Source organism: Amborella trichopoda, chromosome 2, assembly GCF_054954075.1.
Source record: "Amborella trichopoda isolate Santa Cruz 75 chromosome 2, AtrichopodaSantaCruz75HAP2 v2.0, whole genome shotgun sequence".
In the NCBI taxonomy this organism is placed as follows: domain Eukaryota; kingdom Viridiplantae; phylum Streptophyta; class Magnoliopsida; order Amborellales; family Amborellaceae; genus Amborella; species Amborella trichopoda.
In genome coordinates, this window is record NC_142337.1 from 3560197 (window position 1) to 3620551 (window position 60355).

The window sequence follows — 60355 nt, forward strand, 5'->3', positions numbered from 1 at the left end:
TTTTCATATGTTTATCGATCTACTTGATTTTAACCATTTTTTAAATTTAAAATTTTATAATTAGATATAAAAATAGATTTTGAGATAATCCTAAGAACATTTTACCTCAAAATTATCTATCATGATAAAATTTGAAGGTGGACCTTTACTCTACACCTACGGATGGACCTGTATGCCAACTGCACCCAAAAATGAAACACAATCTCAGAAGTAAAAGTATCATTAAAGTTGGCATTAGAGAACATTATGGCATTTCTTGATTTTGTTTGGCAATAATTCTTCCTTCCAAGATTACGGCCAGGATAATTCTTTATGAAGACATATGCAATCCAATTAAAGGAACCGGATCATATGCTCAAATCAGAACAAGCATAAAATCAATTGTCGATTCAATATTTCCTATGCCATGTGTTAAATCTATACATGTGTCTAAGTGAGGGTCCAAGAGGAGAGTTGGGTTTACTTTCTCTCTCCAAACTTTGATAGCTTCGCACTCTAGAAAGACAAAGAGGTGCAAATGTGCTTATTATACAGGAAAGGTTTTTATACTTCTCTCCATAGCACAGAAGATCTATGCTTCTCATACCATCCAACTGTCCAATTTTGATTGAGAGAGCCATTCACAGGTTGATCTTAGATCCGATGTCTCAAAATATTTTATTTTTAATTTTTTTTACACAAATTGTATGAATATGAAATTTGGTATGTGTCATCTTCTAATTGGGACACACTTATAAAAAATATTAAAAATAATTTTTTGATAAAATATAATGACCAAAATACCTCTTAAAATTTTTAGAGGTATTTTGGTTATTTTATTTTATTGAAAATATTTTTTTTTATAGTTTTTGCTAGTGCGAGTTTAATAGAGGATTGGACTTCCAAAATTTGGTGTCAAAATAGTATATAGAAAAAAAAGTCAAAAATAAAATTGTGTAGAGATGTGCATTGTGATTGGGGCAACCTTAGCCCTCCATTCAGAATAGACGGTTGGATAAGGGGAAATATATAAGTTTTATATTGTAGGATAAGCATAGAAAACTTGTCTTTATCTATTATCTATTACATATTTAGTGAGAGAATCAAACACCTTGCTCTTTCGTAGCTTTACTTTTTTGCATTAATTGCATATATAAGTAGGTGTCTTTACTTTTTTGTATTAATTACGTATATAAGTAGGAAAAATACCGTATGCTCTTCTTATATGCGAATATTACAATCAAGGTCGATAAATCCAACTTTTTTTTTGGATAAAATTACCCATCAATCTGATGCTATCCTTAAAACACGTTTTCATTTATTTTTATTGGTAAGGCAGTACCCGAAGGTTTGGGCCACTTCCCAAACGGTCCAAGGTTCAAATCCTCGGACCCCCTTGACAATTCATTTTTTTTAAGTCTAGGGAGCAGTTCGTGGTCCTCATCCTTAGACCATAAATTTTTTAAAAAATAGCGGTCCGAGGATGGGGACCTCGGACTTGCCCTGGCAGTTCATTTTTTTTAGACTAGAGAGCGGTTCTAGGGCCCCATCCTCGGACCAAAATATTAAAAGAAATAACCGTTCGAGGTTGGGGACATTGGACAGCCCTTGCAGCTCATACTTTTTAAAGTCTAAAGAGCGGTTCGAGGTCCCATCCTCGTACCAAAATGCTAAAAGAAATAGCGGTCCGAGGATAAGGACCTCGTATTGCCTTGCCAGTTCATTTTTTTAAAGAAAGAAAAAGAACCTTGGACTGCCTTACCAATGAAAAAAAAAAATTAGAATGTGATCAGTGGATTTGTCAAAAAAAAATCAAAAAGTCAGGTTTACTGACCTGGGTTATATATTCGCATATAAAAAGAGCAAACCGTATTTTTCCTATTTATATAAAGTCCGTATGTGAATAAATTTCTTTTTAGAAAAAAAATACCCTCTTTTAGATCCCATAAACATTTATCTCCCCCCTAACACTTAATCTTCTCTCTCTCCAAATTATAATCATTTAAATCTTTTGTACCAAAACATTTCGAAACAAATCTATTATCTCATATACCAAGCATATACCTTATCCCACTTAATTTTTCTCTTCTATATCTTCCAAATCTCTCTCTCTCTCAATCATATAAAATTTTTTCTCAAAACCTAAAAAAAAATCTCTTATATTATATGCCTAGCACATGCCTTATCCCACCAATTTTTTCTCTTCTAGATACCATAACTTAGGAAACATTTCTCTCTCTCCACGTATCTCCTCCCCCCAATACATTAATCTTCTATCTCTCTAATCGTGTAAATCTTTTTTCTCAAAACCTTCAAAAAAAAAAAAAAAAAAAATCTTATCTCATTTACCTAGTACATGACCATCTCTCTCTTAGCCCACCTATTTTTTTCTTCTAGATTCCATAACTTAGAAAACATCAGTCCGGTCTATTTATCCAGGGTGGAAAGCAATTGTAGAGTAGTCTCTGTCCAAATAATAGCTAAAAGATGTTACCATGGGGCGTCAACTTTAAACAATCAAAGTAAGGCGCATCGTTAACCCCTCTCGAACCTGCAGTTCAAGGGTCAGAAATCTCGACAATTGTTTGAAAATCTATTTTCACCTTTAATTATAAAATTTAAAGATAAAAAAATAATAATAATCAAACAAATCCATAAACACTTGAAAATGGACAATTCAAGTAATATGTTTTGAAATATTATTTTCAGAACTTGAAATCATTTTTTTCATATATATGAACCTCAAGGTCGAGATGATCACTGAAGGGTTCTAAATCTCATAACAACCTTTTGTTCGTATTAATGTTGAATTTCATATAATTTTTCATAACTATGAATACTATATATAGTACATACTGCTTTAACAATAACTAAAAAAATAGCATTAGAGAGTGTGCACTATGCTCCGTCAGGAGCACACCATACTTTTACCCTCTTGAGCAAAACACTAACTTGGAGGCTTTTTTAAAAATTTTAAAAAATAAATAAATAGGGTCCATTTAATTATAGCTAAACGATTATTTAAAAAAAAAAAATTTGTGTTTTGAGTTTATAATCATCTAGATCATTCCTTGAAAAATTGGATGGTTACTCGCGATCTTTGAATGATATATATTTTTAGGCATACAAAGGGTGAGAGTTAATTTCTTTTCCTTTGAGGTTGTTTCCTAGCTTCTAGAGATCACATTTCCAAAATTTGAGGTCAAAATCCTCAGAGTAAATTTTGCCCGAGAGAGTAAATGAAAAATATACCCCTGCAGGAGTAGAAAATCTTTTTGGCATAACTAATTTTATGTGATAAGCTAGGTGGTATCCCACTGTAAGATGGATACCAAATTTTATGTCTACTTCATGTGCATGTGGAAAGAACAAAGAAAGTCTAAGGGATTGGAGTGATGAGAACAACATTTTTCATCCCTTCACTCTACTTTGTGTTACAATTGTTTTTCTCTCTCTTTATAAAAAGCAATTTTTTCTCTCTCTACAAAAAGCATATTAAGTGGGACAGACCATCTCTTTTTGTTTTCTTTTAGGCCAAGTAACCTTGGATCCTACTTCTACTTTGTCCCTTTCCTCCCTTGGAGTTGGTGGAAAACCTCCATCAACTAGTGTTATTACTTAGATGTGTGATTAAAAAGATGGAAAATAGTTTGATACGGCTGCAGCTCTATCAAAACAAGTAAAGCCTTACCTTATAACTCATCGAAAATTACAATTTAAGTATTAGAAAACTTTTACCACAGTCATCTTGGCTTGAACATTGAGGTCGTGAAAAAAAAAAAAGAGAATTTCAAGCTCTAAAAATAGTGTATATTGTAACAAATTATCTAGATCATCTATTTCACCTTAAAAATAAATGCTCATAGATCTGTAAGATCTGTACCATTTTTTGAGTTTTGAATTTTATTATCGGTGTTGGAACTTAAGCCATCACGATGATTTTTGTTGCTGAAAGTGCATTCCGGATGAAGATTTGTTTTGTTTTCGTAAAACCTAGGCCTTATAGAAACCTCATCCTAAAAAAAGAAAAGATAGATTTGTGAAAGATTCTCCCGCCAAACGCGTTTTGTGGGAATCATTAATTAAATGTGTGATTAATTGCTACCACTTAAATCTCTGATTTAAAAAGAAAAGATAGATTTATTCAAAATTTTACTAAGAAAAATGGATGTGTGGTCAACATGTGTATATTATGCATTTACTCCCTCAGATAAAACCATGTCTAGCATTGTTTTCGGGACCCAAAATTTTAGGATTTAACCTTATAAAAGTAGTGGCCAATTTTAAAACAGAAAAAAAAAAACAAAAACCATAACTCTGTATATGCCTATAAAAAGAACTTTTAATTGTGGACATTTTGTTCTTATCTTTGTACAAGTAGGTGACAATCATTAATGGCTCCTAGAAATCTAACAACTTAGTATATGGCATAAAATTCAATGCGTTTCCCTTTGAATTCGAGTATGAGTGTGTCACAAAATTAAAAATAAAGGAAATTCTTTTAGAATTTGAGCCCTATCAATGAGACACTTCAGCTTGTAATTTCACATTCAAGAACTAAGGTTGATTGCAACCTCCTTATACCAATACTAAATTGCATACTGTGTACTTCTCCTTAACAAAAAGGTCCAATTTTAGATAGCAAAACTAAATGTTCAGAAATCAAAATCTTTTTCTTTTTTCTCTTAAACACCATTATTATAGCAAAATTTTCCCAACTAAAAAAAAAAGGACCTTTGTCTTTTCCCAAGGGAGTATGACATATAGAATATTATTTTAAAGTCGATATGAAGCGTCTCTCTTTTATTTTTGGGAAGTTATATAATGAGACTATTTACCTTTGGTACAAAGTGATCACAATTAATGTTGATAATTGGATGTGAAATTAAGTGACTGCATTTATTTCATTGACCAAGCTCAAAAGTTCAATTTTTTTTTTTTTGAACTGTATGATACAACCAAACTATCTGATTTCACATTAGATATAATAGAAATCGAACTGAACATGTAGCGCAGCAGACATCAACTGCTAACCCACTCAAGTCCAAAAACCCAATTCTTGAGAAATTAAGCTTTCTTGTTGAGGCTGTTTAATCTGTCATGTAGTTTGCTCAAAAAGGAATCTGGTTGATATGCTTGATGGCCCCATATGTAACCTCTCCTTTATGATTTCCATGTGATGCCTATCTTTTAGGTTGAAGTGGAGCAAGAATCCCTTTTTCTTATAAGTGCATGCTGAAATCCTAATTTCAAATTCTACTAGGTATTTAATATTTAGGATTTTAAATTCTACTAGGTATTTAATATTTCCTTCTTTGCGCTTTATATTTGGATTTTTTAAATGCCTATTTGTTTTAGGAGTTCCCATGGAAATAGGAACCATAGATTTTCTCTTTCTATTCTTTTTCTTTTGGGGTCACCTATATACTCTTGTTTTTGTATATGGAGTTTTTTTTAATAAGAGTATTTTTGGTCATTAGGAGAGTTGTGACGTCATCAACATGAAAGATAATCTGCAATTCACAACCCTTAAAATTGCAAAGGTTCGTGTTAGAATTGTATATATGTATGTAAATGAAAAAATTATATCATACTCATGTAGTAAAGTCACATCTTAAAGAGCCTCAAACAAAGATTGTTTAGGTGCTAAAAAGTTTAATGGCCTACCATTTTGACCTTGAGATGCATGAATTAAAAATGGATATGGTTTGTGTAAGGAGTCAACCTTAAATGATCAAAGTAGGACGCACCTCTAAACCTTGTTAAAATATGTGGTTCTTATGTCGAAAACCTTTAGGATGACCTACAATTCTATTTATAAATTTAAAAACTTAAAAAATGGTGTAGATAGAATAAATCTATAAATAACTTAGAGTTTATAAAATTGAATGGTTTAGATAATATATCTATTTAAAGATTTAGAACCTTTTTTTTTTATATCTATACATCTTTAGGTCGAGATGATCAATTGTAGATTTTTCAAACTTCCGCAATATAAAATTGACAATATAAGGTTGATACCTCATATAGCTTTTTTTTCATTATAAATATGTAGAGAGAGAGAATTGTGATAGATAGACTTGTCTGAATCAGGTCCACCAAAGAAATGAATGGAGAGATGCTTTATCTTAAATCATTGCAGATGGGCACCGCAATTAACGCTTTGGAATGTAATCATGATTTCACTCTTCATTTAAAACAGTTCAGCAAAGCATAATCCCTTCCAATTGCTTGTATACATACGATGATGTAATGGTCTATATGATGTAATTAGCATAACTACTGCATGAGAGAGAGAGAATGCCATGGTCTAGCATAATTAGGGTGATGAGAGAGAGATAAAAAGTGGCAATTAGCAAATGGGTCGATCCGGATCACCTAATTGCCTAACAAACTTGCAAAAGTTCCTTGGCGGAACCAAGTGAATCCTTTGAGTCAGACAGATTCCAGTTCCGACAAAGAACCAGGTTGGTAGGGATCCAAAAATTATACATCATGTGGTCTAACTAACTGTAACAAAGAGATTAGTATAACTAGGGTGATTAGTGAGAGAGTGTATGGAGAGAGTGAGAGAGAGAGGTGATATAATGAAGTAGTTAGCATAAGTATGTCGATTAGCAGTTAGCATAAGTATGTCGATTAGTGCACTAGAGAGAGAGAAGAAGATCCACTCGAATGCTCCAACCCCTTTTTCATGGAAAATGATACTAGTGTGAACCCAACCACATGATTCCGTGGGGTATAGTGTATTTTCACAAAGAGTTCTTTTAATTAGACGGTTAAAGATCTTCGTTTTTCGAATGGACGGTTCACATTTGACGAATGCATATTTGGTACCATAATATCATGACCCTCTATTCTCTTCTGGTGGTGGGACTCTTGAGCTTCATCTTTTGTTATGTCCAAAAGATGGATAGCGTGCTCCTGCCGGGGCACTCTGTAGGTACACACTGCTTTGGAGTAACGTGCAAGGGCAATGTTGTATGAAGTTATTAGTGAGTTTAAATGCTCCTAAGGGAGCATATCGTGCATTAACTACCGCACAAAAAAGAGGTATCTCATAGGATTTTCCTTTTTTTTGTTATGAAACTGTGGGATCCATCTAAGAATCACCGATGAATATTTTTAAACCAATAAAAATGTCAATTTTAACTCAACCATGGGAGTATCGGTCATGCCAATCCCAAGCTTAGATGAGAAAGGAAGGATGTGTTAGGTTAGTGGGCAACATAAAATTTTTACTACAACTTATTACGTGCCATGAATCTGATCGAGGGTATGACCCTTGATAGTACAAAACAATAAAACATATTTGTGTTGCTAGTGCCAAATAGTTGGAACAAGACTTAGATGATGATAATAATAATGAATAAGAATGTAAATTTTGAGTTTGGAAACATTATGGAAGTTATATGCGATTGCAGCAAATTGTCCAACATCTTTCTAATTGTAGGTAGTTTATCTCTCACATTTGTTTGTGAGGTTAATATGGTGGCTGATATTCTTGCAAAGACAGTTACATCTCGTTTAAAAGCTAGTATTTGGTATCCTCTTCCATCGGATTTTATTTGTCTTATTTTAACTCATAATTTGACACAAGTGCCATGCTCTAGGGATGTAAAGTGATTAGCAGTAAACTCTCTATTTTTACCTCTTAATGAAAAATAGGTAGGGGCCTTCTCCCCTTTTGACTTATCCCAAAAAAGAAATTCTGAGGGACATCTATACGAGAGTTCCATTTGAGGTGTTTTTTCTTTCCCTAAGATTGGTCTATATGTTACACCCTCACAAAGAAGGGTCTTGAAAATACTCCCAACTTGATTTGTACCTAAGGGTGCAAATGGACAGTATGCTCCTTCATATGAAGGTGATCCCTTGTGCTGGAGTTTAATTGAGCAATTGAGGTCACAGATTCCTTATTGAAAGTGACAGATTTGTTGCCAAAAAGGTAAAGGTTTCTTAAAAGAACTTGCCGGGTTATTTAAGACCGCCGTAGATTTGTTGCTTACTACCAAACCAATAAAAATGACTAAAATAATCTTGAATTATGTCCAAACCATTCATTCACATATATATATATATATATATATATATATATATATATGGGTTTTGTCATACGCTACATCACTTGATGGTGTGTGCTTTTAAAATCCTCAACACTTTTTAACATGTAGATACTTCTGAATTGTAATACAAAACTTTTCAAGTAAGGCTATTTTTTGAATTTAAATAGGTAGAATAGATATTTTTATAAAAAGTAGTGACATTTTATTAATAATTAAAATAATTATTATATCCTGTGGGTGATGTCATATACCATCATGGCATTGTCCACTATTGTTAATACATATTTTTGTTTCTATTTAAAAAATTCTACTTTATTCTTGATTAATTATTTAAAATATCTCTAAACAAAAAGTTACAACACTATACGGTAATGGTATCTAAGTGTCAAAAAATGTTGAGAACTTTAAAGGTATACACCAACAAATGGTGTAGCCTAGTAAAACCCTATATGTATATGAGTTATGTTAGGGTGCTCACGCTATGAAGTAATTTATCATTGTATTCAATAAATTTTGGATATTTATATTTTTATTTTGTACATGAATTATTATTTTTAATAAAAGAAGTTTTGGTCATTATGAAATGTATGACATCATTTAGATGAGATATCACACATATGGAGCACACTAGTGACATTTAATACTCCATGTGTATGATGTCACACCCATATGGATATATTACACCCCTCCTAATGACAAAAAATATTATCACTTAAAAAAACAATATGTACAAAATAAAACTATATAAATGTTCTCATGCAAGAGAAAGCTAGAGGGGAAAGTGGAAATATCCAAAATAATGTCAAAACAAAAATAGAAGTGTTAATATGATTTATTTGACCTCAAATTTGTAAAAAAAAACCTTTAAAAAAGAAAAGCCAAAATAAGTGCTTTTGGTGGGGACCACCTGTTCGATGAAAATTATATTTAGACTTCAAAGAACTCAAATTTGATTAATTTTTCATACCGTTTAACTATCAAAATAAAGAGAAATTTCAATAGTAAAAAGATTCACTCTAATTACGTATTATAACCAGCAAATTTATATAAAGCACAAGCCCATTTAATACATAGATTTTTTTTTTTTGAAAAAGCATTCAATGAGATCATTTATCTTTAGTACAAGGTGGTTACAATTAATCTTGATTATTGGATGTGAGTTTTGATAGCTGCAGTTACTCCATTGACCAAACTCAAACTTCAAAAAAAAATTCAAAGTACTTGTTGACGCATCCAAACTATCAAAATTTACATGAGATGGTTGTAAATAATTGTGATCTTCTTGTATCAAAACTAAGTGGTCTCATTATATACAATCCCTTCTTGTTTGGTAAATAAGATATAGATTTCTTTATTTTGAAAAAAGCCTCTTCCTTTTAAAAAACTACACCACGTAATTATCACTTGGACAATGAATTCCTAAAAACTTACTCATAGTGTTTTTACCGAACTCTTGCTCATGTATGTGTGATTTAAAAAACGGAAAATTTGAATCGGAAATTGCCGATATGAATCGAGATTTTTCAATTATTATGTGATGATACTTGATTAGAATTGGCTTTGGGTATCCTTCTCTTTCTTTGTGTTTTTATTTTTACTTTTTGGTTCGTCGAATCACCGATTTTCACCGTTCATATAACAATCCAAATTAGAACTAGGTGGCCGATGTATCCTACCGATCCGCACCTACATGCATGCAAATATAATGGGCATAAGAAAACAAAGTCTTCTAAGTGAAATTTTTTCAAATATTATTTATTGGAAAATCATCGTATGCATTTGGAAGACGCATTTCTACGCTTGTGTCCCCCACGGCATAAAACTCCTATCTTAAGTTTGGATCCCGGTCCTTAAAAAAAATAAAAAATAAAAAATAAAATAAATGGTCTAGATATTTTTTTTAATTTTTTTTTTGTTTTAGTTTTTAAAATTTATATTTTTACAAATTAATGATCTCCTTGGAGATTAAATATTACTAAAAAAAATTAGGTCTAACATCCATCGGAAAAATGGAATTATAAGAAGGGAGTAATTTGTTTAGGAAATAGTGAAAAAGTCAAAATTTTCTTAATATTTAATAAAATATAAGGGTAATTAGGTACTTTATTGTTCCAATTTGTCTTATTTCTGAGACTCCCGCTCTCGCGAGTTTTTATCTTGTGTTGACCCCTCAATAGGAGAGGGAGAGCTAGGGGTGAGAGGAAATTGTAGAGCGAGAGAGAGAGAGAGAGAGAGAGAGAGAGAGAGAGTGATTCCAGCCCTAGAAAATGGAAAGCCTTAAACTGCAGGGTGCGAAAATGGCGGGAAGGAATTAGGGTTAGGGTTTTAATGGCCATGGCGAATGTCTCGCGGACCCTAACGGCTAAATTTATCTTCCTCTGCGTCAGTGTTAGCACCGAGCCAGACAGCTTCTCTCTCTATTGCGTAGGTAAGTCTTTTTCCTCACTGTTTCTCTCTTTAGCTCACTTGTAATGGCTTCTCCATTTAGAAGTTGCAGAGAGCTTTTGGAGCTGCTTTGCTCTGTACCAGTGTGTCCACTTTTCTCCCATTTGTCTAATCCTTTTAGTTTTTTTTTGGTCCTAAATTGTTATCATTATCACATGTATTGAATTGTAAAACTTCAATTATGCGTTTTGTATTAGTTTGGAATGATATTTTGAGGTTTCTTTTGACTTCATTCATCTTCTTGGAATGGGGACTGATTTTCTTCCTTGTTTTATAAAGTTTTTGGTTTCTTATTTGGGTTTGGAGCATGTTTTTGTTGGTGGATTTTTCTGAACTCTATAATTGTGCATGTTCTATGTTGGAAGAAAAGAAGTGTTAAAAATAGCGAGCGCATCTTTTCCTTTTTCTTTTTTTTTTGGCTTTTATTCTAGACTTCGTGCCTTGATTTTGGGATTTATATAGGGGAGAAGTTAATCCTTTCCTTATTGTTTTTACATTTTTTATCGTTAGTTGCTATTCCTTCAATCCGTTTAATTGACTGGTCACAAGGATACATACTAAGTAGATTTTCAAGATCAGTTTTATGAGAAACCGAGGGATTTTGGAATTCTTGCGTTGGGAAAGGTGGGGTGTTATGGTTATTATCTGGTTAATTTCTCAAGCCTTTTGTCTCTGGGAGCTATTCTCATTCTGGTTTTTTATGTTGGGATTTCTCCCAGTTTAAGATATTGGATGTCTTTTCTATTAGATTTTTGTGTGTTTGACTAGTAATTTGAGAGTTCAGTGTCGGGCTGTACTTACGAGGTTTTGGGGCTTTTTACACATTAGCGGAACTTTTTAACGAATTGCTTTGTAATTATGTTTCGTTCATTTACACTAATTTGGTTTTGAAAATTTTTTGGTTGGTCAATGCAGTGACGTCTATTTTGGGTTTTTCAGATTGCTTAAGTTTTCTTGGAAATACTAAGTGAGTATGGATATTATGGACATGGGAAAGTTGGAGGAAATGGACTCTGGATTTATCCAAGCATCCGAAGGGTTTTTGCCATTGATTAGTAGCTTCAAGGAGAATGACTGTTTCCAAGACGATTCAGCTTCTTATGAAAGATTCCTCGCTCCATATGATACAGATTCATTCTTTGACGACCTTGCAAATAGATTAATTATCTCAAGAATGGTTAATGACTCTGTGGTAAAAGGAATAGTAAATGCAGTGAAAGAAGAGGCTGATGAGCGAATATCAGAAAAGGAAGCCGAGATTGAAAGCTTGAGAGAAAATTTAAGTTTATCCAAGTCAGAGGTAGCCAAGTTAGAAAGGTTTTTGGAGCATAAGGATAAAGAAATGGCTTCTTTGAATGCTTCACTCAATCATTCAAACAGTAAAACATCTCAGATAGAGGAAGTTCAAGCAGTCTTTACTTCAAGGCATCATGAGCATTTCAATGAAGAGCCAAAATCAAGTTTTAAGATGGCAATTGAAGATCATCTGAGGAGAATGAAGCAAGAAATTGAGGATGGGAGGGTGCTTGCAGTTAATGGCTTGATGGGTATTTCTGAATTTTCTTCATTAAATGGCCATATGGATAACATGACTAAAATGTTTTCGAAATCTCATGTTGAGAAAGGAATAGCTAGATCCTCAGTTAAGGATATGGGACTGAATCCATGTGAGATTTACCATAAATTCCAACATATGATTAAAGTTTATGACTCCTTAAAAAATGGGTTGGACATGGTTTGGGAACAGGTCAGTGATTCTGACTTAATTGAATGGAAGTGGAAATTTGATGCACACGAAGAAGTCAATGCTCCAGTTTTGAAGGGGGAGCTCCAAGGGAAATCAGTTATAGGTTCATGGGAACAGAATGGTCAAGTGGCTGATAGCCATAGAAAGCAGCTTTCAATGCAGATTGATGTGATTTCAAGCTTGAGACAAGAGTTAGATGCAACATTGAGGAGTTTAACTGCTCCCGAACCAGGCCAACAACTCTCGCATGGATCGCAAGAAGTCACTGAGGAGCAAATTAGTAATGCTGAAAAGAAAAACCAGGTCCACCATAATGTCATGGGGAATCGCCTTTCCCCTGGTATTGTCCTTCGTGAGGAAAATGATGTGGCCATTGCTTTAGAGAAATTCAAAGAGCCCAAAAATAACCCTGATCGAATACCTGAGTCTGGGGAATTGAGGCACATGTCAAAGGAAGAGCTAATGACCTATTTTACAAGTGAAATGACCAAGATGAAGAGGAACTATGAGTCTACTGTGCATGAGCTAACAGAAGCTTTCTTTAGTCTCAAGAGGAAACACCTTAAAGAAAAAGGGTCTTCACCATTGAGGAGAGATAAGGAATCTGATGGTATCCGGAAAAGGATCACAGAGGCCGTTATAAAGTTGGATGACATGATCAAGGAGACTGCCAAGCTAGCTTTAATTGAAGAAGATTACCAAAAGTTGTGCTCCTTGAAGGATAAACTTCTTTCTGAAAACCAGCACTTACGAGAGATGCTTGCCGATAAAAATAAGGAAGTCAAGTACCTCTCATCCCAGGTTTCAGATGCTGCCAATAAAATGTCCCTTCATTCATTGACAGAAACAAACTTCCTCAAGCTGATAAAGAAGCTTAGATGTGATATAGAAGATCTAAATGTAGAAATTTTCATTAGAGAGGAGGTATACAAGGATGTTGTTCGTGAGTTGGGTATTGAATTCAGAGGTGTTACGAACGATTTTCTGATCGAGGCTTCAGTCATAGAAGAGATATATGCCATCATATATGAAGGAGCAATCAGGGATATAGAGGCTTATGTAAATTCTACATTGTTGAAGTATGGTGAAGAAATGGACAGGCTGAACCACCTTGAGACAAAACTCTTAGAGAAGGAGGAGGCAATATGCTCAGACATTAAAGAAAAGGAGGTGTTCAAGCAAGAAATTTCTTCATTGTTGAGTTTGATGGGAGAGAAAGAGAATGTGGCAGTGGAAGCTAGTGCAGCATTGAAGGAACAGAAGGAGCGTCTTGATCTAGTGACTCAAGAGCTTAACATGTTCAAGGAACAATCAGATCAGCAAGAGAAAGTAATTGATGAGAAGAATAGAGAGTTGAATTCTGTGAGTGGGAGATTGAAGGAAGCTTTGAAGCAAGTAGGCTTTTATAAATTAGAAATGAAAGAGTTAGATCAGGAACTTACGGAATCGTTGAATGACTTAGGGAAAGCAAGGGAACAAATATCCTTTCTTGAAGGTGTAGTTCAAAACAATCAGCAAACAGTATGTTCACTTGTGATGGCTGAGGAAGAGCAAAGGAAACGGTTGGAAGCTACTGTAAAATCTGCTGAGGACTTGTTCAGAGCACTAATTGTACTACAAAACAGAATATATGAAGGAATTGGGAAGAATAGTCTAAGGTATGTGCTATAAGATCAAGCAGACCCACCTTTCCAATGTTTTAAAAAACGGTCCGCCCGGCACCTAGGCTGCCTGGACCAAAATACCGCACGCCTAGACCTAGACGGCCCTACATGGGCGGATGTACTTGGGTGGGCGTTCAGGTGGGGCAGGCGGGCGACTCTTGCGTTTTTTGAAACCTTGCACCTTTCTATATATGCATTGGAATGAACTTCTGTGAGTGTGTTCCTGCTTCAAATATTTTTTTTTGGCTTCTTGGGCTATGATCATATGTATCTAAGGAATGCTGTTTTCGATGCATTGCTGGATTTTCTATTTTTGTGTGTTTTATTTCTATTGAAATTTTCATGTATCTTGTGGAGTTTGAAATATTTTTATCTTTTTATGATTTCTTTTTCTGGTCACCTTGTAGTGGGAATGGCACCTATCTATGTGTTGGGCTTTGCCATCATGTTAGATTATATTACTAGGCCTAATAAATTATCATAACTCACTTTTCTTTTAATTAATAAAGCGATCTAACAAACAGTTGAACTGATGGTATCACATGTGTGAAAGATGCACGTACCTAAGTGGTTGGTAGTTACACCAAGGTGGATACTGGTCCATTTTGCGGAAATCTATTCATTCCTAATCACTATATGATGCTGTGTATATTCATGAATATGGGAAGACAAATGAATAATTGTATATCTCCAATGGTTAGATTCTTTTGTTGCATGTCGGCGTGTAAGGATACAGCCACATATCACACTTTCTGCCTCTCCTGTGTGTTATGTTCCTTGAGAACTGGAAGTGGCACATTCAAATCAAGATGAGTTGCACGTGCCTCAGAACATCATAAGACATTAGGCGTATTTGTTTTTGTGTCAATGTGACATTGATTGGTATCTTTCTAGTTTTATTGAAGAGTGGTATTAACTGTAAACCATTTTGAATGTATGGCATGTTGACTTAGGGTTCTCCAAAGGAAGAAACCATTGTGTGTCTGTCGGTAATTTCTGACTTGCAAAACTTAGACGCAAATGTTTAGACTACAGAATTCATTCTGTCATGCACATTGTATAGAGAATATCAAAATCTTAGCTTCTTAAACTTAAGATCTTTGACCTGGAACCTTTCTAAAAACTATTAATGGTCTAGATTGTGGTCAAAACTTGCTTTATGCTATAGTTTCATTAAGTCACTTGGTGAATAATGGGGATTACTTATACCTGAAGATTCATAAAAATGCGTCTAAGGGCGTTTCCTTAAAATATCTTAGTGCACAACATTTTAAGTTCACCATCAAGAAGCTGGCAAGACAGAGGCTTAAGGCAAAGACAACTACTTGATCACTATCTTCCAAGGCTTTTGGCGGATAGCGAGGTGATAACCTATGGAGGTATGAAAGTGTCTTGTAGGAGGGAAGATCATCTTGCTCCTAATGCTAATTTGGTTTGGTTCTTACAAGAGTAGATCATCATCACTATTAGAGCCTTTTCCCAACTAATTGGGATTGGTTACATGAATCCTGGTTCCCGCCCGAGCTAATTCTTGCTAATTTCTCACTGTACCTAGGTTCCAGTACTACGCGTTGCTATGGGAAACCCTAGCATAAGCAGATAACGTATATTCTGGATTCATGGAAAGTTTTGGCAAAGTTTTACGTTGGTTACCTACCTAACACAACCCACCTCTTTTACTCGGGCTTGGGAAGGGTTAAGGGAAAGTTTAAGATCCTCACCCTTCTTAAGACCGTACTTTTTACAAGAGATGAGAAACAAAAATACAGAAATGCCATTTTTGCTATGTTGATCAAGGTTCAATTGGAACATATTAAGGACCTAAAGCGTATTAGCCTGGTGTTTAGTTCGAGTAATACCAAATTCCTCTATTCAATCAATGGTAGGTTACATACTTCTATAGCAAGTTACCATTTTAAATGGTATCCCTGAACTCCATATAAAGCTGCACACAAGAAGACCTATGCCCATACAAGAGGGGCTTTGTGAAGTACGGACTTCATTTGGATGTTTGTTGGGTATGTTCCTGACCTGATAGAGTCCAAGGGTCGACCTGGACTTAACCCTGACCTGGTTATGTCTAGTTCAATTGGACCCGGCTGGTTGACTCTGATCACGGTCAAAATATAAAAACGTAGAATTTATATATAAGATGTTTTATATATTTCATAAAATATATTAGATTTATTCATTTATTCTAAATGTTAAAAAAATATACTGGATCTGGTTAGGTAACCCCCAACCCGGTTCGGTCCGGCCTGGACCCACACCGGACTTGACTCTATCGTCAGGTTCATATTTCTAGGCCCAGAGCTGACTTGATGGGTTGAGAAGTTGGACCTAGATTGTGAACCACGTTGGATTAACCCGCCAAGACCCAATAATCAGGCCTATTAGAGTTTTAGTTTGGTTGAGGAGGCAACTTTGAGGTGCTTGGAATGAGAATCAATTTAAGTGAGAGTATCATTCTTGACATTGGGTTGAGGTTTTTAGGGTTGAGGAATCCACTAGTTGGTATGGTTGTAAAATAAAATGGTTACCTGGTAAACACAGAGGGCTTCCTCTATCTGTTGACATGCCTTGGAAAATCCATGGTATCCATTGATAAAGAAATTAGAGCGGAGGCCTGATGGTGGAAGCGCCAATTCTTATCATCTACCCTCATCAAATCTATGTTGGGTAATCTTCTAATCCAATACCTGCTTGGTCTAAATGTCTAGTGGCAGAAAAGCAGAATATCATGTAGTCAGATGGGGGGCGGGTTCGCAAGTCTAAGGTTTAGGGATGCCTGGGATATGATGGCTGATGTTGATAAGGCATTTATTGGACAATTTTTTTGGTTTTCTTTGATTTGACTGGAGCAATGTCAGCTAGAGTGGTGGGGAGAAGTAATGGTTGTGAGTAAAATAACTGGGGGATCAGCGAGATGGGTACATGTAGTAGGTTTTCTTGGGCTCGGAGAGGAAGAGATCTACTCCACGAGAACAAAGTTTAGGAACAGGATCTGGGGATCGATTTAGCTTCAGTTTGATTTTTGTTGTGATGCCGTCTGAATATCTTTTTTTCATATTTGTCTAAAAATTGAGTTCAACACCTTAGGTGCTAGTAAGGTTTGTGGGGAGAGGAGGGGATTTGGTGGTATTGTGAAATGCTTTAGAAGGCTTATTAATTGCCAGATGAGATGGGGTGCTTAGTAGGGTGCCTTAAGAAACAACTCATCCATGACTCAAGCTTTTACTAGAGATTGTGGAAATGGAGTAATTTCTGTCTTCTGCATGCTAGCTCCTTAGTGCCTTTTAAGGGAAATTTGGCAGGTCACATCTAGGCTCCTTTGATGGGTGCATTCAAGTTACTCTTAACGACTTCCAGAGGCATGACAACATACTTCCAGTACTTGTTTTGGATGCTAAAGAGTTTTGGATGCTAAAGAGTCTGACTGTGTCTCCTACATTTGCACCTACACAAATAAGATGGGAATTATCTCTCAGGTTTAGTCAAGGTATCTTTGATGATACCAAGTTTGATAGTGTGCCTGGTCTCTAATGATTCAATGGTTGAATTGCTTGTGGCCAAAGAGCAGACCTATTCAATGAAAAGATGTGCCCTATGGTAATAATTTGAGAAATTGTGGGATTTTCAATGGTTTATATAGCAGATATCCGAGGTGCAAGAGAGTTATTGGGGATCCTAAATCTCCTCAGTCTCTGACTATATATGATTTTTTTGGTTTCAGAGATGCTTGGATTTAGAGTGGAAGAAGGTGGCTTAGACCATGGCTCCCTATGGAATCTGGGACTGTAAGGCGTTAAGTTTTTGTTGTGCTAAGTGAGAGATGTTCTAATGGGCTTGATGATTTCCCTCCACTTCTACCCAGGCTTCTTGATTATGGAAGGTGATTCTTTACAACATGATTAGTCATTCTCAAATTGGAACATTTTATCCTAGGAGATTAACTATGTTTTTAAACTGTTTCCTAGGGTCGTGTCACTATCTCTTCTTCCCTGATCTCAAAGAAGTTACCACTGCAGTGTACTTACCCAGTAGTGAATCAGGATTTCTTTTTCATTTGAGATTCTTAGTCCTCCATGAACAATGTATTCTCTTGCAGTTTTTTATTGCACCCGAGATGCAATTTATTTTTCACAGCAATGCCCTTATTTTTCTTTCCTGAAGAAATGGTTACAATATATTAAGATATAAAATATGTTAAAAAAAACCCATGAGATGTGGGTGTAGGCAGCCATATGCTGGTGCTCAGATCTGTACATTAAAAAAATCATTCAAAAAAATCGTATAACACACCTCGAGTCTTGGAAGATAGAGGGATAGAAAATGCGAGTTTGCGAATTGGTATAAGGGGTTATGACTTTGAGAGAGAGCATTTCCCTTAGTTATCCATAAAAATAGGTATAGGGAGTAAGGACTTTTAAGTACCCTTGAAGAATAAAAAGATGGTTGAAGAACATGAAGCTGGTAATTTACTTTTTTAACTTACAAAGAAAAAAAAAGATTGAAGACGCTAGAAGTAAAACTGATTGAAGAACACATTACAAACCTGACATTGTCGGTAGAAGTAATTACTTTACACAAGTTATGTGATTATGAATTATTTGTGAAATAGCTATTAGTATTTTGTAATTAAAAAAGTTTCAATTTTCTCTTTCTTAATAAATCACTTTCTTTTTCATTTTATTCTTGTTCATGGATTTCACAATGATTTAAATATTTGGAAGCATGGATGGATTTTTTTAGCAGCATCTTCATCATCTTAATTTTCAAATGCTAAATAACAATAGGTTTTGAAAGTTGAATCATAGACAGTTTATGCTTTGTTAGGAAGTTACTCATTCTTTGTCTGGATCACAAATAAAGGGTTGCAAATGGATATAACCTCATGGATTGGTGGCTTTTCCTAGCATGCTATGCTTTTCAACATGTTCATCTCAGTAGATGCAAAATGCTATAGTTTGTACTTGTTTAATGTTAAAGGTAAATGCCCCTTACATTGTTCTTTTTTCTTTCAGGTTAGAAAACCTAAACAAACAATTTTATCCACTTGTTCGGCATGCTAATTCACTTAGGAAGAAGAATTTGTTGTACAAACAAGGTTTGGAAAGAAGATATTCTGACCTTCAAAAGGCAGAAGTAGAGGTATCTTGGATGAGCATCAACATGCTTTTATCTTTTGAGATCTGTGGCATTGTCTTTAATCTTGGAAGATTTTTTTTTCATTTTTCCCTCTCCTGAAAGAACCATTGTTCATTTCGACCTTTCGTTGCCATTTGTTGTTTGGGTTTTGTAGCGGCATATAATTAAAGATTAATTCTGTAGTTATCAATTTCTCTAAGTAAATCAATGTTCATTTAATCAATGTTCATTTAATCAATGTTCATTTAATCAATGTTCATTTAGAACCATAAAAATTGGAAGTTGGAACAGTTTGAAAACATATGGTTCTTCTGGAGTTTAAAACATTAATCTTTGAGGTGCTATTTTTGAATTGCTGGCTCAGTACAAGGGTCCATTCCAGTACATGCATGTTTTTATGTACCATAAAGGCCTTGATTGCATGCCATAATCTGAGTCTATCATATTCTTTAGCTATGAATTCCAGTTGCATGTGCTGGCAAGGGTCGTAGGTATCCTTGACTCTGAAATTTTACCAAATCTTCCAAAGATTTCCTGTTTGACTCATTATGTCTATATTACTTTGATTCATATGGCATGAAGGGGCAACATGTTATTCCTATTTAAATTTTTCTTTATAATCAGCAGTGCACTGGAAGGTATCTGCACTTTTGTCATCTGAACATGATCCCTACAATGTGAAGGTGGTGCCTTTCTCAAACCTATATCACATGGCCTGGCCTTAATGGACCACCATAGTGTTTTAATTTAGAATTTTCTGCTCCCAAATCTTCTGACTATAAATGATCCTCACATGCCTAATACTTAAAACTTCCTCAAAATCAATCCTAAATACTATCATATACCCTCTCTAAAATATGTAATCATGCATTACCCGCAAATATTAGCTCATATTAATTACTTAATGGCACTGGTATTATCCATATAACATGAGTATTTTACTTACATGTAATATAAGTCATAATACAAACACAATGCAAGTATTCGAGTCTATTGATTTGTGCATTGTTTGTCTGTATTCTGTAAACAAATATATTGCATAATAAATAAGTAAATTCACCTATTGAAAACATGTATGGTATATTTACATATCTTGCTGATAAGAAATGTGTTCATATTCTTTGCTCAGATGTAAGCTAATACTCCAGAACAAAACTTGTAAGTCTTGTTTTTGGATCGCTTGCTTGTGCAGTTGTGCTTGAATGAAGATCATCATTCTTAATATAGTCATATGTAATTTAATGTGCATTAATTCTCTCAACAAAATTTATGTGTTAACTATAAATTTTTATAAAAAGTGTTTTAGATTTCACACACAAAAGCGCACACACGCACGTGCATACATACTAATCTTTTCATTAATTTTATGAATATTTATGAATCGTATTCTGTTGGAGTAAGATATATTAGTTATGTACGATCTATTATATCAATGCTACTTGTAGTTTTATAGATTATGTACAATTTTATACATTTATCATTATTTCACGTTCATATACAAAGATGTTATATATAAAAATATTTTACATGGATAAATTATCTATCCATGTGTGACTTTTACAATATATCATTATATTTGGTTTTTGATCAGTTATTGCAGTTGTAATCATTCGATCATTAAATACCATAGGATGTATAATTCATAATTATATAAAGATTATTATTAATTATTTAAGTAATTATTTAAGTATAGTTGGAAGAAGGGCTGTCGGCCTTTCTCTTGTGTAGGAGAGGTGCTATTGACTCCTCTTGATATCCAACTTCAGGGAAAAAAGAGTAACCACATGTCACTTTTGTTCCCTCGTTGGCAGGGAAAGAGGCCATCTTCCCTCATGGAGATTGCAAGCTTGGGGACTGCAATAATCGCTTTATATTTGTTAGTTAAAGTATTTTGTGATAGTAATCATTGAGAGTATTAGGTGTTGCAGGGAGCACCACTCGCTGCTACTCTGATGGGCCCATTTCACAGGAAACTTAATATTAACTATGTTTAGAATGGTAATAAGAATTAGTTACAAGCGTAAATAGCTGTATTAATATTATTTTATTGAGATTTCTCTTGGTATCCCATGTGCCTATATAATTCGTTTATTTGATATACATTTAGGAGTCTGCATCCTTTGGTGATTTAAAGGTTTATGTATTGATGTAGCTGTCTCTTTTACACAGATTTCTTTTGATTCAGGTTGATTTGCTAGGTGATGAAGTTGATACACTTCTCAGTCTCCTTGAGAAGATATACATCGCACTTGATCATTATTCACCTATTTTGCAACATTATCCGGGGGTGAGATGATTCAGATATATAGACATGTTTTGCTTTTGTCTTTGCTCTCTCTTTTTGCTTTTTCTGATATTCCTCGTTGGCTTATACTTCTGAAGTTATGTTGGAGCATATTCATTTACAAGTGTAGAATGTGTGATTTTGCAACAGCTTAAATTCTTGCAGTATGCATTTTTCTTCTTTTGGCAGTGTAGCAATGATTTGTTTTGGATGTTGTTGTATGGACGCACTTATTTGTATCATTGTAATTTTATTGAACCCTTTTATTGTTCCTTCTGGCAGATTATGGAAATTCTGAAATTGATTCAGAGGGAACTGAAAGGAGAAGTTGCCCAACCAATCTGATCATGGCGTTGCTTTAAGGTGTGCCTTTGTATATTTTTCAGTTATATTTATATTGAGCAATGTAGAGTTCTTTCTCAATATACTGAAACTGAGATTCATGTTTACTGTCCTTTCTTATGGCCCTCTGGCAATCATCAACAAAATTTTACTGATACTCTTTGTGGATATGTTACCTAATCAAAACAAGGGAAAAAATAAATAAAAAGAGAGCCATGTGCCGATGTTTATATCAATCTTCATGTGCCATGCTCGATGTGTGGATTATATTCTGTTTCTTTTGTTATGAAAATAGATATTCATCAGCTTTCATCTGGGATGGCTCTGATTCTTCAGTTAATTTGGTCCCTTTATCAAGGTAAGTTTTCCATATTTTAAAAACAAGATGGAAAACATCAAATACCAAAAAAGTAGAATATAAGTGCTACCGAATACCTTGAGGATCTAAATTCTCAATGACTCAGTTTTTGGTTTTTTTCCCCAATTCTTATGTGTGTCCACTCATAAATCTGTGCGTGTACACAGTATAGATCCATGTATATGCATGTGATTATGTCTCTGTGTGCAAATGTGGATCTCTTTGCCAATAAAAAATCAAAATATTATTCCTCATATCTCCATTGATGCTATTGTAGAATGAGAATATGCTTACTACACCGTATTTAAGCATGCTCCGGAATAACTCTGCATAATCACTGCCACCCAATAATTGACAAGTTCTCCCTCACTTTGTTGGTAATTTCCATTATGCATTTGCCTACTGCATGAAATGTCGAGGCACTTCGTGTAAATTTCTAACATGCCAACAAAGCTCACAAAATGAATGAACATCTTAGCAAACCCCATGATTACTTTTTTTATTGGCATTTGTACTTTGCTGATTAAATTCCTTGTGGTTTATGATGTGTTTGATATCAATTAAATATATTTTTTTTTTCCTTTTCTTCTTTCAGCAATCCTCAGAAATCAGCCTGTACTTGGAACTCACTTGGGCTGATTGTCCCCAGCAGAGACTAAATGCTCTAACTGCGCATTCGCAAGTGGCTTTTCATCAGCCAACAGATGCTCATCAATGACATTCTCGGGTGGTTGAAGTGGTCGCAATCAACACTGTCACTCACATCATTCAGATGGTTGTGATGTCATTGCTTGCCACAGGAAGCAATGTACACCATTTCATGTAATATACTTCCTCGATTTAGTTTGGCTCAGCTCAGCTTGCTTGGTTCAACTCTTTAACACCTTTTCAGCTCAGGCAAAGGCGAATGTATTCCTTTCTTCCTCAAGGAGATTAGTGGGGAGAATCTGAAGGCCATAAACACGTAGCTTTCGCACTGCCATTTGGGTGCCACAAGAGCTGCCTTGCTGTTAACTTTGGTTCAAATTTTTGTAGCTTTTTTATTTATGTTTTTTACCCTTTTTGGGCCAAGGGAAATGTATGTTCATTGTAATAATATTATGGCGATCATTTGTGAATAATCAGTGGCTTTAAAGAATAAATTATTAAATGCTTTTGTCAGCAGAGACTGGGATTGGTGGTGTGTTTCTCTGATCTTACACTGCTCGTGCACCTTTGTATGTCAAAAGGTGTGTACATACATAAATATTTATATCCAAATGCATATACACAATCATGAGTCTTATTTGTTTGTGTATTTGTGTTTAGTTGTATTTTAGTATAAAGTCATTTCTACACCAAAAAACTATGAAGATATTTATACATGTGCATTTGTGTATGTACATATATGGATGTGTATGGTCTCCTATGCATTTTTTTATGTTATATCTCCCTATCTATATTTATTCCTAGTATGTCAAGTCACAATAAAAAGATGGGGACATATAGCATTCAACAAAAAAGGTACCCATCGCAGTCGGATATTACAATGTTGGAGCTTACGATAATTTACTTAAGGGATTGTATACAATGAAACCATTTACCTGTGATATAAAGTGGTCACAATTACTTGCAACCATGTGATGTGAAGTTTGATAGTTTGGATGTGCCACAAAGTTTGAAAAAATTTCTTTTGAAAGTTGAGCTTGTTTAATAGAATCATTGCAGCTATTCAATTTCACATCCAATGATCAAAGTTAATGTCTCACCGTATTAAAGGTAAATGGTCTTATTCTGTACTTTTCCTTTACCTAATTCAATTCAATCTATATCTCTTCTTGATTCGAAACTTATTAAAAATATATGATAGAAAATTTGATTGGAAAAATAAACTCTTTTCAATTAGCTCGTCTTATATTTGAACTTGTGTATTTTAAAGTTGATTATCTTCTTTGGAAGTTTCTCCGGTCCTTAAATTTTAATAATATTGTTTTTTTGCAAGATATAGATGAGGGTAGGGACACGCAAGCATTCTACTAGACCACGACTAGATGGAGAGAATAGGGTGCCCATTCAAGGGGACCTTACAATGTGGAAATTTAAATTAACTAACCACCTAATCCAATTTATTCTTCATCTCTAACTGTAATATAAATATCTTGATTCTTTTAATGGAAAACATTTATTACGAAATTAATTGAACAATAAACTACAGTACCTTATCTTTATCTAAACTTACTTCGCAGATTATACCCACTCTAATCCCAATCTTAGGTTTCTATATTTTGTAAAATAATTTTTTGTGGTTTTACTAAATATTTTAGAGGCAATAAAATAAACATGCAAAGGGCCAAGTCCACATATGTAGAAATGTGGGCTTCTTAATAAATCTGTTTTTGAGATGGATTTTAAAACTTAATTTTTAAGGACATGTAATCTCTAACATGAAGATCATGAATATAAATAAATAAATAAATTTTAATTACTAGAAATAATAATTCTAATAAGAAAACATTTGGACCGTTAGTTTCCATTGTTTTTAGATGAAACACCTACGTGCATCTACCTTTAAGATGGATACTTTTTTTTTTTTGGGTAAGTAAAATGTACTCAATTTTAGAGAAGTCAATGAGAGGAAAAAAAGAGGTAAGTCACTGGAGGATTTGAGTCCCTACCCTTTGGTGAGAATGGATTCAGAGATTTTATCATAGGGCTCGTTGGTACTACCGTCAAGGACCCAGCCCTTTCTAAAAAGCTTATGCCCAATGACTGTGATAGGAATTGATCCCCTTTAAGATGAATACTTTACACTTTTTGGGTCGCATATGTAGAAATGTGATCCAGCCCGCATGAAACAATTTTTCTTTTGCAGATAAATATACAATGTGCTTTGAAGTGTGTGTTTATATACGCAAACTTTATTGGCTATAATGTTTAATGCATCAAAGCAAATTACAAACAAACATAACTACGAAACAATTTGTGGCTCAGAGTATAGTAGAATGGCACAAAAATCTATTCACTCTTAATGCTAAAAATTTAAATTTCAACGAATAATATAGATTGAGTAGATCTATAAACAATCTAAAATTTTGAAAATAGACCAGATAATGTTACAAGATCCACCATTTTAAAACTTTGAAGTCTTTTTTTTTTTTTCTTCCATTTTCATACATCTCAAGGTTGAGAGCTCAACTCGAAGGGTTCCCAATGCCGGGATGATCATTTTCCAGTGTGTTTTTAAGGTGGACTTTACTTATATGTATATTTTTAAAGTGGACCTTACTTCTATGTAGAAAGTTGACGCCTTGAATAAACTTTTCCTTGAGAAAAATGACTTAAACAAAAAAAGAATTCAATTCGAAAAAAATGAGATATAGCTATATTTTAGGGAAAATTATCAAAAACCCGAAGACTATACTTTCTATACAACTTACACCCAACCTAACTTTTTGTCTCACTTTTTTCCCAAAATATACTATGCAAATACCCCAACCAAATAAAAAATAAAAAATACCTAAACTACCCTCCCTTACTTTTACCTTACCCACCTCTCTCTCCTGTATCCCACCAAAATAGGGGCTCCGACACTGTCTAAGAGCGGTTTGGCAGTAGGCTCCGATACGGTGTAAAGTGCTATCCGACAGTAGGGCTCCGGCACTGTGTAAAGTACGGTTCGGCAGTAGAGCTCGAGCACTGTATAAAAGGCGGTTTGGCAATTGCAATGGGCGGTTCGACAATAGATGTTAATGGAGGTTCGACAATAGATGTTACGCGATTCCAGAACTTTGGCACTATGCGGTCCGACAATAGATATTACTGGAGGTCTGACAATAGATGTTACTCGATTCCAGGACTCCGACACTATGTAAAGGGCAATCCGAAAGTACTTAGTTTCAATCCGATAGTCTACGTTCCAGCAAGTAGTACTGGGGTCCAAAAATCAATGTAAATCTGGCAAAAAAAAAAAAATGAACTTTTTCCCTTTGGGGGTTATTTGCATAGAAAGATTGTTTCGAGAAAAAAAGTTTGAACAAAGATAAGTTGTGGTAAGTTATATAGAAAGTGTAGTCTTAAGGGTTTTTTTGTAATTTTTCGTATATTTTACCCTATGTTTGTAAAACTTCCAAAAATCACATTAAAGTTCTTTACATGCACTTATTTTTATAGTAATATGATGCTACAACCTTAAAAAACCATCTTATGACCATTTGTTTGATCCAAATTTTAAAATATACACTATTTTCATTCTAATGAACAATCTCAAAAAATGAAAAAATTGAAAACACAATCTATGAAGTATTTTTTTAGCCCCGTTCATTTTGGTGAGATGCTTAGATCTGGACCTCAAAATGATTTTTTCATTTGCAATTTTTTTGGATGGCTTTATTATCATTAGATGAATAATGTTTAAAAAGAAAAAAATGATTTGAATTTATAAAGACTAAGATCTTGAAATTCACAAAATGAATGGTCTAAATTTATTTTTGAAGAGGACTCATTTTGACCATATCTAAGATTCAAATTGAACTTTTATTTTGGACGATTGATTATTAAGCTGAAGAGAGTGTGTTCAAAATTTGAGGTCATACAAATACCACAAACATGATTTTCTAGAAATGTCGTTGCATTATACTATGATACAACCGTTACATTGAATCATAGCTATATATATATATATATATATATATATATATATATATATATATATAAAGAGAGAGAGAGAGAGAGAGAGAGAGAAAAAAAAAAAAGAGAGACAAATGTTCATATAGGACCTCCCCCACCCATGTGTGTAGGACCCCAATGATCACCATTAAATTTGATACAGATCTATAAAAAAATCAAGTCTTATACCCATGTGATAACTTTTCTAATGATTCATGCCAACTTTAATGGTGATCTTTTAAAATCCTACACACATGGGTGAAAAAGAATACTATAGGATCACCTATGTATATAAGACCCCAAATGATCACCACTAAATTTGACACAGATCTATAAAAAAATCAAGTCTCATACCCATGTAATAACTTTTTTAAAAATCTGTGCCAACTTTAATGGTAATCCTTTGAGATTCTACACACATAGGTAGAAAAAAATCCTATAGAATTATTACTCATATATATATATATATATATATATATATATATATATATATATATATATATATATATATATATATATATAACCCTGAACTTGTTATTTATAATTTACTACTTGAGCGTTTAATCTGTTTTAGTTTGTAGAATGAATTTTATTGGTTAAAATGACAAGGCCTTGATGATAATCTTCCACTTGATAAAATCGGTTTCTGTTTTACTTGGAACTTGTTATTTTTACTAATCCACACAAAAACACACATGTACCTGTCTTTTACCAGTCTAATAAAAAAGTTTCTTTCACGCAAATCTGAAATAACCAGTGTCTTCCTATCTCAAAGTTTCTTTCACGCAACACAAAAATTGGGGTCATTTTTTCCACAAAAATGAATAAATACCGGTTTTTTCAGGTCATTATTTCCGCAAAAACAAATCGATACCGGTTTCTTGCCCACAGATTTATTGCTGTTAGGTGATCTGCTAAATATGGATGGGAGATACCAGGATAGAGCTAACCAAGAAGCAGTTTCACACTGAACTTACATCTCCAACATTCATTTGCCTAGTAGTACAGGACTATTATCACATTTTTAAGGAGAGAGAAACTCCCAAGCAAGCTCAACTTACATGAGACATCAATGCAATTAATTGGATAAGAAATCAGCCTTGCCAACCTATAGAAGCACCAGATAGGAATGTCCTTCTGCCAATTGTTGATTAAAAATAAAATAAAATATTAAAGGCAATAGACCAACACACCAAAAAAAAAAAAAAAAGGGAAGCCAAAGAAATGAAGAAAAAATGAAAACCCAACTTGGATTAGGAAATACCGACTTTACAAAGTGCAAAGAATCATTGCACCTTTTTCTTTTTTTGTCCCCTTCCCCATTGCTTTTGGTGGATTCCTTTCTCCCACATCATTAAAACTCAACCAAACTGTACAATCAAATGGACTTTCCAAAGTGCAGAGCTGAGTTGCTTGCGGCCCTCAGCTTTTGACATTACCTTTTGTTTCTTTCAAAAGGAAATTCCATGCCAGCATTGCAGCTCCAACTGCAGGCTCCACCTGTGTGACAGTCAGGCAAGAATAAGAACTCTCTCTCTCTCTCTCTCTCTCTCTAACACTAGTTTGGAACTTTGAATGGATCAAATCGATCACACAAAACAGAAAAACTGAAGTAACAAATGTTCCAAGGTACTACTAACCTTGGGGCGAATTGGACGAGCACCTGGAAAGTCCTTGGAGATGCAGTTTATGACTTCTTTCCCAATATCCCATCCCTTATTAGCCTCAAGAACACCCCCGACCATAACAAGTGGAAAAGAATCCCTCCCATCTGCCAAACAAATACCACACCAGAACTTCAAATACACCTGCAAAAGCCAGATCTAATATTTCTACTTCAGGCACTCGATAAAGAAAAGCATTTATTTGGTTATGGTCCAGATTCGCATCAAGTGATTGATCGCGCCATACAGCCAACAGTGATTTAAATGCATACTCACCACACATACAGCAAAACAGAAGTCACAATCTAGATCAATGGCTAACAATGGTTATCTGCGCAAGTAATATGGCAGTTCATTGTTGAACGATTTTGATTAGCAGGGCATTTTTTAGAGTAGGGAAACTATAATCCAATGAAGGAATATAACAGTCTCTTGGAATAATCACTGTCCAATGAAATCATGGATGAAAATAGTGTGTGGAACCCCGATTTGTCTTGTTCTGTTCACATGGGTCTCACCCTCCCTCCATCACTGGCTACTTAACCCCAAAGGAATGTGATTTCCACGGTCCATTGAATTCTAGTATACTATGTGAATTCTAGTATACTATGTCCATTGTTTACCAGTCAATGAATGGTTTTAGTTCGTGATGCTTTACCTTCACTGCTCAAACCAAGTCTTTGGACAACAGCCTTAACACTAGCAGCCAACTCCTGCACAGAATCCTGTAAAATTCTATTTGCAACCTCATCACCGGCTTCTGCACAGGACACAACCACCGGAACAAGGGCAGCAATACGAGCCCAAGAAGGATCTGCATATGTCCACCTATCTCCAAATAATAGAACACAAAGGAAATCAGGAAGCAGCAATTAATCTTAGGAGCAAGTATGAATGTACGGAAGAGGTGAAGTATAGGCAACTAAACAAGCAATTAATCTGGCTGATATACCATCACCATGGTATTAAAACCAACAATGAGAGGCACATAGACCTACCAAAATGCCAATGATTATCAAGAAATCACCAAGACTCTGATGAAAATCCAGAATACAGATATGCTATATTTAGTAATAAAAAAGCTCATTCATCCATCTTATGGAATCCATAATTTGCAGGAATCAAGTAACTTCAGCAAATACAATTAGAGCTGGGTGGACGAAGTGGAGATGTGTAATCCGAATTTTATGTTATCACCGCGTACCAATGAAGCTGAAGGGCAAGTTCTATAGGACAGATGTGATATCAGCTTTATTCTATACGGCAGAATGTTGGACAGTCAAAAAATAATATAATCATAGAATGAGTGTAGCATAGATGAGGACGTTGAGATGGATGAGTGACAAGACAAGAAGGGATAGAGTTCAAAATGAATATATTTAAAAAATTTTAGGTGTGGCACCAATAGCGATAAAAAGAGAGAGAGTAGGTTTAGGTGGGCAGGCCATGTATGGCGCACATCTAGTACAACACCCGCTAGGAGGTGCGAGTTATTTCAAGTGGGAGCCTCAGAAAAGGCAAGGGGTAGGCCCAAAAAGACATGGTTGAAAGTAATAAAAAAATATGGGACTTATGGCCTCACTGAGGGTATGACCCTTACTAGAGCTGAATGACGAACTAGGATTTGTGTAGCCAATTAGTTGGGAAAAAGCTTTGACAATGATAAAATAACTTCAACAAATCTAACAAATTCCAAAAATCCCATGACCTTTCCAATCCTCTTAGTTTTCTAAAGATTGCATGGCCAAGAGTTTCTTAATGCCATTGTAGACCAAAAGCCTCCATAATGACAAAACGGGGTGGAAAAACTTAAGCTAGCATAGACCAAAAGTTTTTCTAATGCGTCTCTTTGCCTTTACTTAAGGGCACATTTGTTTTTTTTGAAAGATATCTTCTGGAAAGTTGAATGTTTTGCTTTAGAAGGTTTAAATAAGTTATGGGTACTATATTTGATAACATATATATATTGACAATATAATATAATGTATTTTATTAATGTATATTTGTATTATATATAACATATAATATAATATTTATTATAATATAATATATGATATTTATATACTATATATAGGGAAAGGATCCTATCAGCTTATGGGCTGATAGTTACAATGTCAGCCAACAGCCCAGATTGAATTTAGGCTCAATCCAATGGTCACGACCTCATTTCATATTTTAATTTTCATTTTTTTATACAAATCCAAATCATTTGAAATTTAGAGTGTCTATTCTTCAAAAATAGGATAATCTAATAAAAATATAAAAAAATAATAATTTGTAAAATATCAATTAACCAAAATACCCCCAAAACTTTTCGGGGGGATTTTGGTCAATTTCTATTTTGTGATTTTTTTTTTATATTTTTATTGGGTGCACCTAGATGAGAAGAATGAACCCCTACAATTTCAAATGATTTTGATTTGTAGAAAAAAACTGAAAATTCAAATACAAAATGAGGTCGTAACCGTCACATCAGCCCAAATTCAGCTGACACTGTAGCTATTAGCCTATGGGCTGACAAAATCCATTCCCTTATATATAATATAATAAATATATATCATATAGAGTATAGTAAAAGACATTGATATTATATATATTATACATAATATATATTTAATATAATAAATACATTATTTATAATATATAGTATAATATAAGATATTTATATATTAGATAATATTATAATATAAATATTCTATATAAGATATATTTAATATAATAAACAGTGTGGTTTGTATATAGCCGAGGCTCTAAACAATCAAATTAGAACCCACCTTCAAATAAAGTCGAGAAATGTGGTTTCAATATTGGACATCTTTGCGATAGCTTTAAAATATATTTTCATCTTTAATTATAAAATTTAAAGCTTCAAAAATAGGGTTAGATCTATGAAAACTTGAAAATTGATGGTCCAAAAATGTACTACAATATGCACTATTTCTTGAACTTGAAATCTATTTTTTTCTCATGTCTATGCATCTTGATGATCAATTTGAGGATATTTGGCCATCAAAACAACCTCTTCTATTGCAATTTTTGTGGTAGGCTCTAATTTGATTGTTTAGAGCTAGGCTCTATATAAAATTTTTCCTATAATAAATATATATTATATATAATATAGAGTAAAGATCCTATAGGACCCTCCCCCACCCATGTGTGTAGGACCCCAAAAGAATCACCATTAAAGTTGGCACAGATCTCTAGAAAAATTATCACATGAGTGTGGGACTTGACTTTTCTATAGATCCGTGCCAAATTTAATGGTGAACCTTTGGGGTCTTACACACATGGGTGGGGAGGGTCCTATAGGATCATTTCTCTATAATATAATATAAGATATTTATACATTAATATATAATATAGTAATATAATATTATATATAATATAATAAACACCAATATATATATGACATAATAAATATGGAAAATGCTGAGATTAGCCCACTAGCTCATAAGAACATATGTGCCCAACGGCCCAGATTGAATCTGGGCTGATTTGATGGTCACAACCTCATTTTGTGTTTGAATTTTAATTTTTTTTTTTACAAATTCAAATAACTTGAAATTTTAGGCGTCCATTCTTCTCATCAAGGCGCACCTTATAAAAATATTGAAAAAATAATTCGTAATAAATTGATCAAAGTACCCCTAAAACTTTTCAGGGGTATTTTGGTCAATTTATTTCTTGTAAATTATTTTTTTGATATTTTTATTAGATTATCCTATTTTTGAAGAACACATGCCTAAAATATCTAGTTATTTGAATTTTTGGAAAAAAAATTAAAATTAATATTAAAATACGAAGTGTGGTCATGACCATCAGATCGGCCCAGATTCATTTGGGCCATTGGGCTCATATGAACTCATATGTTCATATGAGCTAGTGGGCTAATCTCAGCATTTTTCAATAAATATATATTATATAAGGAAGAGGTTTCTATAAGGCCTAGGCTTTATGAAAACAAAATAAAGCCTCACCTTAAATCCTCGTCCGGAAAGCACTTTCGACGAAAGAAATCTCCATGATGGCTCTAAAATTAATTTCCAACACCCACAATAAAATTTGAAACTAAAAAAATGGTACAGATCTTACGGATCTGTGAACACTTATTTTTAAGGCGAAACAGACGGTCTAGATAATTTGTTACAATATAAACTATTTTAGAGCTCGAAATCCTAATTTTTTTCACAACCACAGTGTTCAAGTCGAGATGATCAAGGCAAAGGTTTTCCAATTCTTGAATTGTAATTTTGGATGAGTTATGGGGTGAGGCTTCACTTACTTTGATAGGGCTGCAGCCCTATCAAACCATTTTCCATTACATAATATCATAAATATATAATATAATATTAATATATATTAATATTATATAGTACATAAAATATATAATCAATATATATACTATATAATATAAATTACATTAATAAATAAATATAAATATATAATATATAACATAAAATTATATTATATTTTATAAATATTATATAATATCATGTTATAGTAATATTATATTATATTATATCATATTAATAATACTAATTTTATGTATTTATATTATGCATAGTGTATGGTGATAAACAAAAACATTATGAAAGATTAAGTTCCTAACCCCCTTCCCCCCTAAGAACTTAATCTTTCACGTTTTAACAAAGGAATGGGAACTTTTGTTGGAAGATTACTTTTTGAACTTTTAGACGAAACTGTGTGTCAAACGCGGAACTTTTAGAAAATTAGAAAGATTTCTTTTAGAAAAACAAACGTGCCCTAAAAGAGTGAAAAACCAAAATTACCAGGGAGAAGAAGTTAAGGGGGATGGGATTCTAACCCATTAAAAGAAAACAATGCTAACATAATCATATTCCTTTGATATGACAAAGAAAAATGTAAAACAGATTTATATTTGAAATTTTTTCGTTTTTTGAGAAAGATCTATATTTGAATTTCTAACCCTCACTCAGATAAAGGATATAATCAGCCGCCTAAGTTGGGTCGAAGTCATTGAGTAGATTACAGCTGCTGAATGACTTTTAGTTTGCAAATTACTAAGGTAACTTTCTTGATTATCAAGAATAAAACAGAACCATAGTAAGTTGATATTCATATGCATCAACAAAAACCAAATAATGATCTGGACTTGTTTATGAGCTAGACAGGTACAAGGCGTTCTGGATTCCTCATGCCATGGATAATAGCATTCAGTGACATGGCTATATTATAAAGTGACAACGAAATCCAGCATTGTTTAGTAATATTCCGTTTCATGATGAGTAGCGAAAAGAAACATTTATGCCTTAGTTGGCTGAATCCATAAGATTTTCAAAGTTAAATTGAGTCACTCAAAACGAAGAAGATGATCAAGTCTATATCAAAGGTGCAATTAAAAGTCTTCAAACAAGAAGAATCTGTTTTGGTTTGAGTGCCAATATGTGTTCGACACAGGTTGAGTATCGAAACAGAAACATCCATGTATCATAGTCCAAGATATATGAGGGCCCAAAGGAAGTGCTGATATAATTGTCACAATATACACATTTCCATAAGAAAGAATCCCAGTCAATATAATCACAAAAATAATCACAAAATTGAAAGCTCACAGCTAATTAAGGAGGGCAGATATAAATGTAAGAATGCCAACTATCCAAAAGTCTTACAAAATAGCTTATCAATATAAAGTACAATACCCGATGACTTCATCTGGTGAGGAAAGCCCAAGCTTTTGTATGATGCTAGAAGTAAGCATTGTTTGAGGCCCTCGACCATCATGAGCCTTTACTACTGCTGTTAATGCTTGAGCAGCAATCCCATAACCACTGCACAATAGATGTATCACGATGAATCTGATCTCTTAAATAACAATCTGAGAATATATATTTATCTAAAGAAAGAAAGAAATAAGACCTTGAACCATAGACAACGGGTAAATATCATATCACATATAAAAATATCAACAGATCTCCCAGTCCCCCAAGAGCCAATCAGAGGTACAAAATTTACTCCACCTATTTGTTGACATCAACTAAGTTTACCTTGGTAATGCATCAGTTGCATAAATTGTGGAAGTGAGAACAACTGCCTTTAAGGCCTTAACACAAACATTTGTTCACACATACACACACACACATTTCTTGAGAAGTGCAACTTGTTGCTCCTTTAAAAACAACTGTTCTTGGAATGAAGCTCAAATGTGTTCTACAATAGTACGATCTCTTTCGGAACTTATTATCATTCCTTTGATTAATTATCTGAATGTCATTCTCAAAAAAAAAAAGAAAAAATATATAATTATCTGAACCAGTTGGGTTATCTAGATTGCCAGTTGGGATTATCTAGATTGCCAGTTGGGATTCTAGCTGAGCTTAGGACCTCTTGTCTTCAGTGTCATTTCTGTTTAAGCACCTTGTGCACAAATAAGCTAATTTAACCTAGATGATTTATTTTTGCTTTCTAGTTGATGAATGCACATATTTGGGTGTAACTATGGATGGGATGGGGTATAGGACCAGGTGCATGTAATTTAAAGAGTCATAAAGCATTTATTCCAATTAAACTACAGCAAATGCAATCAAGATTGGACAGGACAGTCAGTTCAGACTGGGAACCGATGAACTGGTACTCCAACAGGTTGGTTCAGGGGTCCCGATCCGGGCCGGTTCAGACCATTTTGACTAAATTTTTTAGTTTTTTTATATATTTCCAAACCTGTCTAACCCAGTGAACCAGACAGTCTGATAGGTTTGGATCAGACTGGTAGCGTCACTAGTTCAGTGACTGGTCAGGTCTTCATAACACTGCCTAGAGAAGTACAGATCCGAAGAACTACACCTACTGGAAAACACTGAAAGGATTGCAATCTGTGATTATTGTTTTACCGGTTTAATGTAGTCCAGGACTCGAAACTTTAGTTTATCAGCTGAACTCAGCCACTCCCCATTCCCATGTATGGGGCAGATATTGAACTTCTAATAAACTTACGACAACTCATCTTAGCATTCTAGGATGAATATGCTTACCTTCCCCAATCACCCAGAACAGGCCCTGCACCAGCAGCTCGAGCTTGTCTTCCATCTTCTGTGAACCCATAAGCAATGGTTCCTGTACCAGCAATTAAAACACATCCATGGAGCTTTCCCATTGTTCCACTTGCCAGAGCTGCCACAGCATCATTTTGGACATATAGCTTGACATGACTTGGAAAGATGTCTCTGCAATCAAGAAGCTACAATAATTTATCATATAATAGAGACATACAATGTTCTTATTCATGAATAAAAAAGCTTAAAAGATCATTAAAGATATCAGATATATGCTGATAACTTTCTCAGATTAATGGGCCTTGCAGTAAACTGTCCCATTGATATTCATTGATATTCCTTTAAGGTACTTCCCATCCCAATATATAACTTCGCAATTCCAACAGACTGTGCATCTACAAGCAAATATAGTTTGAATTATAAACTTGTAAGTTGCATAATGAGCAAGTTCTAACCAAAATCCTTGCCAAATTATGTTGATTGTGTTAAAAAACAAAAGCTAGTGTGAATGCGTGTATATATAGTGTTAAACCAAACCCTGCTTCAAACTCGAAAACAGATGATGCATATCAAGAAGGGAACTTGGAAACGATAAACTTAAGATGACCAGAACTCAATGGATTAAAATTCAGTTTTTGACTCAAGATTTATCATCTTGGCTCAGACTAGTCCTGAGTCACATCATCGTGAAACACGTACACCCAAGGAAAATTTAGGAGACTTTAATGAATCTCATGAGACTTCACCAAATCTTCAAAGCGTAGCCAAGTCTGCATTGTTCGGGTTTTCAAAGGGGCCAAAACATACACATATGAACGCAAACACAGCTATCTAGAACCCATACACCCAAGGTCTGGTCATCCTCTAAGGTATTTTCTCAAGTTTCTTCTTGGTTGTGTTTTTAATTAGATGAGGCACACCAATTCTGGGTCCCAAGTCAACCAGCCATATGGCTAGGTCAAGTCGAAGTCTTATAATAATGATTTGAACTTTGGACTAATAGAGTATATATCTTAAAAACAATACTATTGATGTTAATAACTATCTTTGAAAAATAAGCATAAGCAGAAAGACATTTATCAAAGTTTATCCACCAAATGACAAAAGTTAGTATAGATATGTCCACCAAATGGAACTTCAAGTACAAATACATAGAAACCAATTGAGTTCAAACCAGAACTCACAACCTAGAAGATAATGCCCACTGATTGACAAACTCATAACAATCAGTTTCACACCCCTGAACTGTTTTACTTCTATGGAAGAGAAAAAGTCACCAACAAACCTAAGCCAGTTCAATATGCGTTGCTCATCTGTTGGATGGTTGACTCCAGATACAGCTAAACAAACGGCTTGGACTGCAGAGCGATTGGACCCAGATTTAAAAAGGGCTTCTGCCATAACCTTTTCCAGTGTTTCTCTGGCTGCAGTTTCTGCAGAATGTGACATGATAAATTAGGGAAGAATGTGAATAATACCATTAAGTGTTTCTTTCTTGATCAATAGGAAAGCACACTTTTTCTTTGTGATAATTACCATAAATTTATAGAAGCTGTATACATCAAATTGCAACTATTATAGGTAGACAAAGAAGTAGAGTGGGAAATAGACCAATCATCATCTAGCTCAAAATAAGGGTTTTTTCATAGTCCATTGGATCATAGTATAGTTTCAAACTCTAAACAAAAAACAGAGATGAGCTATATAATTAGAGACTGATATGAGAATAATTACAGTAATCATGACATAAATGGGTTCCTGCCTTGTATTTATAATAGCACAAACAAGGGTAGTAAGCAAAGACACAAGTAAAGCATCTCTAGAGATACCTATGCTCGGAAAAGCTCAGAAACTTTGTTTAAAAAATCCTAGCGTCATGGAGTAAGAGAGTTGCCTTCATAAATCTGGATTTTTTTTCCTTTTTTTAATGATAACTTGTGCCCTGGTGTGAATGGAACAAGACATCATGTTGTGGTACTTGCCACCCTGACCACCTGTGCCTTGAGCAAATCTCAAGAGTTATATCTATTATTGAGCATGAGTCTTTTTGTGGTCTAGCAAATGGAGGAAATTCCCACAGCCTTTCCAGTGTGCCCAAAAACATCCCTTTTACCTTAATTCTTTTTTTGTTTTTCTTGTTTTTTAATCCCCTCTTTTGATGTGTAATTTTGTGATGAAGCAATACAACAACGAACAACAACATTCAAACAAGGATGTTCTTTTAGCAAACAAAGTTTCTCTAAGTCAATATTTTGAACTGTCAATCAGTTACCACAACAAACAACGAGTAACCAACGATCTTCAGGCCATTGCAGAGCAACATACTGGAGGAAGTTACTAAACTGGCATGCAACGACACAAGTTTTCTAAAATCACTCTTTCACTCACTAAACTCTAAGACAAGAATTCCCACTAAAATAAGATTTCCAATTAAATCAACCATTTTAAATATCCAGTGAGTGCAATAAACTCCCTCTCTAAAAGCCATGAACATTTCAGTTAAATAGGCATTCCTGACAAAGTAGTTCCTATCAGTTATCAAAACAACAACACTTATCTCAACACAATGAATGTCGATATTTGAAAAGAATTAAAAAAATTAAATTCAAGAAATTAAATTAAATATAAAATTAAAATTAACTTAAAAGTGAATAATTATAATAAATATTTGAAAAAAAGCTACCAGAAAAAATATTGACAGACTCAATAATTAAACAAATAAGATTATTTTTTATTGAATTTGGATATCTTCAAAGACACTTTTCATTCAAACTATACCAACGTGCCATGCACATACCATCAGCTAGTTGCATCTATGCTGTAACCTTAATGAAGAGCTCTAAATTCCCAAAAGAAAAAAAAATACAATACGAAATTATGATATCATAATTTAAGCCCATTAAGGGAAGAGAATACACAACACTTAGTCGCCTAATTTCATTGAGACGATATGGCTAAGATCATTTCATTGCATGGGTGATACTGAGCTCTGAAATTCCAACAGAGAAAAGGAAACCATATGAAAGTTTGGTGAATAATTTGAGCTTAGTAAGGGAACATAATACCCAAGGGTTTGTTGCCTATTTTCCCAGTGAAGAAGATAAACCTTTAAAAAGCTCAACACTTTAAAATGAAGATACCTACTGGAAAATTACTCAAAAAAATTTCAACCTTGATTATCATAAAAATAGCCATAAAAAGAAATTCTGTCACCCTATCCAATTCCAATTCTCTGCAAGAAAACAAATACTGCAAATTAAACATGCTTCTATACCAATTTCATTAATTATAGCAACAGATAAAAAAATCCAATTCCAATTCTCTGCAAGAAAACAAATACGACAATTAAACATGCTTCTATTCCAATTTCATTAATTATAGCAAGAGATAAAAAAATGTATGAACGAAAATCACTCTATTTCAACAAGCATTGCCAATATAAATACCCAACTATACCAAGCCACACATTTCTCTAGGGACATGCCAAATTAAATAACTGACATAATTTCCAATTCACCAAAAAAAAATCTTCTATCCACCACAAAATAGAAGTATCTATCATTCAAATCATCTCTCTCTCTCTCTCTCTCATTTACCAAACAAAATCATCTATCAACCACAAAATGCAAGTGTCAAGTCAAACATTCAAATCAACTATCTCTCTTTCTCTCTATAACAAACCATCAAAGACAGAAAACAAGAAATGAGAAAGATGGGTTCATGGTGAATTGCAGTGTACCTCCAACGCTGTTGTGGTTGGAGCAACCTGCAACTGCTCTTGCAAGAACAGGCAAAGGGTCTGGCACTTCATTGAAATAGGGCATGGCCATGCAAATACACACAGTGGAGGTCGTTCCTCCATCGAGCCCCAATATAACCTCAGACCCATCGGGAGTTAACGGCATTTCTACCTCAAAATCCCAGATTTCTCCATTTCTGTACCTCTTCATCAGACTAGAACTCTCTCTCTCTCTAGGTAGGGGTGTAGGGGTATTGAATCTTCATGGAAATGAGCAATGAAATCTGTAAATTGATTGTTTAAGTATTCTCATTTTCTCCTCTTTCTTTTTCTGCGATTGAGGACCCGGAAGCACTTGCAGAATGCAGAGTTAAATGAGTTTGTAGAGAGAGAAGTTAAACACCCCTATTCTTTTCAAGATATTAGGAAAGAGGCCCAATCATTTCTTAAATGCGGCCCCTATCTTTTCAAAATATTACTGATGAGCCCTAACCATCTCTACATTTTAACTATGACAAAATAGTTAATAGGGAGATAGTTTTTAATATGAAATTTTCCAATCCACCTAAGAATTTTGATTTTAATAGAAGTTATAGACATGAGTTCCAACTCACTAAGATTAAGTCCCCCTAGCCTATTCAGAAGAGTCAGAGTTAGACTGGGTAGCTTTTAATAAGAAAGTATAAATTACATGAAAAAATTGAGAGAACTAATGATTATGGAGTTTTTCAAGAGAGAATTGCCCAACTCGCTTATCAGTTCGACTCGAGCAAGTCCAAGTTGGCCTAAAAATTTTCTGAATGTGGCCTTTGAAGGAAGGAGCAAATTTTTGCTCTTCAAATAATTTGAGTTTAGAAAAATGATAATTAATAAGTCTTAAGGTGTTATACTTTCAAATGTGTCACTTGGGTGTAATGTTATTTAACTTTTTAACATTTTATTTGTATTTTTCATTTAATTTATAAAAATCCTTTAAAATACATATGACATGAGTTAGACGAGTTGAAAATGAATAAAACTTTAAATAATTGATAAGTTAAATATATCTCAACAAATTCCCCTAGTAAGATGTAGGGGGCGTCAATGTCATTCTGGCTATTGAGGGGCACTCGTTTTAAAAATTTAAAAAGACATTTTTGGTATTAATGTGCATTTATAGAAGTTGTTTAATAGGTTGTTTGGGCCTTTTACCCGAATAAGAGCATTCGATAATGGACGGCTGCAAAATTCCAAACAGTAAGTGTTCAAAGAGGGGGAGAAAGCGACCAAAGCTCTTTGGTTGAAGTGAAATATATATATATATATAGAGAGAGAGTGAGTTTGATATTTTATGAGAAAATAAGCCAAATGAACCTTGGACTTTTTTATCCACCCAATTGACAAAGGAACCTTCAGTACTTTGTTTAAGGAAAAAGGTTATATAAGGTCTCAATGAGTATGGTACATGTAAAATCCCCACTATACCCAATTGACAAAGGAACCTTCGGTACTTTGTTTAAGGAAAAAGTTTATATAAGGTCTCAATGAGTATGGTACATGTAAAATCCCCACTATTGAAGGTTGTTTTTATGCCGGAAAACCCTCAAATCCATCCTCTTGACTTTTAAATTTTAGACATAAAAAAAAAAAAAGAAATTTTTTATCTTAAAAATAATTCATCATCGAACATTAGAATAATTCATATGTTAGACAAAAAAAAAGGTACTTCAGAATAGCTAATTCTAAGAGTGTCATTGATTAGCTACAAAATTCTAAAAAAAAAAAATCGGACTTCGTCACTCACTGCAAGCCATCCAATTTGATATCTAATGAGTGAAAATAGTTGTAACTTATTTATACAAAGGATAACTGGTCTCTTTGTAGACAATTCCTACATTTATTCATCTTAGACAAGGTTTATTCATGAGTTATATATATATATATGTGTATATATATATATATATATATATATATATATATATATATAGAGAGAGAGAGAAATGATCCTATAGGACCCTGCCCTATCCATGTGTGTAGAACCTCAAATGATCACCATTAAATTTGACACGGATCTATAGAAAAGTCAAGTCTCACACTCATGTGATAACTTTTCTAAAGATCCATACCAACTTTAATGGTGATCTTTTGGGATCCTACATACATGAGTAGAGGAAGGTCCTATATGATAATTCCTCATATATTTATATATATATATATATATATATATATATATATATATATAATTTTGAGATCCATCTAATTAGATGATAATTTTCAAAAGAAAAACGTTTGAATTTTGAGCTCTTAAGTATCTAGATCATTCCTTCCAAAAATTGGATGGTTCCAATATAATGATGGGATTTTTGTTTTTCTTTTTTGTTTTTTTTTTGAGGGTTTTTTCAGATCTCGTCACCAAATTTTGGGATCTAATTTGGCCTTATTATTAAAGGTATGTATATTATATTAAAAATAAGGCCGCCCGCCATGGGAAAATGCTGTTTCAGCCGCAGAAACGTCTATGATGGTTCGAAAATTTATTTTCACCCCTCGATTAGAAAATTTAATGCAACCAAACTAATCTATAAACACTTAGAAAATAAAGGGCCAAATTATATGTTCTCAATATACAATATTTTCAAGGCTTGAAATTCTTTTTTTAATTCCATATTTACAAGATCAAGATAATTAATTTCAGGAAGTTTCTATGCTAAAACAATATTTTCTAGTCGATATTTTGGAAAGAGCAGCCTACTTTTTATTGTGGTCATAATATATAAACTTTTGAGATTGTATACTATAAGATCAATTATATTTACTATAAAATACTCACAATTACTTTTAACTGTCATATGTAAAATCTAAAAACTCTAAGTTTGTCACAAAGTTTAAAAAAAATTTCAGAACTTTAAACCAAATTTATGAAACACTCATAATCATCTGATTTGACATCTAACGGCTAAACATAATTATGACCACCTAAAGTGAATCGTATTATTGCATACTTTTCCTAAACATGATTGTATGCTATAATATCATTTATCCTTGTTGCAAGAAGGTTACAAATTTCTCTTAACCATATCAAATTGGATGGCTTGGCACCCCAAATTGAAATCCGATGAACACAAGTCATTGTGACCTCCTTATGATAAAAATAAGTTCTCTTTATACACTTCTCCATTTTTTTTTTATTTTGAACTGCATTAAAATGGACGTTCTCCCAAAATTCAATTCAAAAGAGGGTACTTAGAACCCCATACGTTTTATCAACACAAAAAAAGTTTTTGAGACCAAATTTCAGGATGAGATGTTGAATATAATTTTCCACTGTTACTTTTTTACATTATTTCACGCACTCATGCTTTGCCAGTCCAAATTCCAAACAAACACTGCCTCAGAAACTACTCAAAAAGGATTTGAATCCCAAATTTTTCTCAGACAAAATTGAATAACAGGACCCAAATTTCCAAAATTCTCCCTGATTACTACATCAAAAATTTCTTATATTCAAGAGGAATACAAAATGGACGACGACTCCCTCATTTCTTTCCACCTCCGGACACATTGAACTTGAAGAAGATTATATCGCCGTCTTGCACCACGTAGGTCTTCCCTTCCTGCCTGTATTTCCCAGCAGCCTGTGAATGCAAAGATTTAAGTTGTAGAGTGTAGAAATAAGCCACCAATTCAAAAGCTGAAGAATGAGGTTTTCTTTCTTGATTATTATCTAGTGTTCAGCAGGATGAGTTCGCAGCACAAACCTTTAAGGCTGCTTCACTGCCCAACTCCTTGAGATCCTCAAACTTCATTACCTGGAATCAGGTAAGCATGCATGCAATCTATTTGTAAGTGAGTGCGAGCGCACATGCACTCACACACTGATGAATCCTGATTTTCTCTCTTGCATGCAGTTTTAAGTGCTCTCTCCTCTCTCAGTATCTATCTATCTACCAGACTATAATGATAATTTCCAGATCTACAAGAGACTTATTGATACGGTAATATGACAAAAAGGTAACCATAATATTTTCCATTGTTATCATCATCACTTTCGTGAGCCCCGTAGTAATTTGAAAATAATTTAAAAAATAGGCACTCCGAGTTTCTTTTCGCTCCTTTTTTCTCAGATAATGTTTAAGCAACTTCCCGTTAAACAAGACAAGCAAATCAAGCTGATCAAAAAGCTTGCATATGCATTGACGAAACAAAAATCTATATATACCTCAGCACATATAAATCCTCTCTCAAAATCAGTGTGAATGGCACCAGCAGCTTGAGGAGCCTTAGTCTGCCGTCTGATCTGCCAGCATTTCACCTGCAAAATCCATTTCGATGCTGCATTAACCCCACATAATTCACACAAGTTTGCAAGCGAAAAAACGAATATACAATGGATAAAATACCAAAATCTATAAAATAAGAAAAGTATACAATAAGACTGTTTAGTTCAGGCTCAAAATCTGGACAATCACCTTTAGCAGTCAAATATGAAATCAGGCGGCTGGAGATGCACCAATGATCATGCTCAAAGTCGAGAAAATTATCCTCAGATTTTGTGTAGAAAAATGATACACTCCAGCCATCTGATTTTACATTGGATGGCTTGCAGTGTTTGTGACCTTTGTGTACGAATATAAGCCATAAAAATAATCAAAAAATTACTGAAAGAACCATTAAATAATTAACAAAGAAGTTGATGAAGAAGAGGGGAATGGTAATTCCTTTCATTTCCCAGATTTCTTCTATCTTTTTAGTTTTGTTTTTTTATATATGAAAGTGACTTTTATTGCAATATAATAGTTTAATACAATATCCAGGATACACATAAAATAATCAATTTTATTTTGGTGTGGATGAAGCCGAATTTGTAAATTCTAAAGTCAAACAAGATCAAGTTCTTGTAAGAGCAAACGAATCATCACTAAATCAATCCATTAATTCCATGAAAATGGATATGTTTTAAAACTTACTACTATTTTCTCTTACTTAATTTGACAAAAGAAATGCCAGCCACATTTTTAATGGAAAATTGCATGTAAAAACAATGAAGGGTGTGTATTGTATCAATAAAAATCTAAACACTCAGTTTCATAGTAAACTTGTATTTTGGTGTACTTGTATGGCGAAAAAGAGATTACCTCATCAGGTCCTGCAGTGAAAAAATAGATCAGATTGATTGCAGAGAATCCAGTCTTTATGATCTTGGGGATGGCACTGTAGGAACAGGAAAAAAGGGGGTTGGTTGATCTACGTGTTGCTGGGGAGAGTGGTGCTCTTAGTATCAGAACTTGGTGATCAGATTACAAAAAAGAAAACGTTAGCTTTTTCCTGCCCTTACAACCTATGGCAGAGAGCTTTTGTATGTCAAATAAAGCTATTAATACTGCTACCTTCCCCTGTAAAATAAAATAATAATAATCAACTTGCCTCTGAATTTTGTTCTCGTCACAGTACTTTGCAGCTTCGTCCTCTGGCATATCTACAAGGCTCTTCTCCAATACACAGCTGAAAGGGATGATGGGCTCGCCTCCATGCTCTTGCACCCTGTAAATGGGGGAAATAAAAAAGTGCGCACTTTTATTTCATATCCATAAAATTGGAGAATCTACTGTGAAAACATTGGTGCCTCCAAAAAATACTTTTTACTTCATATGCATAAAATAGGAGAATCTACTGTGAAAATATTGGTGAGGCAACCACAAAATAAAAGGAAACAGCATGCACATGGTGATATGGATGCATCTCTAGCCGATACAATCTTAGAAACATTAACTTCAAAAAAATAAAATAAAATAAATAATAAAAGAGAGAGAGAGAGAGAGAGAGAGAGAGAGAGAGAGAGAGTGATGAGAAACATACCACGCATGGATCTTAGGCAGAAACTTGTTCTTCTTTCTCTGATAATCTTTCTCATTCATGTTAACCTGCATATGAAATTACTCCATAATGATATTTTTTTATTGTTTTACTTTTACATACTGAGTCTCTCTGATTTAATAAAATCAAACCTTTTCATTTGTTTATAAATATTGGCAAAAGAAATATGATGAGCTGATAAAACACCAAAAGAAAACATAACAACCTCCATGAAGTGAAGTAACAAAGTATTCAGTTATGGCCTTGTGAATCCCTAGTAGTTTTAAACTAATTTTTAAAATCCAAATACCTGACAGAGGTTCCAATACAATGGTAAGTTTGCTTGATGGAAGAAGTATAGGCAAAGGTAGGATAAATCCTCTTTTGTAGTACTCATTATCTTCCATTTCCACCAAATTAAAGGCTTACTAAGTTCCAATTCGGACTCTAAAGATGACACATGTGCACGGGCGCACGCGTGCACACACACACACACTCACATACACCTACATATAAATAAGTACTACAAACAAAGGAACTCGAGTTCAGTCCTAGTTAGCCAACTGATGTCAAGTCCCATAATTAACCAGAATTTAGGGCATGTTGGCATGCACTCGTTATCATTAATAAATCACTGTAACGCTGAAAATACTCAGTATAAAGATAGACATATTTGTTGTTTGGTAGCACACCTAATAAAATTATCTGTGACATGTTTTGTTTGTTCCATATAACTCAATCACTTGAAAGCAGTTTTTACTTTATTCAATATAAAATTATCCTCTTGTTTGGGCTTTGGGTTTCAGATGGAAAGCGAACATCCTCTAAGTTTAGAGACGGGTGTGGTTTCATCCTGAGCTTGCATCTGTATCTTCTATACTATTTTCCTCTTGTATCTCCACCTTTTCTCTCTGCGACTCTCCTGACAATTTTTTTTAAGAGAGATAATGCTCAAACCAGGCATTCATGAAAACCAACAAAACCTCAATTTTGGTCTACAGATTCCATGTATGTATCAGTCAGATCAAATTCTTTATTGCCCTAGAAAGGATGATAAGCTGGCTGTTTCCTCGCAGGTCGCTTGGATGGCTGCCTAAAAATTTCAAGATGGTAATGAATTTCTCTATTGTAAAGCTCCATGGTTGTTGAGGTGCATTGAAATAGGCAACCATGCAGCACTCGATTTCTTCCATAGCCTAATCAACATCCCACTGCTGAAGATTAACAACCACCCTGCCTTCAATTGTTTGTAAGGGGCGAATGGGGACAAATCAAATTTGAGATTTGAGTTTCTTGCCTGCAACTATTTCATCACCATCATTAAAGCCTTTTCCCAACTACTTGGGGTTGGCTACACAAATCTTGATCTGCCATTCTGCTCTATTATGAGCCACATCCTCAATGAGGCCATAAGTCCCCCACGTCTTTTCTCACTACTTCCAACTATGTCCTTATGGGCCTACCCCTTGCCCTTTTTGAGCCATCCACTTGAACTTACTCGTACCTTCTAACAGTTGTTGTACTGGGTATGTAGCACACATGGCCAGTGCACCTAAGTCCACTTTCCTTCATCTTATCACGTATTGGTACCACACCTAAATTCTCCCAAATGTATTCATTTCGAATTCTATCCCTTCTTGTCTTTCCACCCATCCATCTCAACATCCTCATCTCAACTACACTCATTCTATGAGTATGTTGTTTCTTGACAGCCCAACATTCTGCCCCCATAAAGTAAAGCTGGTCTCACAGCTGTCCTATAGAAATAACCTTTCACCTTCATTGGTATATGCGGACATCACATAAAACTCTGACTGCACATCTGCACTTCGCCCACCCAGCTCTAAATCTATGTGCGACATCTTCCTCAATCTCTCCATTTGCATGGATTATCGATACAAGATATCGAAAGTGCGCTCTTTTTTGTGTTTCTTGTTTGTTAATCTTAACTACTTCCTTGTGTCTACTCCTATTATTACTAAACTTACATTTCATATACTTTGTCTTAGTCTGGCTAATTATAAAACCTTTAGATTCTAGAGCATCCCTCCAAGTTCTAACTTTGTGTTGCCGCCGTTTCGGGTCTCATCAATCAAAACTATGTCATCCGCAAACAACACACACACGATACCTCATCTTGTAGGTGTGTAGTTAAGTCATCCAGGACTTAGACAAAGAGGTATGGGCTCAATGTTGACCCTCGATGTAGACCTATTGTCATTGAAAACTCACTCCTCTCTTCACTAGTTGTTCATACACTAGTTCGCACTCCCTCAAATATATCTCTCACCAAGTCGATGTAGTGTCTTGAGACTCCTTTCTTTTCCAACACCTATCAAATAAAATCTCTAGATACTCTATCATAAGCATTCTCTATGTACTATATCATAAGCCTGCAACTATTTCCATAATTTTGAATATTCATTGGAGTTTTGTCCAGCTGGATCTGTTCTTGCAGTGCAAGTCTAATCTGAGTTTCACCCATTGTTTCCATAGCCGTGGCTGAGATGGTTGTTTGTGATTTGCTGGGGCAGAGGTGATGATGGTGGAAATGGGTGATTGTGATGATGAGATGATGATTGACTGCAAAATTAATTTTGGGGGTGAAAGGCTGTGCTGGTTATGATGGAGGGCTGTGATGGTACTAGGGGTTCAATGACCTGGTGTTGGCGCTCATTGGTGATGATTGCGGAGGTGGCGAGGATGGGCAATTCATCTCAACCTAACCAGCATCTCTCTAATTCTAGAATTCATCACAATTACAGGGTCGAACTCGCAAAAATAGCAGAAGACCCATCTCAAAACCCAACTCACAAAAAGAATAGGAAAGCCATAAAAATTGCCACTCTAGCTCATTGATTAATCAGATGCCACATTTGAAGAGCGGAGTTTAACTCCCCTAAATCTTGTATTGCAGGGACCAACAATAATTTCCAACCTTTGTTTAGTGAAGTTAGCAATGTTTTTTTATTGTCCCCTGATCAATAGTGAAGTTCACAATCGTGAAATAAAATATAACAAAAAGAACATAACCCATCACGGTTAACATTCTCAAAAAAAAAAAAAAAGAACATAACCCATCAATGCAAAAGGTCATTTCTCTTTTTTCCTTTTCAATTAATGACCAAGAGTGATAATTCAATATAACCTATAATTTTTGGGGAGAGAGATTGAATCTCACTAATTGACATTCTCTACTTGATGCATGCATAATTCTTCTAAGAAAAAGTGTTTTATGAGTCAGCAGACTCACTAGCCCGCTGACTCACAAATGTTCATCTTTAAGATGAACGTCCACAACTAAAGATTCCTATCCAATAGATAGGAAAAAAAATGTTTTAAAATTTTATTTTATGTTATTTTATTTTTTATATTTATGATCATCATAGTGTAGATCATGGATCTCTACAAATTTCGATCCAAGATCGATATAAAAAATAGGAGTTAGAGGGAGCCCGCATGAGAATAACATGAGTCAAGGAACTCATAAAAACCGGGTCCCTCTTATTCCAGATGCAGTTTGGATATTTAATATTTTTATAGTCAATCTTAATGTCAGTTGATAGAGCTACCTTCTACACACTCTAATAGGAATAAAGAATTGTGGATGGTAAACTAAAAGCGGCTATGCAACTTCTCCTTTCAAGATCCAAACCAAGAGAAATGAGTCAAGTTGGATAAACGATCAAGTTGGATAATCGATCATGAACACATGCCTTCTAGCTCTCACTAAGTTTATAACCTTTGACTATGAGACAAGAAAAATAATAAGGGACGAGAAATATTAAAACATAAATCTATGAGACAGAAGGCAAAGTAACTATCCTCATATTTGAGAAACAATAACTTATAAATGCCTTACCAAGTAAACAACAGGTTTTGCTGTAAGCAACTGAAACGAATTAAAGATCTCAATCTCAGTAGCTTTCCAGTCCCCAAGCCGAACATCCTTACCCTCCTCAAGCCATGCCTTTACCTGCAGCATCCAGGCACTGGGACAATCATTCCACTCATGATCGTTCAAACCTTCCATGACATTTAGCATTATCAAGGGATCGAATATAAAACTGAAGGCCAAGTCTCCTATTTGAACTTAACCATGATCATCAAGCATTATCTTATAAGCCATCACTAGAAGGATAATTTAATCAAGTCCAAAATATGTTAACCATCACTATATTTATGTCTCTATGCTACCAGACGCCTCTTCAAATCAACCAAAGAAAACAAGAAAAAAAGAAAAAAAAAGGAAAAAAAAGATGCCCCCTCAATCCTCATCATCTCTTTGGGGTGTTCTTCCAACATTTTCCGCTTTCAGTCATGTTGTATTTCACGTTCATTAATGAATAATGTCACCACTATATATATATGAAGTGAAATGGTCTTTTCATTAGCATTATATGTGGCTAAAATACACATCAAGCACATATAAGTACCTGACATATCAAAAATCATAGCATGCCTATACAAAAATAGTAGAAGAACCTTGAAAGCATTAAAAAGAATGGCAGAAAACTAGACAGCAAATACCCTCTCCCACATAAAGCACAGTTGCAACGGTCTCATGAGCACAATTATGTGATTAAAGAAGGAAAGAGTGCCGACCCTTTAAAGTAGGACATCTCAAAGAGTTGACAAGCTTCTCTCATAGAGAAGATAATTTGAACATTTTCAATTTATAAGTACTCATATGATTTCTAGAAGTCAAGATTTAGCTGCGAATAAGTGAGCCAGGAAAACAGTAAAAGCCCATCAAACTTTTACCAAAGATTGCTTTTTTGACAAATTAAGCAGAATTAACAATGAGCCAATAAGAAGAAATTCAAAGCAGTAGTGTTACTACCGGATTATTTCAACTTGAGCCAAAATCACAACTACATCCCATTAGAAGTTATTCATGAAACCATCACATATTAATCATAAATGAGTACTTTTGGAGGCAAATAAAGATCCAGAGTGGCCCCCAAAATGCAAGATATTTTCTATAAACATTTGCTTCAGGATAACACTTATGAGAACTTGCAACCTCTTTTCAAGACTCTCAGATGTGCATCAAATTTGCAAGCCATTGCAGATTGTATGGACAAATAACATCTTCATAGGCTTTACCCAACCAACATTATTTTATGGGGCGGAATGTTGGACAATCAAGAACAACATACCCATAGGATGAGTGTAGCTGAGAGGACGATGTTGAGTGGATGTGTGGCAAGACAAGAAAGGAGAGGATTCGAAATGAATACATTCGGGAGAACTTAGATATGGCTCCAATTGGCGATAAGATGAGATAAAGCAAACTTAAGTAGGTTGGGCATGTGCAGTGCAGACCTAATACAACCCCTGTTAGAAGGTGCGAGTTGGTTCAAGTAGAAGGTTCAAAAGGGCAAGGGTAGGCCCAAAACGGCATGGTTGGAAGTAGTGAGAAACGACATGGGGCCTTATGGCCTCACTGAGGGTATGGCCCTTGATAGAGCAGAATGATGGACTAAGATTTGAGTAGCCAACCCCAAATAGTTGCGAAAAGGCTATGATGATGATGATAAGCTTTACCCAAAAAAAAAAAGAGTCTTCATAGGCTTTCTCCAACCTCGTAGTTGGAAGACTGCCCGAAAATTATCCTGCTTTAAGTTTGATTCATCAAACACTAAGGAAATGCAGTCAGAAGCCTCATAACTATGCACATCTCAGGTTTAGAAAAAAAAAAAAAAACCAAGCTTGAGGCCACATCCAAAAAGTCATTGTTTCCCAATTCAATCAATCTAATCCAAGTTTAATATATTCTGGCCTTTTCCAACTGCTATTTTGATCTGCTTCAAACCAATTTTATATTTTGATCTGCTTCAAACCAATTTTGACTTAAATTGGACCATCTCACCGCCCTTAATACACCCATATCCATGCTAACATGGTAAGAGACAGAGCAAGGATAACATTGAAAGTGTTAAATAAAGAATTTAACAACCAAAGTGTACTCACCCAACAAAAAAAAACAACCAAAGTGAAAATCTACCTTTTCACAACACTCATGTTCTATTTTCAACTGCTTGTCATTGCTCCTCTTCATGCTCTTCTCAAGATCCTCCAGCTTTCTTTCCATAAATTCTATGTCCTGAAATTCATCTCCAAAAATAAAGACTATTAGTTCCTCTCCAAGATGTATATAGCATATGCTAGTATTTGTGTACATTACGAATGTGTCAATGTGCACATGCATATTGACTCTGCATGCGCACACACACAATGGAGGTGAAAAACAAGGTATGTTAGCTCCTATCAGCATGTACAGAAGCACTAATCACATTTTAAGTTTTCACTAGTCATTGAAAAATAATTACTCTCCCATTTACCAAACAGAGCTTCAAATACGTTCCTTAGCAAACAGTATTCAGGACAAAAAAGAAAAGGCTCTTATTTTCTATTTCTTTTTTATTTGTAGATAAACTATCATAAGCCATGCCATAGGCTGCACATTGATCTTCTGCCACATTAACGATAATAACAGATGATGAAATATGTATCGTGGAAGAAGCAAGTATCCACATATATTAGCAGTTGTATAATAACTTCCAAGAGACAAAAGAGTTCATCAAGTTCATGAATAAAGCTGACGATTTCATAAAGCTTCAGGAGGATTTCATTTAGACTAATAGTATTCGCAAAGACTTGAAAAATGCCTCCAGAAATTTGGCATCTCAAAACCAGAAAACTAACAATTGTGCATAATATTCATCTTATATACAGATTATAGTAAAAACATGGGAACTGAAGTAGGATATTTTGGATCTTTTTAAACTCAGTGCCATCAAAATTTAACATTCAGTGTGTGTGCGTGTGTTTTGAGAGTGAGAGAGAGAGACCTGAACCTCACTGTCGAAGCTAATCTCAGCAAATGAAAGAAATGAAAAACAATGTAATCTTTCTAGAACACATACATAAAATGCATCATACATGCAGCAGACCAGTATAACTGATTTTTATAGATTAATCATTTTATTTACTATGTAAAGTTACAATTGTAAAAGCAAAGGAAATTTTTTGGAGGTGTGGCAGTAGTTACGAAATGAGATTCCTCATCATGATTAAGGAAATTGGGAGATAACATTTTGTATGTATGACTTATGGTCGCTTCAAACATAACACTCAAAATACCAAGTTATCATGAGTTCACAACTCAGATTGGACAAGCTTACTTTCAACCGTAGCTCTAGACTTATGACCTCCAGATCCCTAACTGGATCCACTGAATCATCCACATGAATAATATCCGGATCTTCGAATGCTCCTACAAGATGAAACAAACATAACTTATCTGCATCCACTAGACATAAGGAATGCTTATCGAAAATAAGAGATGGTTATATTTAAACAAAACTACTACAAGCAAAACAGTTATTGCAACATTGGTGCATGACAACCATTGCAGTAACAATTTTTGCACCCAAAATGTAAATACATGCACATGTTCCAACATCACACAGATGTTAGGTTTCATAAATGCATTTAGACCACTTAGCATTTGCCAGAATTGCCTCGTCAAAGATATGGACCAATATTTAGACCACTTAGGGCTAGAGGGATTTCAAGCAAATGTTGGCCCTGCCTTCATATACCCAGACCCCTTGAAACATCAAACCTTGTCATACTGTTACTTTGACCCCAAAAACAAAGACAGCATTGGAATTTAAAACTACCGAGCTTCAAAGCTTCAAATGCAAAAGAAAATCCTGCTTCCAATTTCAAAACATTAGACTACTATTAGTTGGCGAAGGCTGAAGGGGCAGCATTGGATTTCTTAAACATTCAAATATAAAGGTGCTCACAGCAAATTCAAGTCACTAAGATGGATGTGCCCATAAACGTGAAGCAACTAAAAACAGTTATATGGTGGCACACCTCTTGTTTCTAAAGCATAAACCTATGTCACAGAAAAGAAGGAACAAAAGAAGCATTGACATGTATGATACTTTATATCATTACTTTTTATCATTTCAAGAGAGAGAAGTGTTATATAAAGAAACTTGACATTGTAGCACTTGATTGTGGCGACATTCTTTTAAGAGAATTGGATATGGTGAAAATATTTTTGTTATTTCAAAATATTGGAGAGTTGTTAGTCTTAGAGGAAAATGTGGAAGAGGGATAAGATCTTCCCAGTTTAAACCACAGTGGAAAACAAAAAGCACCCAAGAAAAGGATACCTTACCAATAACAAAAAATCAATACAATAATTTATTTTTTTAAATTGAAAAAATCAGTACAATAATTCTCTTATCGAAAGCTCCAGAACCCCACAAAATTCATAGCAATAAAGAGTTGTTTTCATATTATCATCGCAGGAAGCTAAACCTGGCAATGCACTGCCAAGAAACATCGATTCATAAATTACAACGAACTACATTACAAAAATGAATAAATAGCCAAAACGTGGTGTGGATTGCCAACATTTCACAACCAATAAATTGCTCTAGAAAACTTAGAAAACAACTAAGTTCCAGAAGTTAGATTCCCATACCATTTTTTTTTCTGTTTTTTGTTAAGCTAAGTAAGCTTTGTTTGTGTGAGGGACAACTATCAAAGATTCAGCCTCATACAAATCAATGGCTCCCCCATAAGATATGATGACCTTGTGTATGGGTGTGTGCTTAATTATGAATATATAAGGACGAAAGTATGCATATACATATTTATGAGCATAGGGAGCATAGTATATTATCCCCCATGGATGTGTTACGATGAGACTGTAAATTCAAAAGTTATTTGATTAAAGAACATACTTAAGACATGGAAAATCCCATCAACTGCACGGATGTGAGATAAGAAGCTGTTCCCCAATCCTTGCCCTTCATGAGCTCCTCGCACTAGGCCAGCTATGTCATGTATTTCCAAGAAAGCTGATACCTGGCCAGCATGAATAAAACAGTACAAGAGAGACGCTATTAATTAAGAAGCAGGAACAGATTTTTTTAAATAATAATAATAACAAATTGATAGAGTAGCATAGAGGTATAGATATCATGTGTAAAAATCTAAAGGCGATGACCATCCCTGACAGAAAGCCCCCAAAAGAAGCAATCGAGTTTACATCAGACAAAACTTCCAACAAGATAAGTTCACATTTGACCACCTACAACACATGGCCCCAACCCCAAAAACGTAGGAGTAATGTGAAATTTCTGGATCATCTAAAGCTCAAAAAACTGCTCCAAATGAATTCCCCTCAAAGACTATTATGAACCATCCGTTTGATTCTTTTTTGCGAATTATTTAATAAAAAAATTCAAATCAACTCCCTGCCTATGTTTTTTGGGGGCTAGACGCCCTAATTATGTGGGGGGACTAGAGTGCATGATATTTTCCCATTAATTAATAGCTGATGATAATTATCCATGACTTAATGATCATTGTATCATTAAACGAAATTAATAATCCTCTATAATTGTGGGCATCACCTACATTAAGGTAACAAATTCATATGTCAAAAATTGATATAACATGTATCAATGTACAAATGTGCGCATCCTCTACAAAAGACCTTCAGAAAGATGCAACCGTGAAGTTCACAGAAGACACAAGCTTGAACATAAAAAGTTAATAAATAGAGCCTTTTCCTAACTAACTAGGGTCGGCTATAGAAATCTTGGTCCGTCATTTTGCTCTATTAAGAATCATAGCCCTAGTGAGGCCACAGGTTCCCATGTCTTTTCCCACTACTTCCAATCATGTCCCTTTTTGAGCCTTCCACTTGAACTAACTTGCACCTCCTAATAGATGTTATACTGGGTCTGCGTTGTACATGGCCAGCCCACCTATGTCTACTTTCTCTCATCGCCTATTGGTACCACACCTAAATTCTCCCGAATGTATTGATTTCGAATTTTATCCCTCCTTGTATTGCCACTTGTTCATCTCAACAGCCTAGCATTCCACCCCATAAATCAAAGTTAGTCTCACAACTATCCTATAGAACTTACCCTTCAGCTTTATTGGTATGTGGCGATCACATAAAACTTCGATTGCACATTTCCACTTTGCCCATCCAATTCTAATTCTATGTGCGACATCTTGCTCAATCTTTCTATTTTCCTGGATTTTTGACCCAAGATATCGAAAGTGAGCTCTTTTTGGTACTTTTTACTGTCAATCTTAACTACTTCCTCTACTCCTATTATTATAAAACTTGCATTCTATATACGCTGTCTTAGTCCGGCTGCTTTTAAAACCTTTAGATTCTAGAGCATCCACTAAATTTCTAATTTTGTGTTGACACCATTTCGGGCTCGTCGATCAAAACCATGTCGTCCGTGAATAACATACACTACAGCGGTACCTCATCTTGCACGTGTCTAGTTAAGTAGTCCATAACTAAGACAAAGAGGTATGGGCTAAATATTGACCCTTGATGTAGATCTATTGTAACTGACAATTCACCCATTTCTCCACTAGTTGTTCGCACACTAGTTAGAGCTCTTTCGTACATATCTCTCACCAAGTCAATATAATGTCTAGAAACTCCTTTCTTTTCCAACACGCACCAAATCAAATCTTGAGGTGCTCTATCATAAGTTTTCTCTAAATCAATAAAGACTATGTGGAGGTCGTTTTCCTTCGCCCTAAACTTCTCAATTAGTTGCCTAAATAAAAAAATAGCCTCGATTGTTGACTTCCCTGGAATAAAACTGAATTGGTTTTCTTATACACTCGTTTCATGCATTAGTCATTGTTCAATCACTCTCTCACAGCTTCATAGTATAGTTCATAAGTTTGTTCCCTTAATAGTTCGCACAATTTTGTGTATCTCTTTTGTTCTTGTAAATAGGTTCCACAATACTTTTCCTCCATTCATCTAACATTTTTTTGGTTCTCAAACACCTTGTTGAACAGCTTGGTCAGCTAGTCAATGCCAATCTCCTCCATGCACTTCCAGACCTCCATCGGGATACCACCTAGTCTTAAAGTCTTTCCTATCTTCATCCTCTTCAAAGCTTCTTTCACTTCTGATTTCCTAATCCTACGAATGTATCTATGACCTCCGCCCTCATTTATGCCAACGGTTCCTTCTACCGCTATGTTCCCATTATGTTTGTCATTTAATAGTTTTTTAAAATAAACTCTCCACCTTTCGTTAACCTCTTCATCATTCATCAAGATGCTTTGAACCCCACTCTTAATGCATTGAATATGGCCTAGATCCTTACACTTTTTCTCTCTCATTTCTGCTAATTTGAAGACAACCTTTTTGTCTTTTCTTGTTCCCAATTTGAAGACAACTATTTGTTTAGCGTTTTTCTTAGCATTTTTGTATTCTTCTAAGTTTAATCATTTCTATTACATTACCAAGTTTTATAACATGATCGTTTTTCACTTATGACTTTCTGAACATCATCATCAACAAAAAAGAAAATGAATGATTCTCATATTGACTAAAGAAAAACTAATGAAACCAACCCTCAAATAGGTTGAATAAAACCTAATGAAGCCTATGCTTAACACAACGAAACCCTTTTTTTTTTTTTTTTTGACTACCACATTGATAATATACCAGGAGATGCAAGTTGATATTGAGGGAGCTCTTCAAATGAAAGGGGTCACAAGTGTGCCAATAGTACCACTTAAAGGGAAACTTCTTGTGGGGAAGTATCTTCTCTGCTAAAGGTGAGTGGAAAAGGAGAACAAAATCATTTTTGAGAAAGAATCTTGCCCTTACCAAACCCTAAATCGTAGGGTACATCAAGGAATATTATAGCTAGAATCATTTCTCTAAATAGAATTGTTCTAGATGCCCATGTGCTAGGAAAGTCGAAAAAAATAGTAGCAAAATTTATTGAAGTCAACCCTCAATTATGAGAATAATGTACTACATGTTTCACTTCCAATCAAAACCATCTAAATAAGCAAAAGTAGAGTTAGAAAACTCAGCTCAGGCTGGGGACTCAACCCCTGACCAAGCCACGTAACTGAGGCGAGCCTGAATGTACTCACCGGAGTGAAGTACAAGCCCATAAAGGGACAAAAATTCAAGAAATAAATTTGGTGGAGAAAAAATAAGTAAAAAGAGTTAGAAGTCTTCAAAAGATGGAAAAAAATATAAACTCATGAGGCTTCTAGGATATTTTTCACTAAGACTATTTCCCCAATTTTAGAAGTGCATGGACCATAACATTCCAATGAGCTTCTTCATAGTAGAAAGATAAAATTCTATTCCCTAAAGTTTACTTTAGGCCACTAAACAAACAATTCCCCTATAAAAACTCACACATTAATCCTCAAATAAATAAAAAACAAAAGGAAAATCAAATCACATGTACACACACATTCAAAACGATTGAAAATCAACAATACAAACCTCACTCTTGGGCTTGTACAATTGGCATAGCCAATCAAACCGCTCGTCAGGAATGTTAACCCTTGCTTCATTGGGCTCTATGGTACAGAAAGGAAAGTTCTCGGCAGGAATAGAGAGCTTCGTGAGAGTATTGAAAAGTGTAGATTTACCCACATTTGGTAAGCCAACCTAAAATCAAACATAGTTTCACATAATCAATCCAATGAAAACACCATTCCATTCATTCAATGACAGCGATGAAGTACTAGGAATTACTCATCAACAAACCTATGAATTACGAAAAAAATACGAGTTACTCATCAAAACTTCAGTCAGATACTAATAAACTGGTTAAACAAATGAAAGCAAAACCAAACTTCGATAACCCAAACCATGCGCATTTATCTATGAATAATTCACCATGAAAGCTGATTCATCGGAAACTACAGCTGATTCTTCTAAACCTATAGAGCTCGGGAACTTTGTTGAATTAAAGAAAAAAAAAAGGCATCAAGGGTTTAACAGTGATCGTACAATGCCGATCTTGAGGTGAGAAGAGAAACGGCCCAAAATGGGGCGTTCAGCAGGAGTATCCTTCGCTTTAGAAGCCTTTGGAGGCATACTCACTGATGAAGATTAATTAGGGTTGTTTTCTCTCTCCAGCTAAGCAACAAAATGGAGGGAGAGAGAGTGAGGAGTAACAGTGGCCCTGGTTTTCTCTCTCAACTCAAGCAAGAGGATCAAGAGAGAGAGAGAGCTCGGCACCGCCAAATCCGATTGATTTTCACTAATTCTTAGAGAGAGAAAACCAATTCCGAATTATGGTGTCGAGGTCCCTCAACCAAATGACGAGAGGGAACATGCGAGGGGAGGTGGAGCTTATTTATTGGTAACCCTAGAAAATCGGGCGTTTTTTCGTTTGCTTTGCGTCGATTTGAAGTTTGTACGAGTGTTAAAACGGTGCGTTGTCATATTTCTCACTCGTGGATAATCACTTCATTGCAAAAATTTCAGTTGAAAACATCATTAAAATTTATGGTGAGATTGTATAAGGTGCCTACCTTATATGCTATATATTAGGCACACTTTAACATATTTATATGAAGCAGTTTCGGTATCAAAAAGCTTATAATGACCTAGAAATATATGTTAAATACAAATTATAAAATTTAAACTTCTTGAAATGGTGATTGTCGAGCGGATCCATAAGTACTCGAAAGTCTTAAAAATAGACAATTCAAGTAATTTGTTATAAGATATATGATTTTTAAGAATTAAATTTTTTTTTTCTTTAAATCTACACATCTAAAGATTGAGATGATAATTTGGAAGGTTTTCTAATGATGGAGTACTCTTTTTTACTGATTTTTTTTGCATACACCGTACGTCTATAGTATCAGGTTGCAACCTTATATATATATATATTTTTTTTTCTTAAAATTAGGGCTATAGAAAGGTGAGGTCAGGTCTATACCATTGCTAGACCGAACTAGGTCTAAGTTAGATCCAAAATTGGGGTTGGGTCCAAGCCCATGGGATCTGTAACCAACCCATTGGGTCTAGTGACAAATAAAAATTTAGTGTTGAAATAAAATATCAATTATGCGATAATGTAGTTATTAGAGGCCCATTAGGGCAGCTTAACAACCCTAACAAGAAGGGTGTTCTTTCTAAACAAAAAAACATGGAATAGGACAACTTACTTTTGATATAAAATGTTGCAAACTTTTTTAGCTATTAGATATGAAATCCGGCAATTGGGGGTGTATAATTAACCTTAAGTCAAAATTATTATTTTTTTAGCTTCGTGACATACCCCTAACTTTCGTATTTTACATCTGCCTCTATAAATAAATGATTGTAACCTTCTTGTATAAAAAATAAATAATTTGATAGTATACAATCCCCCATTTATGAGTGGAGAAAACCAAGTATTTCTTAATGCATGTCAACGTTGTGCCAACTTCCAATATTTTGTTAGTACAATGGGGGTTGTAAAGATAGGTGCCCATGAATGGTAGAGTAAATTGTCTGCTCAATATTTTGACATTAAATTTTAAATTCACAAAGTGAGTTTGATTTTTGTCCTTTATTTTGTGTTGGTCACTAGGTCAAATACGTTACGGTCAAAACATTTGTTTTAAAAATACTCCTAGATTGAGTATCCCAGGGAATAAATGGAGAGATCAGCCACCAATAATTATTATGGTTTTTTTTTTAACATTAATAAAATTTCACTTTAAGAATGAAAAGAAGAGTATAACACTGGACCGAAAATTAATTGAGGAGGGAAAACTAAAGGATGTCTTAACCAGTGTTTGATTACTCGGCCCGAATACTGAGAAGCCGGGCTGAGTACTCGGGCTCGGCATTCTGCTAAGCCCGAGTTAGCCCCGAGTCGGATGTCCACTTGAGGATATTAAAAAAATTTAAAAATATGTAAAAAATCCATAAAAACAAAACGTCTTTGTGAGATGTTTTTTTAGGTTTTCTATCATTTTTAGTAAAGATTGGAAAGTGTTTTGGAATAAATATTTACTTTCACATTTTTTATCTCTTTTGAAATTATTTAAAAAAAAAAACTATCACATGATTTTTTAAATTCCGTATTTTTGCTCTTTTTTTAACCTCGTTTTAAAGTGTTTCACTTAATATTACTTTAAACATGCATTTCCTTTTCTTTTTTTTATTTCTTTATTTTTTTATTTTTTTTAATTTTGTATTTTTTTTAACATTTTTCTATTGCTACAGTACATGGTGCTACTCAAGCTGAGTTATAGTAATGATAAAATATGCTTTGCATTCCAGACTCGAAGAAGTTACGACTTGATAGAGAAAGAAACCATGATGCAGATGCTTTGGTAACGAATGGGCCTCAGGCCCAACCGATGGTCACGACCATCTCTGTACACAGTTGACTCATGCAATCTAAACTTCTTGCTCTCTGTAAATCAAGTTCGGCAACAATAATGAATTTTCTCAAGTTAATGTTTAACAACAAGAATAAAAGAGCGTAGTATTGTTTAACAAGGTAAAGCCCCATCTTGAATCCTCGTTTAGAGAGCACTTTCGGCATCGGAAATATCTATA

General features: G+C 34.5%; 3 protein-coding genes across 15 annotated transcripts; 1 reads left to right on the forward strand and 2 right to left on the reverse strand.

Moving 5' to 3' along the window:
- The first annotated feature begins 10226 nt into the window (after positions 1-10226).
- LOC18435902 (myosin heavy chain-like protein) lies at positions 10227-23197 on the forward strand. Of its 11 annotated transcripts, XR_016048864.1 has the most exons (8): positions 10227-10473; positions 11406-13895; positions 18926-19052; positions 21235-21336; positions 21616-21696; positions 21971-22033; positions 22629-22855; positions 22931-23197. XR_016048864.1 is itself a non-coding variant. In XM_020668235.2 (6 exons), exons 2-5 carry the CDS (start codon positions 11464-11466, stop codon positions 21676-21678), a joined length of 2724 nt encoding a protein of 907 aa, XP_020523894.1. In that variant the 5' UTR covers positions 10227-10473; positions 11406-11463; the 3' UTR covers positions 21679-21696; positions 22629-23197. The 11 variants fall into 11 exon arrangements, 2 of the variants coding, with proteins under 2 accessions (XP_020523894.1, XP_006845998.1); XR_016048867.1 differs by having other exon boundaries at positions 21219-21336; positions 22629-23197; XR_016048863.1 differs by having other exon boundaries at positions 22629-23197.
- A 4422-nt stretch (positions 23198-27619) lies between these two features.
- On the reverse strand, positions 27620-39458 carry LOC18435901 (Actin-like ATPase superfamily protein). The gene is made up of 7 exons (XM_006845934.4): positions 39112-39458; positions 36658-36805; positions 35352-35543; positions 34023-34151; positions 29000-29169; positions 28318-28448; positions 27620-28177 (listed from the first exon to the last, which is right to left on the reverse strand). Exons 1-7 carry the CDS (start codon positions 39320-39322, stop codon positions 28100-28102), a joined length of 1059 nt encoding a protein of 352 aa, XP_006845997.2. The 5' UTR covers positions 39323-39458; the 3' UTR covers positions 27620-28099.
- A 2910-nt stretch (positions 39459-42368) lies between these two features.
- LOC18435899 (GTP binding protein) lies at positions 42369-57981 on the reverse strand. Of its 3 annotated transcripts, none has more exons than XR_016048868.1 (12): positions 57800-57981; positions 57287-57454; positions 53718-53841; positions 52134-52225; positions 50954-51052; positions 48806-48919; positions 44947-45011; positions 44515-44631; positions 44226-44301; positions 43310-43402; positions 42849-42926; positions 42369-42725 (listed from the first exon to the last, which is right to left on the reverse strand). XR_016048868.1 is itself a non-coding variant. In XM_011625720.3 (12 exons), exons 1-12 carry the CDS (start codon positions 57884-57886, stop codon positions 42627-42629), a joined length of 1185 nt encoding a protein of 394 aa, XP_011624022.1. In that variant the 5' UTR covers positions 57887-57981; the 3' UTR covers positions 42369-42626. The 3 variants fall into 3 exon arrangements, 2 of the variants coding, with proteins under 2 accessions (XP_011624022.1, XP_088713563.1); XM_011625720.3 differs by having other exon boundaries at positions 42849-42899; XM_088857437.1 differs by lacking the exon at positions 42849-42926.
- Between the last annotated feature and the right edge of the window lie 2374 nt (positions 57982-60355).

Excerpts from the sequence above, each read along its gene's own strand:
- LOC18435901 (XM_006845934.4), bottom strand. The coding sequence starts at position 39,322 with ATGAAGAGGTACAGAAATGGAGAAATCTGGGATTTTGAGGTAGAAATG. Across the intron at positions 36,806-39,111 it reads CAACCACAACAGCGTTGGAG|AAACTGCAGCCAGAGAAACA; the intron begins GTACACTGCAAT and ends CACATTCTGCAG. Across the intron at positions 34,152-35,351 it reads GTTCTGGGTGATTGGGGAAG|TGGTTATGGGATTGCTGCTC; the intron begins GTAAGCATATTC and ends TCTATTGTGCAG.
- LOC18435899 (XM_011625720.3), bottom strand. The coding sequence starts at position 57,886 with ATGCCTCCAAAGGCTTCTAAAGCGAAGGATACTCCTGCTGAACGCCCC. Across the intron at positions 53,842-57,286 it reads TGTACAAGCCCAAGAGTGAG|GTATCAGCTTTCTTGGAAAT; the intron begins GTTTGTATTGTT and ends CATGCTGGCCAG. Across the intron at positions 52,226-53,717 it reads TGGGATTTTCCATGTCTTAA|GAGCATTCGAAGATCCGGAT; the intron begins GTATGTTCTTTA and ends TTCATCTTGTAG.
- LOC18435902 (XM_020668235.2), top strand. The coding sequence starts at position 11,464 with ATGGATATTATGGACATGGGAAAGTTGGAGGAAATGGACTCTGGATTT. Across the intron at positions 13,896-18,925 it reads ATTGGGAAGAATAGTCTAAG|GTTAGAAAACCTAAACAAAC; the intron begins GTATGTGCTATA and ends TTTTTCTTTCAG. Across the intron at positions 21,337-21,615 it reads TTTTGCAACATTATCCGGGG|ATTATGGAAATTCTGAAATT; the intron begins GTGAGATGATTC and ends TCCTTCTGGCAG.